The sequence below is a fragment of the Mesoplodon densirostris genome, chromosome 15, assembly GCF_025265405.1.
Source record: "Mesoplodon densirostris isolate mMesDen1 chromosome 15, mMesDen1 primary haplotype, whole genome shotgun sequence".
NCBI classification, from domain to species: Eukaryota; Metazoa; Chordata; class Mammalia; order Artiodactyla; family Ziphiidae; genus Mesoplodon; species Mesoplodon densirostris.
In genome coordinates this window covers 37834574-37906662 of record NC_082675.1, presented here as the reverse complement: position 1 = coordinate 37906662, position 72089 = coordinate 37834574, and the positions used below count along the sequence as shown (strand labels likewise).

Genomic DNA, 72089 nt, shown 5'->3' with positions numbered 1-72089 from the left:
AATTCTTTTCTAAAACACAGTCTGCTTTTGTATCTGAGAGGAGTATTTCTTTATTTCTGGGGTTCGTGGAATGAGAAATTATGTAGTCCTTGGCTGGACACTTAAGTCTGTTCCTGGGCTTGCCAAAAAGGCTTGGGTTGAGTTACTGGACTGGACTACATATTCCCACTCTGAGACCACCGGGATTGTAAAACTGTTGATGCTGAGTCCATTTCTTGTAAATGGCTCCACATATTCACGAATAAATAGTTTAGTTCTGTTATTGTTGGTTTTGGAGTCACCCCCCAACACACACACACAGTTATCTTGTTTATGCAGAAGTATCAAGCACTGGCATTCTCTCTGTTCCGCATTTGTTGGAAAGTAAATAGGCAGCAATAAAGAAATTTTATTATGCATGTTTCTGCCTTGGGTGGCACCTGGAATTTGCTGAATTTGCTGAGAGCAACTTAAATTTTAAAAGGCTCCTGAGCCTCACCTTTTTCATGCCATTTGAGTCAGATGGAAAACCAAATAATTAGAATAAGCAAGCTGTGTGGGTCTTTTCTCTTGCTCTCGGCTGACTCCAGACCCTGCTGTGGAATTCCAGCACCTCTTCCCCACCCCCCTTCCAGCTGCTAAACTTCCATGACCAGATCTAAACAACTATCTTCCCTCCTCTCCCCATCTCAAATAATCAACAACTGAGTTAGCATATTACCTAGAATATCACGGTACAAAAAATGTTCAGAGTAGAAAACAAACAAAACAAAACCACTCCTAACCATTGATTTATCAGAACATCTCATTTACTTTATGTTGGTCTTCTTCAAACTTGAAAAGTGACTTTAAAGCAATGAAGCCAATTTTCACCAGCATTATATAGACTCTGACTAATGCCAACCAAAAGCACTTTGCCCAGACTGCTTCCCACTAACTTGTACCCAGAGGGTATGGGGTGAAGCAGAATTGAAGAACAAATGTAAACAAAAGTCCAGACATACTGCTCTTTCTTTCAGTGACTCACCCCCGAATGGGACCCTGTCTGAGATCCCACAAAATCCTGTTAAATCTTTCTAGGCAAGATGCTGAACTGCTGTTAGGCTTAGGGAAGAAAATCAATATCATATCTTCCCAGTGATACTGAATTTTGGTAATGATCTCAACCTTTGGAGAAGGTAGCATGGTGTGGTGAACGAAGATTCAGCATCAGACTCAGACCAGCCAAGGTTTAAATCCCAGAGCCACCGTGTTTTGGCTGTGCACCATTGGATACATGACAGGTCCTCCCGGGCCTCTTTTTTTTTTTTCCACCTGCAAAATGAGAAATTGATGACAAAGATTATATGAGACAGCAGATGAGAGAAGCAAGCCCAGTGCTAGGCACACAATCAATGTAAGCATCCCTTCTTTTCTAAAATCAGATCACAGACTATGAACATAAAGTAACTCCCCACCAAGAGCTGACTCTGGCCGAGGGCGCTGTTTTCTACGAAGGGAGCTCTTGGTGGCCCTTAGTTGTGACTGCTGATTGCACACATCTGGAAACTATGACAACTGTTTTGCTTTGAGCTCAGCTTGGCCCAAACATAGCTCTATATAAAGCAGCTTCTATCCCTCAGTTTTTCCCAACACATCATAGCTTGGCATGAATTTGGGCAGAAGAGTGGGTGTCAAAAGAAATGCAAAATATCTGGGAGGAATTCAGATTCAACTAAGAATCACCCAGCCCTGTATGGCCCGTGGAGTAGCTCCCTGTAGTAACTGTCCCTGGAGTAGCTCATTCAACACTCACAGGAGCCTAGTACGAAGCTCTATTATTATGCCTACTTTGCAGAAGTTTCAGCTGAGTCTGGGAGGTTAAGTGGCTTTCTCAGGGTCACAGAAATAATAAGGTTTGAGATAAGATCCCAGGCTTTTTGACCTGGTTAAGAAAGCAGGAGGATTTACAAGGTTGGAAGATGGGCAATGGCAGTGTCTACTTGCCAAAGCCTGCTTTGAGTTGACACCATCCACAACAAGTGCCAGGAAGGGGGGTTGTTGGGAGGAATGTCCCAGATAAGGTGCTTTTACCTTTAGAAACCCTGTGCCGAGCCCCTCTGTCCATTATGTCACATATAGACTGGGGCAGGTAGTGAGATCTGGCTAATTAAGCATGTCATGTAAACAATATCTGATCACTAACTTTAAAAACATTTGTAAGGGCTTCCCTGGTGGTTCAGTGGTTAAGAATCCATCTGCCAATGCAGGGGACACGGGTTTGAACCCTGGTCTGGGAAGATCCCACATGCCGCGGAGCAACAAAGCCCGTGCGCCACAACTACTGAACCTGCACTCTAGAGCCCGCAAGCCACAACTATTGAGCCCTCGTGCCACAACTACTGAAGCCCACGTGCCCGTGCTCTGCAACAAGAGAAGCCACCGCAATGAGAAGCCCGCTCACCGCAACGAAGAGTAGCCCCTGCTCGCCACAACTAGAGAAAGCCCGCATGCAGCAGCGAAGACCCACTGCAGCCAAAAATAAATAAATAAAATAAATAAATTTATTTTTAAAAAAGAATGCTACAATTGTCAGCTTTCTGGGTTTTTTTTTTTAACTGTTTAAAGAAATACAGAGCAATTCTTTTTTTTTTTTTACCATCAAAAACAACAACAGTTTATTCGAATTATTTTTAATTCTTTAGCAAGAAACATTCATTTTTTCATGTGAAGGGAAAACCCTGAAGATGTCCAGCCTTAGGTCAGACAAAAATAGGTGAGTCCTAGCACCTACAGAGCAATTCTAAACACAATTCCCTTATGGGTTTAACTGATGAATTTGTTCTTTCTTTTCACCTGAAAAGCTTCCATTTTCCTCTTGCCCCTTTGTTCTCAGGAGGCAGTTTTGAGTCCCAACATGCCCTGCATCCCCTCCTCCTGTGTCCACTGCCGAAGCAGGGGAATCAGAGTGTGGGCTTCAGCACAACCCCAATTGGATGACAAACAGTAGAGTAATATGCTGGTAGCGTTTTTAAAATTCCAGAATACCAGAATACAGTTCTGCAGCCCCCCTCTCTCCAAATCAAAGCCTACTGAATGAAATGATGACTGCACTCAAGTGCAATTATACTGAGCACGTCAAATTGAAACACTGAAAGTAAATCTTACATTCAGATATTGCATTTCATATCTCAGCGTATGCCAAATAAGCTAGTGACATTTTTATCATTGTTGAGTGTAATGTCAGGATACAAACTTCTACAAATTTTCTACATGACTTTTTCCATTTTATCTGTTTTCCAGTTATGGGTTGAATACATGGTGTGACTTTTAATATTCTCTCCTCCTTCTTCCCCGCATTTTAGGACAAGGGATCAAACTCAATCTTGATTATCCTAAATTTACCCTTAGGTAACCTCAGACCCAGAGGGTTTTTTTGTTTTGTTTTGTTTGTTTGTTTTAATTTGTGTGGGAAAAGAGAGAGGAAAATCTTCCAAATAACCCTATAAATCTGGTCCTATGGATGCTGGCAAATGGCCTGGAAGGAACAAGTGCCAGCACGTTATAGAAGACCACAGTGGCTGGTGGCTACCAGCTCAGGTCTCTCAGGTCGTGGAAACTCGGTAATAACCGAGGGAACTGTGGGTTTTAACCTATGTCAGATTTCGAAGATGGGGCGGGCTTAGTTGAGCCGGATCTCCCTGGGGGCGCGTAAGGGAAGCGGTTGGGAATGAATGAGCCGAGGCCCCGAGCCCGCGTTCCTGGCGGTGGCGCCCTAGCTCCAGCGCGGTGACGACAGGCGTTAAGGTAACAACCGCCGCCGCCGCCGCCGCCGCCGCCGCCGCCGCCGCCGCCGCCAGAGGATGGCTTCCAGCTTCAGGAAGTCAAACGTGGCCTCCATCAGCCAGAAAAGAAAGGTGGAGCCTAAGCCCGAACTCACTGAAAATCAGAAGCAAGAAATTCGCGAAGCGTTTGACCTCTTCGATGCCGACGGCAGCGGCACCATCGACGTGAAGGAGCTGAAGGTGGCCCTGAGGGCGCTGGGCTTTGAACCCAGGAAGGAGGAGATGAAAAGGATGATCGCCGAGGTGGACAAGGAAGGCACAGGGAAAGTCAGCTTCAATGACTTCTTGGCTGTGATGACTCAGAAGATGGCCCAGAAAGACACCAAGGAAGAAATCCTGAGGGCTTTCAGGCTCTTTGATGATGATGAAACTGGGAAGATCTCTTTCAGAAACCTAAAACGCGTGGCCACCGAGTTGGGGGAAAACCTCACTGATGAGGAGCTGCAGGAAATGATTGACGAAGCAGATCGGGATGGAGACGGTGAAGTGAACGAGGAAGAGTTTCTTCGGATCATGAAAAAGACCAGCCTCTATTAAAGTCGGTTTCTCCCACAAGCATGTGTAGGGAGATTGAGTTGACTTGCTGGGTTCCCTGCTTCTGTTGTGTGAAACCTTGAGGTAGAGGCCAGCACGGTCTCTCCTGTTACCCCCAGTTGGTCTAGATAGTTCTATTTCCAAATCTCTAGCTCAATTATAGAATTTTAAAGATGCTTTTAATGTGAGTTTTGGTTTTTCATTCCCAAGAGCAGACCTGGAGGAGTGTAGGTTGAATCAAAGATCCTGAAACTTCTTTCCATCCACCATTTGCCTTGATTGGTGGACACCCATTAAACTGAAGGCAAGACAGCTTCTTGGGACAAACAGCAAAGCAGTTCCCTTGTCGCTTCTTTGGTAGTCTTATATTATCTTGCTTCATATATTATTCCTTAAATTCAAGTCATTGTTCTCGCATGATAAGGTGGAATCACCAGCAGGTCATCCTAGCCATTGATTTTCACTTAACTGAATACTGGTTTGAAGGAAAACAGTGCAGCCATTTATTGGGCTCAGGAAAGGTACTGCTCTAAAGGATAGGCTTGCCTTTGGCTGGTGGTAAATTGTGCTATTTAAACTGTTCTCTGGCTTCGTCACATGCAAATGATTCTTGATTTGTGTGTACATTATCTACTGCGGATTATCGGGGCCATGATGTATTCTTGGGCTACAGAATAAAAACAGAATTTAATATTGGCCCAAGCAAAGTATGATTTGCTTAAGAGATTAAGCTAACTAATGACTTTGAGTAAATATTTATAAATGTAAGATCTTAGCTTAGGAAGTTGTAAAAAAAATATCTATAACACACTTTGAGCTACTTATCTGTCCTTGGAGAGATAAACTAGTGTTTTAGTTATTAGATGAGTTATACTATAACCTTAGTCATTTTATTATTGCTTTATTACAAGCCACTGTCTACCTTCTAATTCTTAGAACATCTTGGTTCTTAATACTTAATTTCCCCTCCTCTGGTATAGAGTTGATGCCAGAATGTCTGGCATTTAGGTAGTTCTCTATTTTATAATCCCAGGAAACTACTTGTTGTGGCTTGTGTATGCGTTAATACTACTTGTTCTCTGTTATAAATTAAACCTGTCTTGTTTTGAAATAAAATACCTACCCATTTGAACATCTACAAATATGAAGTTAGAGAAAAGTTAAATAATATAACTGTGGGAAGATAATGAAATCTATCTGCTGAGATGGAGGCCTGGACAAATGTTTTGATAACAGGCAACAAAACTAGCAAACAGGCAAGATATTTTGGTCACAACTAAATTAAGTCTTCATACAAAGTCCCATTAAAATAAATGCTGAAATTCTGGAAAATTTTTCACTTGCTTTGCCAGCAGTTTTACCCTTCAGAGGATTGTTAATCCAATCAGGAAAACTACTACTCTGGGTTTAATTCTCATTAACAGGGACTAATTTGTCAAAGCAGCAGTACTAGCTGAAGTGATGGGTATGTAGGCATTTACTGTGAGAAAGGATTTTGCTGAGGCGGCTGGCACAGGGCAGGGGAACTCACCCAGACTGCAAATGCTAACAGTTCAGGTTCAAGGTCTTAGTGTGGATTCAGGTGCAGTTGTAGGGGATACAGGTGCAGCTTGGACCAGCATCAGTGAGGGGCCCGATCTGAGGGCAAGGGGAGGAGTGTGGCATTCTGGAAAACAAGAGTTCCTGGCATCCTGATGACCAGAGTCTTGGCCCAAGGATCTACATATGGATCAAGGTAGAAAAAACAGAAACAAAGAAAGTTGGCAGGAACTAGGAGAAAGGGTCAGAGCCTTGGCCAACTGGACTGGGTTCAGTCTTGGCTCCCGGCCCAGCAGAGGATAGAAGCGAAAACCAGGAACCCAGGCTGAAGCCCAGGAATCAAGCTGCCCAGACACCATGGGGTCAACTGTGGAGGCTGTAGCCCAGGACTTAAAGGGTTGCCTTAAAGACACAGTCCGTCCTACACACAGGAAGGGGCTTCAGAATATTTCTGAATCCCATTCACTGCTAAGGAAGAACCTCTCAATGGACTACTAGTTTTGCTTCTCAATCGGCACGTATTCCAGGAGACGGAGGGTAAATCGGGGGCAGGCGAACAACTAGAGCAGACCTAGATTGACATTTGAATTTTAAGGGAAGTAAATCATACATGTCTGGCTGGGTCAGACATGTATCCCAGTCTTTACACAAATAGAACACAAAAAGTGCAATGAAAATTTAAAAACACCTTTTTGCAGATGAGTAAACTCAGCTATAAAGGTTGGGAAGAACTCAGAAAGTAGTTTTCCCTGGGCTATTACAAATGGTCCCAATAAAGAAGCAGGAAGTATACCAAAGAAACTGTGTAGGGAGCTCATTGATAAACTCTTGCTTTCTAATGATACATGTTAACAGGTGAAAAGCAGAGCAATCAGGCCAAGGATAAAACTATGACAGTCTCAAGGTTGTATTGCTATCAAGGGAGCTAATGCCCCAGATGAGCAGAGGACAGTAAAGGAATTTTTTTTTTCCTTAAAGACATCTTAGTTATGTCTAAGATGAGAAGATTGAGGATGGGATAGGTCCAACTCTTTAAATTGTTGCAGGTTGGTTTCCATGGGAAGCAGGCTGTTTGAGTCTTAAGTTTGTGTACAGGAAGTTTATTTGAGTTCTCTGGATCCCATGGGTGAGGAGGAAAGAAACCAAGACTGGGCAGAGGGAGAATTTGGGCCATGATATGGTCACTAACAGAGGCCTCAGCTGATCTCATGGGGAGCTCTGGAGCAAGGGTGACCCTACAGATGACCCAAATTGTGACAAGGAAGTTGGGCCTTTAAAACTTGTCATTGATTGGGCTTCCCTGGTGGCGCAGTGGTTGAGAGTCCGCCTGCCGATGCAGGGGACACAGGTTCGTGCCCCGGTCCGGGAAGATCCCACATGCCGTGGAGCGGCTGGGCCTGTGAGCCATGGCCGCTGAGCCTGCGTGTCCGGAACCTGTGCTCCGCAATGGGAGAGGCCACAACAGTGAGAGGCCCGCGTACCGAAAAAAAAAAAAAAAAAACAAACTTGTCATTGATTGACAGTCACTGGACATGAGCTGTCCCTAGGAAGGGGGTATGACCTTGAGCAAGGTGGCTGTCGTCAGCCAAGGGCAATCAATCTCTGGGAGAGGGAATTCAGTTGCAAACTATTAGCTGTCAAGACTGCCAGCACCTGGGGGATGACTTCAGTTCTGAGGGACAGGCCAGAGGGGAGATCTGGGCAGGGCCCCACGGTGTCCACTACACCCCACACCTTATACCAATTAGATCTACTGGCTAATTCAGGATTCTGATGGATCTTTCTTCCTGGGGGAAACTTATAAAAGGAAATCTAGAGGGATGAACTACAGCCTCTGTCACAGCAGCTGGTCTCGAGACCACAAGTAGTGCTCGTCCCAACCACGCAGTCTGGATTCCCCTCACCCTCAGCACCTCTGCTGACATGTGACTTGCCTAGTGGGATGACCCAGATCCTCATCCCTGAGGAGTCTGGGCCCCTAATCACCGTGCCCCTCTCAGGCTCTGGCTGCTGCACACATCTCTCTGCCCTCAAAATTGACTACAGGAGCCCCAAGAGACGTTCAAGTGTGTCACCTGGGTGCCAAGCATACTGTCCCCATGTTCTGCCCACAGCTCTGCATCCTCCTGATGTCCAGGAGCAGTTACTCATGGTGGTGGCAACTTCCCTGGACTGCCGCCCTCTCGGCACGAGAAACCCAGCGTAACTGGGTGGCGCGCATAGTTTGACATTTAATGGGACTCTCGCTGTGCCTACTGAGGGGAACATTCCCCCTCTGGGAGCCAAGATCTCTAAATGCAGAGAGGCCAGAGTTGTGGGGACAGGCAGCACAAATTAAAGGGTAAATGCCTGGCAGCTGGGGTAAGAATGACTTCTGTCCTTGATTTGCTGGACTCACGTGACACCACACCATATAATGGCCATCAATTTTGAGTGTGTGCTGCATCCTGGAGGGTGGCAAGGCATCCTCACTGGTTGTGATGCCCAAGCTGGCCCCTCAGCAGCATCTCCAACAGGCTTTTCCACTGCTCCATCAGGTCAAAAGCTTCTGCGTGTTATTGGACCAGTAGACTCTGGGCCTGAATTCCCACTGTTGCACTTCCTTTCCTATAAAGTGGGTGCATCGGTCCAAGGGAATGTTATGTGGGATCCTATGTCAGTAAATACTCAGCTGTGGTCCTGGCTGAAGCTCCACAAGCAAGAGAGGCAAACCCTTGACCAAAATATGTGTCAAGTCTAGTCAAGATGAGTCACTCATCTTTCCAGGGTGGAAGGGATCCAGTTAGACTACTTGACACCAGGAGGCCTGTTGGCCTCCTTGGGGGATGGTGCTGTTCCCATTTGGTGGCCACAGCAGCTATATCACCCTTCGTGAATGGGAGTCCGAGCTGCTGGACCCACGCACAGCCTCCATCTCTGCCCAATGACTACTCCATTCATGTGTGTATTGTGTCAGCCCTGGGGGGTGGCAATGACAGAGGTAGACTGGCATCAACTGGCCAAGTCATTCTATCTTCCTAGTTGTTTGGCATCTCTCATACGATAGAAATGCTCTGATAGGTGTTAATATGAATTCCTCACACTTCCTACCCATTGCCATAAATCCACCTATGTGCCTTTTTTCCAGATCTTTTTATCCTTGATGCTTCCTTTTCCAGAGTCCTGAACAATCAGCCAACCGATGGGTCACCACTGTCAGAGCCCGCATGTATTCTAATTTCAGGTCACTTTTCTTTCCACACCAAGTGGATTCTGCTCTATCAGAAATTCTGTCCATTGGAAGGGTTTCCTCTTTCACTGGTGTCTTTCTGGTCCACCTTTTAGTGTAATGAACCTATGGTTCGTTGTACCAAAGCTGACGTATCCCTGAACCAACTTCAGCATTTTTACTCTTCCAGCAGCTAGTCATAAAGGACCACCTACCCCCACGTGGGCACAGGTATGAGCTGAGGGAGGGGCTCTGGTGCAATTTGATGGATGACAGGGGCCTTCTCACGCAGCTAACTTGGGTCCTGTAGCCTTGCCTGTGCCAGATCCCAGGCATGCGGGTTCTTCGTTCCCCAACCAGGGATCGAACCCATGCCTCCTGCAGTGGAAGCATGGAGTGCTAACCACTGGACCACCAAGGAATTTCCTCAGATATACCACTTCTTTTTCTTGTTTCCCAAGGTGGCAGATTACACTATTGATTGTAGATCTTTCTTCTTTTCTAACATATGGGTTCAATGCTATTCATTTCCCTCCACTTTTCATTGTATCCCACTGCATTTTCTTTTCAAAGATTTTTTGATATGGACCATTTTTAAAGTCTTTTATTGAATTTGTTACAATATTGCGTCTGTTTTATGTTTTGGTTTTTTGGCCCCGAGGCATGTGGGATCTTAGCTCCCTAGCCAGCGATGGAACCTGCACCCCTGCATTGGAAGGTGAAGTCTTAACCACTGGACCACCAGGGAGGTCCCCCCACTGCATTTTTATCTAGTTCCAAATATGTTTTAATTTCTCTTGAGACTTCTTCTTTGACCCATGTATTATTGTTTGATCTCAAATATTTTGCAATTTTCCTGCTATTTTTCTATCTTTTCTAATTTAATTCTCTGTGGTCTGAGAGCATGCTTTTTTTTTTTTTTTAAAGCACTGTGGTTTTTGTTTGTTTTTTTTGTTTTTGTGTGGTTTTTTTTTAATTTTTGGCTGTGTTGGGTCTTCGTTGCTGCGCACGGGCTTTCTCTAGTTGCGGTGAGCGGCGGCTACTCTTCGTTGCGGTGCGCAGGTTTCTCATTGCGGTGGCTTGAGAGCATGCTTTTTGAGATTTATTCTTTTTAACGGGTTAAGGTGTGTTTTATGCCCCATAATGTAGTCCATCTTGGTGAAAGTTCTGCGTGAGCTTGAGAAGAATATGTCATCTGCTGTTCTCAGATGCAGTCGTCTATATATGTCAATTATATTCAGTAGATTGATGGTGCTGTTGAGTTTACCTATGTCCTCACTGAATTTCTGCCTCCTGGATCTGTCCATTTCTGATACAGGGGTGTTAACGTCTCCAGTTATAATAGTGGATTCATCTATTTCTCTTCACACATGGATCAGTTTTTGCCTCATATTTTGATGCTCTGTTTTTAGGTACATAAGAATTTTATGTCTCCTTGGAGAATTGACCTTTTCATCATTATTTAATGCCCCTCTAGACCCAGGATAATTTCCCTTGCTCTGAAGTCTGCTTTATCTGAAATTAATATTATTACTTCAGCTTTCTTTTGATTACTATTAGCATGGAATATCTTGACTTTTAACCGACCTGTGTCTTTATATTTCAAGTAGGTTTCTTATAGACAACATATAGTTGGGTATTGTTTTTTTTATCCACTCTGTCAGTTTCTGTCTTTTAATTGGTGTTAGATCAGTTAAGAACAAGAAAAATAAAATATTTTATTTTCCCTTCATTTATTCCTTCTCTAATGCTCTTCTTTTTTTTCTTCCAGTTTTATTGAGCTATAATTGACACATAGCATTGCATAAGTTTAAGGTGTACAGCATAATGATTTGACTTACATACATCATGACATGATTATCACAAGAAGTTTAGTGAACATCACCATCTCATATAGATACAAAATAAAGGAAAAAGAAAATATTTTTCCTTGTGATGAGAACACTTGGGATTTACTCTCTTAACTTTCATAACATACAGAAGTGTTAAGCATATATTAATCATGTTGTACATTACAAACCTAGTACTTTTTATCTTATAGCTGGAAGTTTATATATTTTGACCACCTTCATCCAATTCACCCTCCCCCTACCCCCTGCCTCTGGTCCTTTTCTTATGAGTTTGTTTGTCTGTTTGTTTTTATATTGTTTTGTATAAATTTATTTATTTATTTATTTTTGGCTGTATTGGGTCTTCGTTGCTGCACGTGGACTCTCTCTAGTTGCGGTGAGCGGGGGCTACTCTTCGTTGTGGTGCGCGGGTTTCTCATTGCGGTGGCTTCTCGTTGCGGAGCACAGGCTGTAGGCGCACCGGCTTCAGTAGTTGTGGTTCACAGGCTCTAGAGCGCAGGCTCAGTAGTTGTGGCGCACGGGCCTAGCTGCTCTGCAGCAAGTGGGATCTTCCCGGACCAGGGCTCGAACCCACATCCCCAGCACTGGCAGGTGGATTCTCAACCACTACACCACCAGGGAAGTCCCAATCTGTTTGTTTTTAAAGTATAATTGACCTACCATACTATGTTAGTTCCTGGTGGACAGCACAGTGAGTTGATATTTCTGTATATTACAAAATGATCACCACGATAAGTCTAGTTACTATCTGTCACCATACAAAAATATTACATTATTATTGATTATATTCCCCACTCTGTATGTTACATGCCCGTGGCTCATTTATTTTGTAACTGGAAGTTTGTACCTCTTCATTTCCCTCACCTATTTCACTCATCTCCCCCACCCCCATCCCCTCTGGCAACCATCTGTTTGTTCTCTGTATCTATGACTCTTTTCTGTTTTGTTACATGTGTTCACTTGTTTTGTTTTTTAGATTCCACATAGATGTAAAATCGCACAGTAAATCTAATGCTCTTCTTTTCTTTATGTAGATCTTAGTTTCTGAATTAAATCATTTTCCTTCTCTCTTGAAGAACTTCTTTCTTACAAAGCAGGTCTAATGTGGTAGGTCTACTAATCCCCTCAATTTTTGCCTATCTGAGAAAGTCTTTATTTCTCCTTCACTTATTTTTTAAATTTATTTATTCATTTATTTAATTTTTGGCTGCACTGGGTCTTTGCTGCTGCACGCGGGTTTTCTCTAGTTGCTGAGAGTGGGGGCTACTCATTGTTGTGGTGCACGGGCTTCTCAGAGCAGTGGCTTCTTGTTGCAGAGCATGGGCTCTAGGCGCACAGGCTTCAGTAGTTGTGACTCGAGGGCTCTAGAGCGCAGGCTCAGTAGTTGTGGCGCACGGGCTTAGTTGCTCCAGGGCATGTGGGATCTTCCCGGACCAGGGCTCAAACCCGTGTCCCCTGCATTGGCAGGTGGATTCCTAACCACAGCACCACGAGGGAAGCCCTTTCCTTCACTTTTGAAGGATTACTTCACTGAACCCAGAATTCTAAGTTCATGTTTTTTATTTTCACCACTTTAAATGTTTCACTCCAGGGCTTCCCTGGTGGCGCAGTGGTTGAGAGTCTGCCTGCCAATGCAGGGGACATGGGTTCGAGCCCTGGTCTGGGAAGATCCCACATGCCGCGGAGCAACTGGGCCCGTGAGCCACAATTACTGAGTTTGCGCATCTGGAGCCTGTGCTCCGCAACAAGAGAGGCTGCGATAGTGAGAGGCCCGCGCGCACACTGCGATGAAGAGTGGCCCCCGCTTGCCACAACTAGAGAAAGCCCTCGCGCAGAAACGAAGACCCAACACAGCCATAAATTAATTAATTAATTAATTTAAAAAAATATTTTTTAAAAAAATGTTTCACTCCACTTTCTTCTTGCTTGCCTGGTTTCTGAAGAGAAGTCAGTACAATTCTTATCCTTGTTTCCCTAAAAGTAAGGTGTTTCCCCCACTCTGCCTCTGGCCTCTTTGGGGAATTTCTCTTTGTCTTTGATTTTCTGCAGTTTTTTTAAAATTTGATAATGAAAGGCTTTAATTGTAATGTCATTGGTACATGTCATTGCTTTATAGTTTCATAACTTAAGTTTAAATATTAAGAGATAGTTGGACATTTTTAAACTAAATAACAAGCATTTAAAACACCATGGTGTTTAGCTAATGTGTATTTAAAAGTATAAAGGAGATTCATAAAAATAAAAAGATGTTTTAAACATAGGGTCTGTAAATACACCCTATTTTATCATTTATGGTAACATAGTATGGTATTTATTTATTTATTTATTTTATTAATTAAAGTATAATTGACCTACAACACTCTTTGTTCCAGGTGCACAACACAGTGACTCAATATTTCTATACATTACAAAAGGATCACCACTTCTACAGTTTGATAATTACATGCAGATTTTTGGTGTTGTCTGAGATTCCTGGATCTGTGGTTTGTGTCCATCATTAATTTTGGAAAATTCTCAGCCATCATCATTTTCAATATTTATTCTTTTCCTTTCTCTCTTTCTTCTCCTTCTGGTATTCCCTTTATACATATGTTATTGCAGTGGCTTCTCTTGTTGTGGAGCACAGGCTCTAGGGTGTGCAGGCTTCAGTAGCTGTGGCACGCGGGCTTAGTTGCTCCCGACATGTGGAATCTTCCCGGACCAGGGCTCGAACCCGTGTCCCCTGCATTGGCAGGCAGATTCTTAACCACTGCGCCATCAGGGAAGTCTGCTTACACATTCTGATCTATCTTTTTCATTCTTTCTTCTCTTTACATTTCAGTTTTTGAAGTTTCTATTGACATATCTTTAAGCTCACTGATTCTTTCCTTGGTTATTAATGAGCCCAAAAAAGGCATTCTTCATTTCTGTTTCAGTGTTTTTGATTTCCAACATTTCCTTTTGACTGTTTTCTAGAGTTTCCATCTCTCTACTTACATACACATCTGTTCTTTCATAATGTCCACTTTTTCCATTAGTGCCCTTAGCATATCTGTTATTTAAATGACGATTAAGTCCTGTTGGTTGTTGGTGATATTGAGTTTTTCTACAACCCTGCTGACTTTCTGTCCACTTATTCTATCAATCTGTTGAGAGAGAGATATTGAAGTCTCCAGTTATAATTCTGGATCTGTCTATTTCACCTTTCAGTTCTATTAGTTTTTGCCTCATGTATTTTGCTGCTCTGTTGTTTGGTGCACAGTCATGTAGGATTGCTGTGACTTCTCAGGGGATTGACCCTTTTATTATTATATAACATTTGTCTCAGTCCCTGATAATTTTATGAGCTCTGAAGCCTATGTTATATGATATAAATATATCACTTCTGCTTCCTTTGATTAATGTTTGCAAGATATATCATTTTACATCCTTTTACTTTCAACTTGCCTATACCATTATATTTGGATTGAATTTCTTATAGACGGTATATAGTTTTAATCCACTCTATCAATATCTGTCTTTTAATCAGTTTATTTAGGCCCATTCTTTTAGTGTAGATCTGCTAGTGACAAATTCTCTTAGTTTTTTTCTGTTTCTCTGAGAATAATTTCATTTCCCCCTTCATCCTGAAGGACACCTTCACTGGATACAGGATTCTGGGTAATCAGTTCTTTTCTTTTGGCACTTTAGTGTGCAGTATGCTGTCAAAGTAAGGACTAAACTAAAATAAAAATGAATGTGTTCCCAGGCTACATTCATTAAAGCGCAATTCACCAAATTAGGAAGGAGACTCATTTCTATGGTCTGAGGGACTGTGCTCACTTGTAGGTTTTACATGTTAAAAGGAACTGAAGAAATCAAGGCCTGTTGACAGCAGTGAGATAAATAGGGTGAGGGGATACAAAACCACATCCTAAGAGAAATGGCTTAAAATAACTAAGGCTGTTTCTCCTGAAAAGAAAATTCTCTCGAGAAATATGACTTCCAAAGAAATAGGACTTGTTCCACAGGGCTCCAAGGGGTTTCAGAGAGAAGGAATGATAAGGGAAAGAGATTTCAATTTCGTATCATGAAGAATTTTCAGCAACCAAAGCTGCACAAAGATGGACTGCACTGCATAAAGATTATGTTCCTGTCATAAAGGTGCAGAGATATGGGTTGGATAAATATTTTGCCAGTATGCCACAGGTATTTCAAGCTATTGATATTGTGATACCTTACCAGGCATCTCTATTTTCATTTGGGATTCCTGGATGTAAAATGAAATGGAGTGTATTTATTTATTTATTTATTTTTATTGAAGTAAAGTTGATTTACAATATTGTGTTAGTTTCAGGTGTACAGCATAGTGCTCCGAGTTTTTTACAGATTATATCTGAAATGCAATGTATTTAGATAGAGAACCTTTAGACGTGGCAAATTCCACTTTGATTTTAACAACAAAACAAAATTATTTATCCTACATAAGAACATTTTATTACTACAGTTGGTGATGACACTTATAGAAAATGTCTGCCCAGGCTTCCCTGGTGGCGCAGTGGTTGAGAGTCCGCCTGCCGATACAGGGGATGCGGGTTCGTGCCCCGGTCCGGGAAGATCCCACATGCCACGGAGCGGCTGGGCCCGTGAGCCATGGCCGCTGAGCCTGCACGTCCGGAGCCTGTGCTCCGCAACGGGAGAAGCCACAACAGTGAGAGGCCCACATACTGCAAAAAAAAAAAAAAAAAAGAAAAAAAAGAAAATGTCTGCCCTATTATGGATCTTGCCTGATACATTTATCATTCGAGGTGATGCTATAAAGTGTTATGTGTGATTTTAACAATAGCCAACACTTAAATAGCACTTACTCTGTCCCACCCACTGTTCTAGGAGCTTCTACATATTCAATAATTATCTCCACTTTACAAAAGCATTAACTGAGACATGAAGAGATTAAGTAATCTGTGCAAGGTTACACAGCTAGTAAGTGGTAAAAGGAAGATTTGAATCCTGTCTGCCTGACTCCTAAGTCTAGACTTGAAATGTATACATTGCCCACCACCCTAACTCTTTAATTTAATCAGCTTGTCAGGACCTGTCCACTCTCCAATGCATGTGTCCCTTTCAAAAGTCACGCTTAACCAATGATACTGCTGGGCTCAGAATATTTTTGGAAGTTCTCTTTTGGAGACAATCTAAACACCTCCAGCATATTCTCTGGAACATTCTCAAGAGAATGTCCACTGAGAATGGACTTAAACTTTGGAAATAGCCTCAAGTGATTTGTAGTCAAATCTGATGGACAGAGTGGCTGGAAAAGCTGGATGTTATCATTTGACATATAAACCATCAATGCCACTGAAATGATGAGCCTAATTTCTCTGCATGGTTTGTAAACTGGCTTTGAAGTTTCTTCCAAAAGAGAAGAAAGGTGGTGACTGATGACAGTATGGCTGGAATAAGTCTCTAATCAACATAGCAACCCAGTGTTTTGAAAGAACAACACTCACTGGGATATGTCCATCTGGTGATGTTGTTATTTTCAAAGTTATACACTACACAGATGCATCCTTTGCTTGGTAAAAGAACTGTTCTTGCTTTTTTTTTGGGGGGGGGGCCATGTAGCATGTGGGATCCTAGTTCCCCGACCAGGGATCAAACCCTCACCCCCGGCATTGGAATCGCAGAGTCTTAACCACTGGATCTCCAAGGAAGTACCTGTTCTTGCATTTATCAAGAAATAAAAAGGAGGAGGGAGAAGGCACCAAATAGGAGATTTCCATGCATCATGTACTTGAATAACACAGATCTTGATTAGGTGCCATTAGGGAGAAAAGCTAAAGCCTTTGGAATCTCAGAAGTAACAGAGTCATCATATCATCTTAGGGCAGCAATAGCTTCCTAGTGACAGACCTAAGTTTGAAGCCCAGAACAGAGCCAGTTCCTAGCTGGTTTTGGCAGAAAAATGACTTCTCTGAGCCTTAGTATCTTTATCTGTAAAACAACATCTTTTCAGGATGTTGTCAGAGTTAGAAATAAGTTCTATAAAGGGATCTGATCCGTACTAGACCAATAGAGGGAACATGTTAAAAATAATCGTAGACGAAGTGTACTAAGAAAGACAAAGTGGATAAATGAGTACATTCTCCTCACATACAGAGTGCAGTAACCTCAGAAAAATGCTGTCTAAGATAAACTCTCCCAAAAAAACAAAACAAACAAACAAAAAAGATAAACTCTCCTACTGATTCACCGTTCACCCCCCAGGACCACTGAGAGCAAGTTTGGGACACAGTGTAGAAAAACTATTTTAAAATTTTATGGCTCCTTAGCAAGGATAGGCCTGCAATTTCTGTTGGCTTCCCGGCTCTCTTGCTCCCTCCCCCATCACCCAGAGTTTGTGAATCTGCCTGCCCCCCGCCCCTCCACCCCCCGCCGAGGCCCAGGGGCAGAATCTGGGTGTAGAGACTGACTTGGCGGCCGAAGGAGAGCCTCCTGCAGCTATGCACGGTGTACCTCGCGCAGCGCGCAGCCAGCGGGCAAGTGGAGGCTGAACCCCAGCCAGACGCTCTCGTTAAGCCCAGCGCCTGGCACAGGGAACCACTGCCCAGAAGTACCTTTTACTTGGCACACATGCACTGACTGCCTATTTCCCCCCCCTGCTTTATCTGTCCAGAGGGGTGCTTTTTTTCTAATTTGCACAAAGCATTGTATATATTACTCATGGGCCTGCCATCAGAGTGTTTTTTTTGTTTTTCTTTTTTAACCGAGTTAGCTTGTCAAGTTTGAAAAGTCAGGGATTTCATGCAAGATTCTATATTCCTAGCTTCTTTCGGAAAACGGGATGTTCTTTCCACAGTAGGCCCATATTCCTTCCTGACAACATTTTAGCTGGAGCCAGATGGCCACTGCTTGCTGCAGACCCAGACGGCTGGTTCTCCGCAGTCCAGGGAGCCTCTTTAGGTTCCCCTCCCCCACCGGGGGTTGGGAGGGGTTGGGGGGTCACGGGTGGGGCTGGAGGTGGAGGGGAAACTAACGCTCTGGGCTAACAGGTCTGATTTCCAGCTAGTGGCATAGACGTCTTCAGGGGGCAGCACGTGCCCGCATATGAGTGATGGGTGAGGCATGACGTCCTTTAGGAGGAAGAAATTTCTCTCCTTACCGAAAGCCAGAGAAAGCCACTGTCTGGTCACGCAAACCCCGTGGATGTGGGCCCTCTCCGGTGTGAGCAGAACAAAGCTACCCCCTGTTCTTCTTCCTGGGGAACGTGCAAACAGTGGTGGCTACTTCAGAGGCTGCCAGCAAAACCCAGGCCACCTCCTGGGCTATTCCAGGACGTCTCTTATCTTTATCAAAACAGCCGAGAGGAGGAGGTAGACGCTAGGAGACGACCCATCCCTACAAAACTATTGGCAAAAAAAAAAAAAAAAAAAAAACAAGAGGTAGCAAAAGAATCACTCTGACACTCGTGTATCAGTGTCAGGCAGTTCATGGCATTCTCCGCGCAGGTGGCTAAATTCAGTATCAGAGGAAACCGTGAAAGGGCCCAGTGATTTCAATCCACATTCCTGATGGGGCCTGGTTAATGATGTTAATGAAATGAAGAGCTGCATACACTATTTATGGCTAGATTAAGCCGATTACTCTAGCTTAGCCTACTTTCAATGTACAAATCTCACCAGTGGACAATGCAAGGCTCTGTTATCTGTTTTTCTCTCCCTGGGACTTTTCTCTGGACATTGAAAACAGGAATCCTAATAAGATCATTTTTTACCTGTCTCATCTGAGAACAGGATTTTCAAACTCTCCCTTCAACACTGATGAAAATCCCTCAGTCCCTGACAGTGACCGCAGAAGCTTCCAAAAATATGCAGCAGCACAATTACTAGGAGAGATGAGATGCTGTTAACTAATAAAGGTGCCATAAATAAAGAATGATGAACCACCATGGGAAATGAATCGACAGAGAAGGACACATCGGAATGTGGGATAGTAAAAATCACTTAAACTTTCAATGACCTTGCAGAAAGTCGTGGTGATGTTCTGCGAGGTCCCTGGGAGAGTGGATTGAGATATGGCTGTTTCCCAAGACTTACTATCTAGTAGGCTGAGTTTAGACCCGCTCTGAGCCTTCCTCCTTGGACAGCCTGGAGTCTCTCTCGTGTCTAAAGGGTTATCTGAGTTCCTCTCTGCACTTTACAACCTTTAGGCAGGAGCAGTTAATGAGACTATCAATTCCATGGAAGCATCTCGTTTGTAGCAATGGGGACAGGGGTGCCTCTTTGATAATTTAGAACAGTGCTGAGCAGAGGGTCAGATCTCCCTGGGGTGGTGTCACAAACTGGAAAAGTGGCTGTGGCACTGCGTTCCTCTACGGTTTTCTACAGCTGTTCCAGATTTTCCATGGGCTCACCTTTAAATTAAAAGAATTTCTGCACTTTCAAGAATTTGAAAACAAAGCCATGTGTGAGAAAATGAGACCCGCGCCTATGCCCTTGCAAGAAATAGGTTGCATTCCTTTTTCTGCACTCAAAAAAAAAGTACCTCCTCTTTTTTTGTTTTAGATTGCCATATATGTAAATGATCCCAAATTAATCTTTAGCATGTGCCCATGTTGTTTTGATTTACTAAACTTTAAAAATATGCCCATTGTTCCCTTTTAACAGCTTTCGGCAACATTTTCAGAAATGGAAATATATGAGCAAATTAATAAATGAGTAGAATTAGCCAGTACCATTCAGCAAACATTCAAGGTACGAATACTTCTACAATACACAAAGAGCATCAGTATAGATCTTATAATGCTATATAAGGCTTCTTATTTAACGTCACTCTTAATTAGCAACACACAATGAAAATTATATAGAGAGAAGCAAAATAACAGTCACTGGAATAGTATTTTTACACACTTTTAAGTGATTTTGGTTTTGTTTTTAAGGGAATTGTGTGATACAGTGGAGAGAACAAAAAGATCTGGTTTAGATAGAATTTTAGTTCTCTACCTTAACAGTTTTGTAACATTGGGCAAATTACTTAACTTCTCTGATCCTCGTTTTATTAAACTGTGAGGTGGAGTTGGTAATACTCATATAACAGGGTTGAAAGGATTAAATGAGATTCTATGTAAAATGTCTAACGGTGCCTGACACAGTGTAAGATGTTCAATTAAGGTAACTCTCATTATTTGTAGTTTTCTCAGGTGATGGTGACTTCAGATGCTTAAGGAAATTTTTTTAAAGCTTTAGAAATAGTTGATTTTTCAAATTATTTAAATGATGTGGGGATCATTTTGTAATATACAGAAATATCAAGTCACTGTGTTGTACACTAGGAAATAACATATAGTGTTGCAGGTCAATTATATCAATACTTCAAAAAAAACAAACTCATAGAAAAAGAGATCAGATTTGTGGTTACCTGAGGCTGAATTGGATGAAGGTGGTCAAAATGTACAGACTTCCAGTTACAAGATAAATAAGTACTAGGGATGTGATGTAAAACATGATAAATATAACTAACACTGCGGCATGTTTTATATGAAAGTTATTAAGAGAGTAAATCTTAAGAGTTTTCATCACAAGAAAAAAAATTTTTTTCTTTAATTTCGTGTCTATATGAGATGATAGATTTCCACTAAACTTCTCGTGGTAATCATTACTTCTTGTGGTAGTGATGGATGTAAGACAAATCATTATGCTGTACTTTAAACCATACAGTGATGTATGTCAATTATATCTCAATAAAACGAAGAAAAAGGAATATAACTCACATATCACACAGTTCCTTAATTTAAAGTATACCCCCCAAAACTATTTAAAGGATTTATTTTTAGCACCAAAAATGTCAGTGACATTTTTGTCACTATCATGGAATTGTCATATTGTCACAATTATAAAAATTAATAATGATTTAAATGAGGGGTCTCCAACCCCCGGGCCACAGCAGACTGGTGCCGGTCCGCGGCCTGCTGGGAACCGGGCAGCACAACAGGAGGTGAGTGACAGGCAAGTGAGCGAAGCCTCACCTGCCGCTCCCCATCGCTTGCATTACCGCCTGAACTATCCTCCCCACACCCCGGTCCGTGGAAGAATTGTCTTCCACGAAGCCGGTCCCTGGTGCCAAAAAGGTTGGGGACTGCTGATCTAAATTAACTTTAATAAATAATTTAATTAAAGTATTAATGAAATTATTTCCCTTAGTGTCACATCACATAGGCAAATCTTAATTTTGGTGACTGGAATAGGGGTAACTATTCCTCTTATTTGCAAACTGTCACTTGTTGTTACTGTATATACAGCAGTTGGATTTTTGTTTTTAATTTACTTCAGTAGCTTTAGCCTTTCCCACCAAGATTCAAGGCAATCCATTTGCCAATTTTTTTTCTACAAATGTCTCATAAATTATAAATACTATATACAGGCTAAATCTTTCCTGTACTTCCATATAGGACACATAAATCAGTATCTAGATGATGTTTCTCACTAATAAAAGGAGTTTATCTGGTTCCAGAACCAGGCAGTTTTATTGCAATACTGAGTTTCCACAGTTCAGCCAAAAGTTTGAGGATAAAGACTTGCTGCAAAAAGCCTCAACATCATTAATCATTAGAGAAATGCAAATCAAAACTACAATGAGATATCATCTCACACCAGTCAGAATGGCCATCATCAAAAAATCTAGAAACAATAAATGCTGGAGAGGGTGTGGAGAAAAGGGGACACTCTTGCACTGCTGGTGGGAATGTGAATTGGTACAGCCACTATGGAGAACAGTATGGAGGTTCCTTTAAAAACTACAAATAGAACTACCATATGACCCAGCAATCCCACTACTGGGCGTATACCCTGAGAAAACCATAATTCAAAAAGAGTCATGTACCACAATGTTCATTGCAGGACTATTTACAATAGCCAGGACATGGAAGCAACCTAAGTGTCCATCGACAGATGAATGGATAAAGAAGATGTGCACATATATACAATGGAATATTACTCAGCCATAAAAAGAAACAAAATTGAGCTATTTGTAATGAGGTGGATAGACCTAGACTCTGTCATACAGAGTGAAGTAAGTCAGAAAGACAAGTACCATATGCTAACACATATATATGGAATTTAAGAAAAAAAAATGTCATGAAGAACCTAGGGGTAAAACAGGAATAAAGACACAGACCTACTTGAGAATGGACTTGAGCATATGGGGAGGGGGAAGGGTAAGCTGTGACAAAGCGAGAGAGAGGCATGGACATATATACACTACCAAACATAAAATAGATAGCTAGTGGGAAGCAGCCGAATAGCACAGGGAGATCAGCTCGGTGCTTGGTGACCACCTGGAGGGGTGGGATAGGGAGGGTGGGAGGGAGGGAGACGCAAGAGGGAAGGGATGTGGGAACAGATGTATATGTATGACTGATTCACTTTGTTATAAAGCAGAAACTAATAAAAAAAAAAGAAATATACTACATCCAGAAGAAAAAAAAAGCCTTAACTAGTTCTCAGCTGCTTTCTCACTTGGCATATAAATAAAAAAGTTAGAAATGGCCACTGGTACAATAGCTGTGAGTGCATATTCCTCCCGTAGAATATCAGAACAAGAGACTTGCAGTTTACAGACAAGGCTGGCAAGGTGTTTGGAAATATATCCAGAAACCTGAGGAAATTAGTGGAAAGAAAGTCTTGTTATTTCTGTAAATATGCTAGAGTACATTTTGATTTTACACCTGAGGAACCAATTAGATTAAGTATGTTTGTAAGGTTTGGGGTTAAGAAAATACTGTCAGTGGAGGGTTTTTCTTAGGACTTCTTAATTGATTCATAAGCAAAGTTACCAGATCCCAGTCAAAGCAGATTCTAAGTTTTACAAAACTCAAGATAACTGTGAAAGAGCTAGAATAGCTTTATCACCTCTGAATAATGCCTCAATGAAGCTATATCTGAGGAATCTATCTATCTATCTATCTATCTATCTATCTATCTATCTATCTATCTATCTATTTTTTGGAAGGGTAACATGTTTATTAGCTTCTCTACGAGCCGGGCTGGAGACGTAGCTCCTCTCCCAGACAGTGGCTGCCCACCCTGTGCGAGGTGGTCCCCCTCCGAGCTCCCTGGAGCCACCCCGGTGACGGGGCAGACCCCAGGGGAGAGGAAGGCAGCGTTCCGCACCCCACGTGAGGGACGGGGACAGGGAGGAAAATAATCAGGAGAAGCAAACACTTTGCAAGGTTTTGTCTGTTAGTCTGACAGCAGGTACGGGTAGAGAGGGCTCCCGGGCAGGGCTACCGCCCTGTGTTCCGTGTGGCCACGTGAAGAGACCCACGCTGGCGCCGGTGGTCACGCGGAACCAGCCAGACAAGATCAGCCGGAACGCGCTGATTTCGAAGCTTTGTGTTCATTTCGCCCTTGGTCCCTTCTCGATCGGCTTCCCAACGTCTTTCCCCCGGAGCTTAAGGCCGATGGCTCTCTCGATTTGGCCCAGAACCTGGTTGTTAGAAATGGCCCGGCCCCTCTCACGGTCAGCGACGACCTGTGGCTTTTCGTTGATTTTCGTCGCCAGGTCCTTCTGCGTCAGCCCTTTGCTCTGCCGGCCCTGCGGGATCACCTTGCCCACCTCCAGGGTCACCCAGTCGTGGTGCAGCTCCTCAGTCCCCAGGTCCAGCTTGGCTGTGTTCTTGGTGATCCAATGCTGTTTGTTCTGGCCGGCAGCCCATTTCTTGGAAGCCTCCACATATTCTCCTCCTCTCTGAGCTGCTAGAGAGGAGGACTTGGACTTGGCCTGGGCGGCCATGGGGCCCTTTTTGGGCCAGTCACTCTCAGCCACGGTGGGGCAGGCGGGGCAGGTGGTCCATCCGGTGGCTCCGAGGCAGCTGCTCGAGGTCCGGCGACGCGATGTCCCCTTGTCGCTCGGCTGCTTCCAGCGCCCGCCGCGGCCCCACCCCCTAAATCTATATTTTTAAATTAACCCTAATTGTAGGGTGACCAACTGTCCCAGCTGACCTGAGACAGAAGATTTCTCAGGCTGAAGGGTTTCAGTGCTAAAACCAGGACAGTCCCAGGCAAACCAGGATGGTTGGTCACCCTACCCGATGGCTTGATGTATATCATTAGATAGAGTATCTGGATTCTTTCATGCCTCAAAAATCTACATGGCTTGCCTGACTCTGGACAGTCAGCAAGCTTTTATTCATTGCCTGCTGGGGGCCAGGATCTGGAGATGATGTTGTACAATTAGTAGACAAGCATCCCTAATTGAAATATTTTGTGTGTCTCACGCCCTGTGTCTTATGCTGATAGCCCCACATGGATACAACTATTTTCAGGTTCGTGTTGCTTTTGGAGCTATTAGACTGAACTCAGCAAAGCAAGATGACCAAAAGTAGCCTTTCCAGTGGATTCTGTCTTGGTTGTGCTATTGTCATCTAAGTTAGATATGACATCAAGAAACGTATAAAAACAGTTCCATGTGAAAGCAAATTAAAATGGGCCAAAGATAGATTGTAAACAGCTTGCCTGCCTTCCCGCCTACTTTCCTATAAATATTAAGTTAAATATAGTATATGCCCTAACATTGTAATTCACTTCCACGAGGATTTATTGGATGATTATCCTGGGTCAAGCCCTGTGCTAGGTTCTGGGACTACAAGAACGAATGAGAAATGGTCCTGCCCTCAGGAACCTTCCATCTAATGGGGAGAGAAACATGTGTCACTTGGTCTCTATTTGCCACTGTCTCCCCCAGATCCATTCTCTCCCTCTCTCTGCCTTGCTCTACGCCTCAAGGATTGATCTCTATGAGCTGCATCTCTGGGGCTGTCTTGCTCTGTGGCTTCTGGTTGAGTTCAGCCAATGGGAGGCATTGTTTTGGCTTGAAGCTCTGGCCATTGCTCTGTGATTGTAATTCTCTCCTCCAAGCCTCCAGCATTTGCAGGGCTCCCTTAGCCAATAATCAATTTCCTTACCTCTGCCCGCTTCTGTGAATAGTCCCTTCGTAAAGTTAGTTTCATGATTTCATCTGAGTGTGCCTTCTGTTTCCTGTACAAACCCTGACTGATTCAATAGGTAAATAAACTACTGAATTAAAGGAGGTAAGTGAAGTAATAGAGGTATATACACAAGTAGAATGGTGTGATACAGGAGGGCATGCTCAAGAATGCCCAGAGAGTGGGAATGAGTGGGTGCTTCTTGATCTGAACACTGAAGGATAAATAAGTGGGAGAAAGACCTGGAAGGGGCAATGTCTAGCATGTAGAGAAAACTAACCAGGATGTATTCATGCAACTGTTAGCAGGTTAGGGCAGCTGGAGCACTAAGTATAGGGGAAGGCAGCAGAGGGAGATAGTGTGGAGAAATAGACTGGGTTCAGGACATGTAAGGATGTTAAGCAATTCTGTTCATTGCACACGCATACTGCCTGCCTCTCTCTCTCTCTCTGCCAAACACTGTTCTAGGCACTGGAGATTCATTAGACCATAAAACAACAATCCCTGCTCTTAGGGGTTCTAAAACAGGGCAGCAGTAGAGATGTAAAAGAGGGGAAAAATATTGTAAAGGAAATCAAAAAGGAGGACAATGCCCAGGACAGTGCAGACAAATCTGAGATATTTTTATTAATTTTTAATTTTGAAATAAGTATAGATTCCCAGGAGGTTACAAGGAAATGTATAGAGAAACCCCATGTACACTTCACCCAGCCTCCTGCAATGTTCACATCTTATACAATTATAGTAAAATATCAAAACAAAGAAATTGTCATTAATATAATCACAGTGTTTTCAGATCTCATCAGTTATATACACACTCGTGTGTATGTGTAGTATCGCCACCATAATCAACATGCTCAAGCCATCATATTACCTCTTGATAACCACATCTATCTGCCATCCCTAACCCCTGAAAACTACTAATCTGTTCTTCATCTCTATAATTATGGTATTCATGAATGTTACATAAATGGAATCAGGTATCATGGATCCTTTGGGGACTGGCTTTTTTCACTCAGCATAATTTGCTTGTGGCTCATCTAAGTTGTGTGTATAAATATTTCACTCCTTTTTTTTTGCTGAGGAGTATTCCATGGATGTACCAGTGTTTGTTCAACCCCCTGAACCCACCAAAGCACATGTGGGTAGTTTCCAGTGTGGGGTTATGATGAACAAAACTGCTGTGAAGAATTGTATACAGCCTAGGTACTTTTTGAGTGAATGAATGAGACAAAATGAATAGAATGCAGTGACCAGCTGTAGGGGATGAAGCCTGACATTGTTAGTAAAAAATGAGCCCCAAAGCACGTGCAGCCACCAAGTACTACAAAAAGGGTTTATTTTGTTTCATATATGTATGTGTCTTATACATATGTATACATATACTTTATTAATAATCGGATGGTATCTTTTAAAATAAAACAATTTAAGATAAGCAAACGGTGAATTTAAAACTCTAAAGTAAAACTTGACAACATATTTATGTTGCCAAGAGATAACAGCTCTCAGTACAATCATTTTAAATATTTAACTAAATTTTGAATGATCTTTGTTGTGATCTGCCATTTTAAAAATTCTGATGTTTTACAAATTCTGTTTTGTTAGTTGCTTGAGCTCCTATTCTGCAATGTGCTATTATTATTATGCATGATTGTATCCATGCTCCTGAAAGAGTTTTAAAATTAATTCTAATTTGAAGAAAGAACATTCTACCCATAGAAAGTTCAAAAATAAAAATGCTGAAGGACACATTTCAGGAAAACACACATGGTATTTTACATCACCTATTTTAGAATAATTCCAGAATAGTTTCTTTTACTTTTGTTTTTTTTTATTCTACTTTTTAATGAATTTACACATAACCCAAAATGTTCCCTATTTTTTTTGCCTTCCAGAATCACAATTTCCTTCAATACTCAAATAAGGATAATTCATCCTGGCAAGTCTGTTGCCTCCTTTTGGATAAAAATCTGGCAATAACCCAAAGAACATTTGTAAGGGCTCCTGATCTATCTACAAGATACATGTATAATTTCTTTGCCCATTTTAATATTTTAGGTGTGTTGAATTCTTCTAAAAATTTGCAGTCAGTACCCAAGAAGAATTCTTTTTTTTCCATATAGAAAAGGTCCAGTTTGGACTTCCCTGGTGGCACAATGGTTAAGAATCCGCCTGCCAATGCAGGGGACATGGGTTTGGTCCCTGATCCGGGAAGATCCCACATGCCATGGAGCAACTAAGCCCGTGAGCCACAACTACTGAGCCTGCCCTGTAGAGCCTACGAGCCACAGCTACTGAGCTCATGCACCACAACTACTGAAGCCCACTCGCCCTAGAGCCCCTGCTCCACAACAAAGAGTAGCCCCTGCTCGCCGCAACTAGAGAAAGCCCACGCACAGCAACGAAGACCAAACGCAGCCAAAAAAAAAAAAAAAGTAAATGACCTTAAACAAAAAAGTCCAGTTTGCTCAGATAAACTCAACAAGCCAGGTGATATATTCTATTATTTATATGCTCCTGTTCGTATTTTATTATTTAATCTGGACTTGCAACTACTTAGGCAGTTATGTATCAGAAGGTGAGGCTGAAATGTACTATCCAAGTGATAGAATGATTTATTCCTCCACAGGTCATTGGTATAGGCTACAGTTGTTATCAAATACATATGGTATTTTACCTATCCTGTTGCCATGGAGATCAAGAACCAAATTAAAACACACTTGCCAGGGTCATAATAATGTAACCAGAATTTAAAGAAAAACTTGATTTGCAGTTATATGTAATTTTGCTTGTTTGCTCTGACTGTCTGTTGACTTCTACGTGCTTTAGCTTATCAATAATAATAAAGCTTCTCAAGCCATTAACTCACATGGGTCTTGACATTCCATGAGCCCAGATACAACATATCGTCTGGCAGTCTGCTTGGGCTGGCCGCTGGATTGAAGAAGAGAGAGAAGTCTGGGATAATTCCCAAATGTCTGGATCTGGTGACAGGGATCCCATGGTAAGGCAAGCTTGAGGAGAAAAAGCTGTATTAGGAACTGTTGAGTCTGAAATCCCTGTGGGCCATGCAGTCCGAGAGGCAGCCAGTAAAAGGCTGGCTATGAGTGTCTGAGGTTCCAGGTCACATCAGCCAAAGAGGGTGGCTTGGCACTTTCCCCAAGAAGAGAATCCTGGGGAATATAAACATCTAAGGCTGAGACAGAGGAAGAGGGTCAGGAAAAAGACCGAGCAGGTGTCTAACGTCTGATAAAGTGCCTGGCACACAGCCGGCACTCTGCAAATACTGTGAAAGAATACAGAACGCAGCCATGGGGATCTACAGCAGGATGGATGGGCAAACAGCCTCAGCTCACTCTTACCTGCAACTAGTCAGAAATGTGCCTGGGGCTTCCCTGGTGGCACAGTGGTTGAGAGTCTGCCTGCCGGTGCAGGGGACATGGGTTCGAGCCCTGGTCTGGGAAGATCCCACATGCCACGGAGCAACTGGGCCCGTGAGCCACAACTACTGAGCCTGCGCGTCTGGAGCCTGTGCTCCGCAAAAAGAGAGGCCACAACAGTGAGAGGTCTGCGCGCCGCGATGAAGAGTGGCACCCGCTTGCCTCAACTAGAGAAAGCCCTCGCATAGAAATGAAGACCCAACACAGCAAATCAGTCAATCAATCAATCAATAGAAATGCTGTAGAATTATTTAAAAAAAAAAAAAAAAGGAAAGAAATGTGCCTGGACCCAGAGGTTCATGTAACCTGTCGACCACGCTTCTCAGATCACTTCTGGTCAGTGCTGTGTCCACGTCACGTGCCCTTGGTCTCCCTTACATGTGCCTCTTCTCCATTTCTCTGGGGTCCTGGCTTGGTTCACCCCAGGGATCTCCTCCCAACTGCCTGTGTCATCACACCTTTGCAGGGGGAGCAGTATACATTGCCTCTCACAGCATAATTGCGGTTTGTTATTATCCTAAAAGACTCTCTTCCTGTGGAGGGGTTGGGATGGATGAGATAAAGGAGATTTTGAAGATGGAGAACCCAGTGAGACTAGGTGGAATTAAAAGAATGAAGGGGAAGGTGAACCCCATCCTGCTACGAATAAAAGGAACAGTCTGAGAAGTAAGAGGAGAACCCAGAGAGAATGGTTCAGTAATACGAAAGACCAGCTGCTTTAAAAAATAGTTGTGGGGGCTTCCCTGGTGGCACAGTGGTTGAGAGTCTGCCTGCCAATTCAGGGGACACGGGTTCGTGCCCCGGTCCTGGAAGATCCCGCATGCCACGGAGCGGCTGGGCCCGTGAGCCATGGCTGCTGAGCCTGCACATCCGGAGCCTATGCTCCGCAGTGGGAGAGGCCACAACAGTGAGAGGCCCACGTACCGCAAGGGAAGAAAAAAAAAAATAGTTGCGGGACTTCCCTGGTGGTGCAGTGGTTAAGAATCCGCCTGCCAATGCAGGGGACATGGGTTCGAGCCCTGGTCTGGGAGGATCCCACATGCCACGGAGCAACTAGGCCTGTGCGCCACAACTACTGAGCCTGCGCTCTGGAGCCCGCGAGCCACCACTATTGAAGCCCGTGCACCTAGAGCCCATGCTCTGCAACAAGAGAAGCCACCAGAATGAGAAGCCCGCACACAGCAATGAAGATCCAATGTAGCCAAAAATAAATAAATAAATTTATATATAAAAAAAAGTAGTTGCTAGTCAACTGTGCTAAATGCCACGTGGAGGACAAGAAAGAGGACAAAAAGTAAGCCGTGGATTTGGTGATCAGTAGCTCCGTGATGCGGTTAACAACAAAACTTCCCACTGGCAGAGAGAGTGAAATCCAGGCTGCAAGTCAGGAGTTGTGGGAAGTAAGGGAGGGCTACACGCCCCAAGCTTTCTCATCCGGGGCAGGGCATCGCTGGACATCCTTAGCGCATCACAACCCCAGCATCCCCCATGGTTCTTCTCCTTCCCTCAGCTCACAATCCAGTCCTGCTTCCAAAACATGTCCCAAGTCTGAACACTTCTCACTCCGCCCAAGGAGCCACCCTTGTGTGGCCATCTGTCGGGGTGATAGAAACTGCCTCCCCCCTGGTTTCCCTCCCACCTCACTGTCCCATAATCGGTCCTTCACAGCGGCCACAGTGGTCTGTCAAAACCAGTCAGTCAGACCATATCATTGCCCTTTGTAAATCCTCCACAGTGATCCCGTTATTAAAAATAATTGTTCATGTCTGACCCTGCCACACTACATGATCCGCACTTTCTGCCTCTTAGCATCCTACTTCCCCTTCCTCTCGCTGCCCTCTGCCACGTGCGCCTATTTTCAGTTCCTCAAACGTTCAGGGTTTGTTCCTGCCCTTGCACTTGCTATTCCATCTTTCAGGCAGGGCTTGCTTCTTGTGCATGGGTCCTGCACCCCCTGATCCCTACGGCCCCGTATTGGTTTAATGCTCTGCTGTTAGCATCTTGAAATTCTTCATTTTTGAACTGAGGGGCCTCACCTTTCCATTTTGCACTGGGCCCTGCTCTCAGGGATAGTGTTAGATAGACGTCCCCTCCTCAGAGAGGCCTCCCCTGGCCACCCAGCCTAAAGCTGCCCCCACTTTCCAAAACACAGGCAATCCCCTTATCCCGTTTTATTTTCTTTGTAACAGCTTTCACGCTCTGACACATTCTTGCTTAGGTACTTATTTGCATGGTGTCCACTTCCCTCCCCTTGGAATGTAACAGGAGCTCCTACAGGGCAGAGACCATCTATTCTGTCTCGCCCCAGCATCTGTAGGACCTCAGTGTGTGGAACACAAGGCTGCCCAACATACATTTGTTGATAAATGAGCTGTTCCAAGACTGAATTCCCTGGACGCAAGAGAAGAACCATGCTAGGTGTCATGGAAATTCTAGAATGCATTTGGTATTTATATACATCCTGATCAATAATTAAATTTTTGTGGTGCTGGTCTGTTCTGATAAATTCTGATTTCATGATGAGGTTAAATGGGATATAAATTCTTCATATTATATTCAAGGTTGATCTTTTTCATGAAAGGTTTTGAAGTCTGGATTCAATGCCTACTTTTGCTGCCTATGTTATATGAGCCTAAAACAATCATTTTAGTTTAGTCTGAATTTTTTAAAAGTGGTTGTTGGTCTGCCTTCCAATTACATTGTGCTCTGTGGCTCAATAAATCATTTTCGTTTGTATTAACTAATTTGACCTGTTCAGTAACTCTATACAAGAGATAAGGTGGCTGTGTTATTTTACAGATTGACTCAAACTGTGTTGAAGCTTGATGAGAATACATGAATAATAATCACAGATATTTAGAGCTGGGAGTAAGAGTTGAGATTATTTCTTCCAATAATTTCTCATTTTTAGCTGAGGACACAGAGAAATCCAGAGCCCACCACGAGGCAAGGATTTTGACAGAACCTGATTCTTAAATCAGTGAACTTTATACTTCACCATTGGTCCTCTCTGTTAGAGGTGGCCAACATTTGCCCAAAAAGAGTATTCACAGACTACTTCAAAATTTTGCTTTTTGATGTGAATTATATCTTTAATTTTATTAAATGAATGGCTGAATAGATGAAGATAAAGAAAGAAAGAAGAAGGGAAGAAAAGGAGGGAGGGAGGGAGGATGGAAGGAAACAGAGCTAGGGAAATTATTACTATTGTTACTGAACCAGGTTCATTTTGCCTGACACTCAGCAAGCCAAAACACTGAGTTGCCAAGTTTTGCAGCAAAGAGAAGGTTTATTCACAAGGCAGTCAAGTGAGGAGATAGGAGAACAAGTCTCATACCATCCTCCCCCTTTGGGGTGCAAAGGCCTTGGGGTATTTGGGAGATTAAGAATAAAGAAGCAGGATGGTCTGAGGGGTAAAGAACGTGGGGAGCATGAGGAAAGTGCTTGGGCAAAGGTGTGGTAATCATCATCGTTCTATGAAGGCCTCTGCACATTCAAAGCTGGAGGTGCGGGGCTTCCCTGGTGGCGCAGTGGTTGGGAGTCCACCTGCCGATGCAGGGGACATGGGTTCGTGCCCCGGTCCGGGAAGATCTCACATGCCGTGGAGCGGCTGGGCCCGTGAGCCATGGCCGCTGAGCCTGCGCGTCCAGAGCCTGTGCTCCGCAACGGGAGAGGCCACAACAGTGAGAAGCCCATGTACCACACACACACACAAAAAAAAAACTGGAGGTAAATAACATGGTCTGAGGGTGGAGTTTTTGGCCCTCTGGCATCAAAACGTCACTGACTGGACACTCACGCATGCCCAGTTGCAGGGTTGGTGGTCCTAACCAGTGTTAACCACTTCAGCTTGGTCCTATCCATCTCATCTCCAACTAGACACCGCTGACTCCAAGTCCCTGGAAAATAACTTGGACAAACATCTTATTGCTTCGGCTGCCTGCTGCTTGGAGGATGTGCAAGTCTTAAAATGACCTTGATTAGCGAAGGCAGGTAAAATGGATTTGACTAATAATTACCCACTCTTTAATTATAATCTACATAAGTCATTTATTTGGATCTTTATGCTCTTTTCTTTTACTTACTTCTCTTATGCATTCCCTCCTTGATTTTTTTTTTTTTTTTTGGTGGGAAGGGGAGGGACTTCTGCTGGAGTAACACTCCCTCCCAAGTGGGAGTGGGTTATCTGACACACGGGAGAATCCAAGTTATGGCGAAAGCATTAAGCCTTCGCTCTCTTTCCTCCCCTTTCCGACCTCACTGGTGCAAGACAGCAAATCCCAGCTTATCCACAGAACACATGCAGGGCTGCCGGGTTAGACAGCTCCAGGGACCACGGACATTGTATCCTGGAGTTGGGCTCCACAGAGGAAACAGCACAAGTGGCACAGGCTTTCTGGCCTGCTCTGTGCCAAGTAGTTACCCGAAGGGAAGCCCAGAGGTTGTCTGGCTATGTCAGTGGCAGGGTGGGCCGATCTGATCAGGGGTGACATAGTAGCAAGTCCATTATGGGCACACATCTAAGATGCTCTGTCCAAGCCTGAACTTATCAACAATAAACCTGACATTTTGAAGTCCATCTGTCTGACTTCTTTATTTCTCAGTTAATACCCTGTGCCTCTTTTTGTTGTCCTTCTTAATTAAGATGACCTTGCTTCTAGCTGTCCTTAGTTACTGACTAGCTATAATATTTTACAACCCACTTAAATCTTGAACGTAATGATGTCATAATTATGAAAGTAACCAGATTCACATGAAGTGTTGCCTAATCTTAAGAACAAAATGGCATCTGTGAAAACAGCTGAAACAATTAGAGGAAGAAAGTTTTTGAAAGCTTCAGGACTTTTTTTTTTTTTTTTTTTTGCAGTACGCTGGCCTCTCACTGTTGTGGCCTCTCCCGTTGCGGAGCACAGGCTCCAGACACGCAGTCTCAGTGGCCATGGCTCACTGGCCCAGTCACTCCGCGGCATGTGGGATCTTCCCGGACCGAGGCACGAACCTGTGTCCCCTGCATCGGCAGGCGGACTCTCAACCACTGTGCCACCAGGGAAGCCCTGCTTCAGGATATTTTAAAAGTGATTAGTACTAGTTAGCAATAAAGTTGTCTTCTCGGAAATTACACTTCAAGGGGGAACATGGAATACAGAAAAAATCTACCACTAGAGAATGAACCACCAGTCTCTCCTAAACATTGGTTCCACTTTCAACAAATGTGGGTTGTTGAAAAAGCACATGTAGATGCCAGCCAGGACTTCAAATGGGTCCAAACTTGGACAACAGCAAACTAACAAGAAAGGTTCTCAGGGTCAGAGTTTGAACTGATGCTGCACAATTTCCTATGATTGACTTTCCCAGAACTGTGCTCTCCTCTTCCTGAAAAAAATACCCAAAGTACTGCTTCTTCCTTTGACCAACCAATCACCTCTCAGGATAGGACACATCTGTTTGTAGGTGTGGATTGTAGTTGCTCAAAAATGATGTGAGGCTTCTTAAAATAATAATAGGTCATTTTGCTTTGAGCTGATCTGTTTTCCAACAGAGCTAAGAGGTTTTCCACTAAAACAGAGAATCAGGGCTTCCCTGGTGGCACAGTGGTTGAGAGTCTGGCTGCCGATGCAGGGGACACGGGTTTGTGCCCCGGTCCGGGAAGATCCCACATGCCGCGGAGCAGCTGGGCCCGTGAGCCATGGCCGCTGAGCCTGCGCGTCCAGAGCCTGTGCTCCGCAACGGGAGAGGCCACAACAGTGAGAGGCCTGCGTACCGGAAAAAAAAAAAAAAAACAGACAAAAAAACAACAACAGAGAATCAGCAGGTAGTCAAAACAGCTGAAATGGGGTGTAGGCAGGACTTCACGTGTGTCCTGTAATTGCCCATCCCTATGTCCAAGCAGAGCAGAGATAAACTCCAGACTGCAGGTTGCTTAGACACAAGGATCAACTTCTAAGGGCCCTGAAAGGCAGGTGAACCAGTTCAAAACAGTGTGACCTGCTTAGAAAATACTGAGCATCTAATAAGTATTGATTGGCTAATTCCTCAAAACTTGCAAAGGGGGCCCAAGACAATCTTGAGATTTCAGTAGCCAGAGAGACCCAGACAACACCTGGCTATGGTGACTCTCTAAATTGCTTTTAAATGAATCATTCGCTGAATTTTCAGTTCAGCTAATCAATTATCAAATTTAGTAAAATAGTCACTTATATGCTCAATGTTATCACTTTAGTTAAAATGTGTTTGCATATATTTTTTAAAATGCCAAACCACTATGTAAATAATCTTCAAAATATTTTTAAATTAATTTTTATTGGAGTATAGTTGATTTACAATGTTGTGTTAGTTTTTGCTGTACAGCAAAGTGAATCAGTTATACATATATGTATATCTACTCTTTTTTAGATTCTATTTCCATATAGGTCATTATAGAGTATTGAGTAGAGTTCCCTGTGCTATATAGTAGGTCCTTATTAGTTATCTCAAAATGTTTTAACTAAGCATTTACTTTATTTCATATTGTTGCTTATACTTTCAATGAAAGAAATTTGTTTGGCCTATAAAAGAATATACATAGAATAAATTTCAATTTTATTTATTTTATTATATGATTATTATTTTTTTTTTTTTGGCTGCGTCCAGTCTTAGTTGCAGCATGTGGGATCTTTCATTGCAGCAGGCAGGCTCTCTTGCTGTGGAATGCAAGCTCCAGAGCATGTGGGCTCAGTAGGTGTGGTGGACAGGCTTAGTTGCCCAACAAAGGATTGAACCTGCGTCCTCTGCATTGGAAGGCAGATTCTTGACCACTGGACCACCAGAGAAGTCCCATAAATTTCAAATTAAAAAATATATATATATATATATATTTTAAGGCTTTAATGAGTCCTATCAAAACATATTTGTGGGGACTTCCCTGACAATCCAGTGGTTAAGACTTCGCCTTCCAGGGGGTGTGGGTTCAATCCCTGATCAGGGAGCTAAGATCCCACATGCCTCGCGAGACATGCCTCGAGGCCAAAAAGCCAAAACATAAACAGAAGTAATATTGTAAAGAATTCAATAAAGACTTTAAAAATGATCCACATCAAAAAAATCTTAAAAAAAAAAATTTGTGTGTGCTCACTTCGGCAGCACATATAAATACTAAAATTGGAACGATACAGAGAAGATTAGCTTGGCCCCTGCACAAGGATGACATGCAAATTCATGAAGCATTCCATATTAAAAAAAAAAAATTTGTGTAAGATAAAGTAACTCAAGGTCATTGTTCCTGATCGTGTAGACAGCCCGCCCTCTAGTGTTTCTTTCTAAACCCTACCACATTTTAAACCATACTCAATCTCAAAATGCTAGGTTAATAGGATTAAGAACTAACTGTGTCATCAAATTAATAGAACAAGGCAAAATCCCTGACACAGACAAAAATTAAATCAGAGAAAAGTGAAGGTTCTTCCAGAAGCTGGTGACAGCCTCACTGGGGAGAGCCTGCAAAGTTGGTGGTAAATATATTAAAACTTCATTTGATAAATAGGGTCTTAATAGAAAGAGAATTAGTTCAAATGATAACCGTAGATATAAAATGTGATAGCTTTGTAACTACTAGTATTTTTAAAAGATATTCCAAATGTTGATTAAATAATGGAGTGGTTTTTTTTAAATAACAAATATACATAAAGCAGATAAATATCCCCTTTGGAAAGAATTAAGATAATCTAAGTTATTTTACAGATATAACTTTATGAAAGCATACATTTTTATTTGGAATGTTTGCAACTAATATTTATCAAATTAAATTTAAAAGGAAATTTATTATCTGAGAAGAAACAAATTTAACTGTGCATGATTCACACATCCTGATGGACTTTATAAGATGTATGAGAAAAATCTGAGGGGTTTTGGCTTTCATAAAAAAGTAAGTAGTAAGCCATTTAGGTTAAAACTTACTTGTGGGCTCTGAATTTTGAAAAACAACAGTCCCTTTGACATATCTAATTCTGTGTTTGGGGATATTTACTGTTGACAAGGAAATAAAATATAGTTTGGATTCTATGGGGCTGTTATCCATGCTATTGGTTGCCCTAAATTTCAAATGCTTTAGATGATGACCTTATTTAACTGTCAGGAAGAATGTAAACAAAATAGGGACTTGGGCTGTCTTTTTAAAAAATTTATTTAGATTTCAGGTTTCCTTATGTCTCAGCCATATCAGCATACATTGTCTAAAGTCATAAAGAAAAACTGACAGAAAAATGCTTCGGATCACCATGTGTTTTCAGTTGATGCCAGTAGAAACTAACTTAACCTAAGGCATTTGATGCAGGTTTATTTTTCCTTTGCAGTCACAGCGGAAACATGAAGCTGCCACTCTTGGTGTTTATTGTGTATCTGCTGTGGTTGAAAGATTGTCACTGTGCACCTACTTGGAAGGACAAAACTGCTATCCGTGGAGGCCTGAAGGGTAATGTTTGGTTTCTTTATCTGTGCTGTGTCCCGTGTGCCTGTTTGCATGTCCTGCTGGCATTTACGGTGATTTACAGTTGAGAGATAACCATATTCAGGATGCCCTCTAGTTTCACGGTGAGATGTTCTCCAGGCACTTAAGCCAAGTAGACAAGACGCCAAGCATCTGGATAAAAATAGAAAATTCCAAATGCGTCTCTGAGAATGGTCCACATATCCAGATGTTTGCCATCACAGAGATAAAACTTGCCAACGTTTTGGGTTGCATTGCTTGGTCTCATCCAGATGTTTGGTGTCCTCTGAGCACAGTTTTAATGAACAGTGAAATTCTTTTCTAGCATTTGAAAAATTTAAACAATTAAAGTAATCCATGCAGTTATTCTTGAGATAGTGAAAGAATGGGTTATAATGATATTGAATCTGGTTGGTCTGTGCTCATTAACTTGTGGCCTTTGCTTGATGAGATATGCTTTGAGTACTTAACAGTTAGGAAAATAAATCAGTTTAAATGTTTCTTTTTGGGGATCTGTAATTAAATTTGGAGACCAGATTAAGCTCTTTTGGTGGCCACATTGGCTATTGTGAAGAGAGAATGACAAATCATGAATTTCATACTCACTAAAGGCTTATTAAAGGGGTGTAAGAGATGTCCAGTATGTTATTAAAGAATCTTGCATTATACAAGATGCTTTCTAGGTTTTATGCCTCCTGGGAAGGTAACTGAAGCTGAAAGAAAAGGAAATTGTTCACTCTGTTTAAGGTTCCCAGTTGGGCATTTAATATAAATTGTCTGTGAAGAAAATTCAATGTTTTCTTCTAATATAAACACACTTGAGTTTTAAGGGAAAGAAAAACAATTGGATAAATGAAAACAGGCCCTGAGGAAAATGATAAGAATAGGCTTAAATGAACTCTGACTTGGCTAGAAGTTCAGAAGTGAGGAACAGAAGGTATCACCCGGGTGGTAGCCGTGTCCATGTGGCAGCTGACAGCCCAAATCATTGTGATCTGCTTTCAAAGTTTGATGCTGTTAAAAAAAAAAAAAAAAACAATTAAGCCTCTGCTGGGGGAACATGAAAAGTTGGTGAACTCATTGTGTTCTGATACATTGTAATCTGATCAGATCTCACAGGAAAAAACTACAACTACATCGTAATCTTTTAGGTTTTTCCAAGGCTGGGGAGATAGATATAGATGAAGAGGTGAAGAAGGCTTTGACTGGCATGAAGCAAATGAAAATCCTGATGGAAAGAAGAGAGGAGGAACATAGCAACCTAATGAGAACCCTGAAGAAATGCAGAGAAGAAAAGCAGGTACAGTCATTGAAAATCATACCTATCCTTAACTATATCTGGACCATAAATAGTGCATGTCTGAGTGCACTGGAGGAATTACTTATTTACCCTACTCATAGATTTTCTGGAGAGCAGCCCTTATTGGAGGAAGAGCTTGAAGAAAATTTCAGGTTTCTTCAAAGAACATATTCCTTGTAGATTAGGCCTTCGAAGGACTCCAAACTCGGGAATTTGGGGGATTCGGCTCTGTTTGGGAAGTGCTGCTTTCTTAAAAATGCTTTATTGGTGCCTTTTGAGTTGGGATATTGTGTCAAAAGTGTCTTCCCTGGGCTTCCCTGGTGGCGCAGTCGTTAAGAGTCCACCTGCCGATGCAGGGGACACGGGCTCGTACCCCGGTCCGGGAAGATCCCACATGCTGCGGAGCGGCTGGGCCCGTGAGCCATGGCTGCTGAGCCTGCGCGTCCGGAGCCTGTGCTCCGCAGCGGGAGAGGCCACAACAGTGAGAGGCCTGCATACCGCAAAAAAAAAAAAAAAAAAAAAGTAGGAGTTTTTGGCTACATCAGTGGCCTCCAAAGTTTTTTTCTTTCCCATCCCTATTACCATTATTATTGTTAGCATCCACTCCTGAATATATGCATTTTAATTAATTTATTAAATTAGACATGTGAATTGCTACCGTTATTATCTCAAGGCACAGAATGCACTTAGGGATCATCATTAGCTTGGGTAGATTAAGTCCATATTTCAAATAATCTAGATATTTTGAAAATTTTTTAGCTTATTGCCAAATCTGATTAGATCAACATATTTTTACTGACACAAGGCCAAAGAGTTTGTAATGAAAAAGTGGCAGCCCTGCCATTTGCTTCTTATCTACCTGAGCTTAAGTTATTCATATTTTTTAATCTGCTGGCGGTTTTTTTCAAGAAACTTTTAAAGCCTCCTGTTCATTTTGTGAGGGCAGATTTAGTTAAAAGTAGTTAAAAAACATCACTTACCCGAGTTCTCTTAAATGGCAAGTCATTGCAATTGGCTCCAAGTGAACAAAGAGAGAGGCAACCAGTGTCTCTTCCACAGGGTCCTCACGCACAGCTGGCCACACACAATGGCCTGACACAAGCACCAGTGCATGTGAAATAGTACATCAGCCTCATCAATTTTTTAAATTCAAATACCTTTACCTAATAGTTGTTGTCCAAACTATGTATCTTATCAATGGAGAATATACATTATATTCAAGTGTCTATGGGCCATATTAAAAACTGTTCATATGTTACAGTATAAAGCTCAGTACATTTCTAAATTATAGACATTGCATGGCTCATAGTTTAATATCATTAACCATTAACATAACACTCAGAACAGTTAAATTTTTTTAAAATTTATTTTCCAACATACTCTTATAGAGGATATCAAAACTATAACAAAAATAATTTGGAAAATATTTTAAATTTTAAAATTGGGAGTAAATTACTTTTAAATTTTATTTTCATGAAAATTTTTTTTTTTTTTTGCGGTACACGGGCCTCTCACTGTTGTGGCCTCTCCCATTGCGGAGCACAGGCTCTGGACGCGCAGGCTCAGCGGCCATAGCTCACGGGCCCAGCCGCTCCGCGGCATGTGGGATCCTCCTGGACCGGGGCACGAACCCGTGTCCCCTGCATCAGCAGGTGGACTCTCAACCACTGCGCCACCAGGGAAGCCCCATGAAAACATTTTTAATTGTGGTAAAATATGCATAACATAAGATTTGCCATCTTAACCACTTTTATGAGTACAGTTCAATAATATTAAATACATTCACAGTACTTCCCTGGTGACACAGTGGTTAAGACTCATGCTCCCAATGCAGGGGTCCCGGGTTTGATCCCTGGCCAGGCAACTAGATCCCACATGCATGCCGCAACTAAGACCAGCGAGCTGTAACTAAGACCCGGCTCAACCAAATAAATAAAGAAATATTTTTTTAAAAATGCACTCACATTATTGGACAACCAATCTCCAGAATTCATCCCATTTTGCAAAACTGAAACTCTATACCCATTAAACAACTCCCCATTTCTCCTTTCCATAGTTGATTTTTAAATTTAAAAAACACAAATACAAGTTCTAATATCTCTTCTCTAGACCTTGATCTACACCTAGACCTGTAGACCTATAAAGTTGGGGGTTACCAAGCTCCGGAGCTGCTGGAATTCACGGTGGCCACTGGGTGTCCCCTGATCCACTGGAGCAGGGCTACATCACAGGCTGGGACCCCAAAGCTGTAGTCAGCCTGTCACCAGCTGGTTGATTTTGCAGCCATCCCTCTCCCTGCACTGCACAGGGTCCCTGTCGAGGAAAGGAGATTGCTTGACCAACAGCTGGAAGCCCTCCTCCCTTTTGGCAGAGATCAAAAGATCTTGAGGAAATGAAAACCAGCTCCTCATGAGGAAAATGTGGAAGCCCCTCTAGCTGTGTTCTTCCCTGGTGGGCTTGTGAGTCTGGCCACCGGGAATAACCACACTAGATATCATTCACAGGCCCTTTATAAAACACATTATCACCTGCAGTCCTTCCAACATCTGAGTAAACCATCACTTTCATTTTACAGCTAAGGAAACTGAGTTTTGAGATGTTAATTAATGTTTGTTGTTGTTTTTTTTTAATTTTTATTGGAGTATGGTTGTTTTACAATGTTGTAACCCTGTCATGACTGACCCAGGAGAAAGTCCACTGGCGCTGTGCCTGTGGAAGACCCAGTGACTTTCTGTTTTTCTCCCTTTCCCGGGCCTCCTGGAAAGCCAAGGAGGGAGCACATACTGTGGAAAGAATGCTTGGTGTGGGTCAGGTTAGCAAGTGTTAGTTCCATTTCTGACCCTGAAGAATCCCAGGAGCTAGTAGAATTTTTATTATTTCTTAAGACCTGCTTATTTTATTTTTTAAAAAATCATTGAATTATACTCTTAAGGTTTGGGTACTCATTTAAAAATTCATTTAAAAAAGGAAAAACCTGTTTAACCCTGAGTCTCCCTTCCTAAAATTATTTTCAATCTAAAATAAAGGATACTTCACACAAATTACGAATTGACAAATATGGGGTGGGTGCCCCCAAGTCTCCCAGAACAAAACACATCCCATCCTCAGGTGATCCAGTGTAATCTCGATCCTCCTCATCAGCTTCTCCCTATTTATATTTAGTGGGAACATCTGAAACTTGCTCTTACTAAAGTGGGAAACCCTAAAGCAGCTTCAAGTGATTCCCCACCCGCCTCACCCCCATCCAGGTTTGTGCGGGACTTTGAACTGCAGGTAGAGAGTTCTAAGTATGGAATCTATCACTGGGTGGGACATTTAGGGGGAAGCAGAAGGCATGGACAAGGCATTCCTGAACCAGAGACCTACTTCCTCCATGGCAACATTTCAGTTGTTACCAAAACTTGGGCCATGTGATTTGGTCATTGGTTCTTGTTACACTCTTGGAGGTGAGTGGAAGGAAATCAGATGATTTCGGACTATGTGCCTTGCTTGCTCATCTCACTTAATACGAAACCTTAAGTGGTAGATCCTACAGTTATTCCTATTTGCTAAGAAGGAGACAGGGGCTCAGAGATGTTAAATAATTTGCCCAAGGGTCCACAGTGAGTGTAGTTTGTAACTGGACATATTGGGATTTTGGTTTATAGTGAAAATGGGCAGACTATTTAAAAGACTGATTGAGAAAACCTGGGCAGTACTGTTGCCCATCCTGGTGAGGCAACCTTCGTTGAGAAGTTGTAGGATTCCAAAATTGTTCTGCAAAGCCCAAAGAGACAAGTTAAACCTGTCTGGATCATGAGGTGCATTTGGCAGACTGGAGCCCTGCCAGGTTTCTTATGTGGGACATAGCAAATGACACCCAGCTTAGCCCCAGAATCCTGCCATGAGGGCAGCTGAAAAATCCGAGCCCTGCAGAGGAAATGTAGGGGGATTGTCAGTGCCCAGGTGTTTCTTTGGACTTAATATGCCAGGAAAGGGTGATTTCTTTTTCTTTTCCTATAGGTAAAAGTGCATACTACATTGGTGTTAGAAATTGTGCTCCTTCGTGTTTTTTTTTTTTTCACTTAAGGGAGTCTTCATCCACTCTGAGGCTTTCTCCTTACCGACAGGTCCATTATATCCCCTAAATCCCCTGAACTACTTCTCAGGCCTGGAGGGAGCCGGTCTGCAGAAGCCCACACTTGCAGGGAGACGGGGTGGGGGTGGGGGTCTATGTGGGGCTGGCCTGGGGGGAGCTCTGGGGGCAGGGTTGACGTTCTCAGGGACAGGTGTCGCTTCTGCTGGGCGGGAGCTGGCCGAGTACAGCAGGCACCACAAGGGGGAGTGCTTGGAATGTGGATGAGAAGAACGAAGCCCCTCAGAATGCAGCATTAGAATGCAACTCACTACAAGAATTGTGATATATAGTACATAGGAATTTGATATACAAGATTTGATTTGATACACAAGAATTGTGCTTCCTTGCCGTGTTTAAGAACATACAAAAATTAAAAGCAGCATACATGAAGGAAATAAATGTGTCAACTTTGTAAGCCTTAAAAACACATCTTCCACATCCTTTAAGGACCAGAAGTGAAGACAGACAAGTAAACAGATCAGTTACAGTCATTCAGCAGAGTAGGGGCTGTGTCTTCATTGTTGCTTCACCCACAGGGAGCGAATGTCCATCCCATAGGAAGCACTCAATAAACAGCTGTTGACTGTACGAATGAACAGGTGAATAAGAACTGCCCGGTCTTCAGTAGAGGTCAAGCAGTGCTCTTCAGTTAACAGAAAGCTTCAGCGTAGATCTGTCAGACGCTAAGGGCTTGAAGAAGGAATGAGGTTTAGTATTTTTTGTTTTTGTTTTAATTTTTGGCTGCCCTGCAGGGCTTGTGGGATGTTAGTTCCCCAGCCAGGGATCGTGGAACCCGGGCCCTTGGCAGTGAGAGTGCCGAGTCCTAACCACTGGACCACCAGGGAACTCCCAGAGGTTTAGTTTAGAATACGCACATTTTGTAAAGAGTGAAATCAACTAAGGTACAACACATAGAGTCATGAAATGGACATAGGGTGTGTGTTTCTACTTTTTAATTAGGAGGCCCTGAAACTTATGAATGAAGTTCAAGAACATCTAGAAGAGGAAGAAAGGCTATGCCAGGTGTCTTTGACAGGTTCCTGGGATGAATGCAAATCTTGCCTGGAAAGTAACTGCATGAGATTTTATGCAACCTGCCAAAACAGTTGGTCCTCTATGAAAAACAAGGTAAGGGAAAAATAGAGCTCAAGATTTCTAAGTTCTTAAGGTATGTGCTTCAGCTTACTTTTAAAAATTAACTTATGTTAATATTTAGAATAGATATGGATGATCTGATATTGGCCCTTTGCAACCTAGAATCTAGCATTCATGCTTATGTATGAATCACTTGTGGATATACAATTTTTAAGTTAGAACAGCCATCCAGTGCTTGTCCCTCCCTTTCAGGACACTGTGTGTATCTCTCAGAAATACCCTGACTCTTTCTGCCTTGTATTTGTTATTTATGGACAGGTTCCCACTAGATTCTTTGAGGGCAGGAACCATATCTTATCTGCCTTCGTTTAAGCATTGTAGGCATTCAGTAAATGTTTGCTGAATTGCATTTCGAATAATAGTATTATAGTCTCTGATTTCAACCTGCTTTAATGTTTTCTCTGGAGGCCAAGCCTTTGAAGGCGTCCTCTGCCTCCTGAGTCTCTCCTTCAATGGGCTTGCCCTCTTGTGGCAGCACGCACATGCCCGTGCACACACTTGCCCACATTCACGTCCCCTTTACCCCCATCCATGCACGTCCTGTAGGACTGGCATATTTTCTTTTTTGTCCCGTTTGGCTCTCTTCTGGGCAGAGGGAATCACAGAGGGTGGTGACCTGAATAGGATGAGCTCTGACCCATAAAAGACTCCTCTTCTCTTGGCCTGAATTTCCCTTCCCCTTCAAGAAGTGGGCTGGGTATGCAATGCAGAGAAATTCCCCTCTCCATATCAGAGCATGCAGTAATCAGAGTCTGCGCCTGTCTTGGCAGTGCCAACCCCAATTACAGAAGGAACAACCCCTAGGATAATTCATATGCCAAGTTAATTTGCCTCCACTGTTAATTGCATCTGCTGTATTTTTATAGCCACTCTCTAACATACCAGAGTATACTGGAATGAGCACTGGCTGGAAGTCAGGAGCTTTGGGGACCATTCCTATCTGTGCCTTTTGTGTGACCTTATGACAATTTCTTGGGCCTTTAAAGTTTCATTTTTGTGGCTGGGTTCAGGTAAACAGAAGCCGGCCGAGGGAGAGGCAGATGATCCACCCAGATTACTTTTTGAGAAAGGCATGAGTCTTCTAAGAATCCCTGGAGAATTCTTTGAACAGCCCTTGAGCAGGGGTGGGGAGTGCTCCCACAGTGATGTTCGATGGTTGCTATGTTCCAAAACATACAACAGGGTCATATCACTATCATACAAGGGCAACTATGTTCTGGCATGAACTTATGTGTCACATAGATGAAGTAGTACATGGTGTGACTGCTGGAAGATCTCCCCCTGAATAGGAAATTCTATAATTAGAGCTTCATTTCTTTGACTACAGCCAAGGAGGGCTTTGATCACTGGTAATATGTAACATCCCGAAGTAACCTATTTAGCTGTATTAAGCATCTATAGTTCAGTGTGAATGTATTGATCTTTTCCCTGGACTAATTTATGAGATGAGAAAGAGGAGAGCATAAAGACACAAATGGCATGCCACTGAAGGAAAAAAAAAAAAAAAAGAACTAAGGCACTAAGGCAGAGGTGAAAGACAAGAGCCTTCTTCACAGTTTTCAGGCTGCACAGTCTAAAACCATGCATGACAACCACCACCAGTACATCAGGACTGTGGCTTGTCAATAATATTGAAAACTTGGCCTTCTTAGGCCTTGGTAGGCAAACAGAAACCAGGAGGAACTTCGGACCCTATTTCCATAGTCAAAGTCAAAGCCAGGTACATGAATGTTAATAAATTATCTTAAAGTGGATCACCTTTTCCTAGTTTGCCCAGAACTATTCTTGATTTGGAATGACTACTTGTAAGTTGACATTAAAATTCACAATAAAAAATAGTCCAAAAGAAAATTAATTTATTTCATTTCTGTCCCCCATCCCACCCTGCAGCTTGAACATTTTTTCAGGAAGATATATCAGTTTCTGTTTCCTTTCCATGAAGATAATGAAAAAGACCTTCCCATCGGTGAGAAGTTCGTTGAGGAAGATGCACAACTGACCCAGATAGAGAACATGTTCAGCCAACTGACTGTGGATGTGGGATTTCTCTATAACAGGAGTTTTGACGTCTTCAAACAGATGCATCAAGAATTTGACCAGGCTTTTCAATCATATTTCATGTCAGATACAGACTTCATGGAGCCTTACTTTTTTCCAGCTTTTTCCAAAGAGCCAGCAAAAAAAGCACATCCTGTGCAAAGCTGGGACATTCCCAGCTTCTTCCAGCTGTTTTGTAATTTCAGTCTCTCTATTTATCAAAGTGTCAGTGCAACAGTTACTGAGATGCTGAAGGCAATCGAGGATTTATCAAAACAAGACAAAGGCAAGTATTAAAAGATTATTTAGATATCTATACTAAAGTTGAGTTTTATTTAACCTGGGAAATGGTAGCCATCTCTAAGTCATTGTACAATGTTTCTGAGAGTGATGGTTTATGGATAATCAAAGTCTCACAGCCTCTTAGAAAAAGCTTTGAGGTCTGCCAAACACTAGCCTTCCCCCGTCTTTGTTGAGAGCTCTGTGGGGCTGTTCTCTGTTTCTAAAGCAAATTTTCAAAGCTGAAAAAGAAAATGCTGGTAAGGTGAGAACTTGAAAAAGACAGTTGCCTCCTTTATTAAAACTCAGGCAGATGCTTGGTTCTATTCTGCCTGAACATCATGGGGTTTCTTTAAAATCAGTCCAGGCTCCTCAACTTCCAGTTTGGGAAGAAAGCTTAGTGCCATGTAAAACCAGGTCACATTTAGTACCTTCCATGACCTCCTCTGCATCACTACTGTAATCCCTTAGATCACATCATTTATGCACAAAACCAGAGAAAATACTCAGAGACAAACCCAAGACTGTAGAAATTTCTGTAAATGATAATAATAGCCTTCTACCAATACCACTCACGCCCTCTGATATTCCATATTGGAAAAAGCAATGCTGCTTTATGTTGTTAAGGCAGAAGGAGGTAACTTCTTTGGGCTTCTGTGGAGAGCCTGGGAGTCAGCATCTCAGAAATGAGAGTTGCCGTGTGGGCCACAGGTAGAATCTGTGTTTCCTTGGACTTATCTCTCTGGAACATTAAGTCAAGGACAGGGATGCTCTTCTCTAACAAAAAATGAAACGGGCTCCTTCTAGAAATCCTGCCAGGTGTGACAACATGGATGAACCTGGAGGACATTATGCTATGTGAAATAAGCCAGACACAGAAGGACAAATATTATATCCCACTTACATGAGGAACCTAAACTAGTCAATTCCTTCCTTGCACCACCATCACCTCAGTGATAATCTGGAGATCCAGGGTCCCCTGCAAGTGCAGAAAGTAAAAACAAAAACAAAACAGCAAACAAAAAAAGCCTTTGTTACACCTTTATACTCTTCTCTCTCCAGTGTCCCTACCCTAACCAGACAGCAAGCTCAACAGAGGAGAGATTCTCTTCCCAGATGAGTACATGAGGACAGTTTATCAAAAATAGGCAGGCAGGGGCTGTGGGGTATTTGCGTGTGGTTTCCATCACTTTTCTGGACTGGTGGTAGGTGAGGAATAAACCTATTGCCCCTAGAAAATCCACCTAATGAGAATAAACCTTTGCCCCTTGCAGTAGGCAGAATAATATAATAGCTTTCCAAAGATACCCAAATCCTAATCCCCAGAACCTGTGAAAATGTTAGGTTACACAGCAGGGGAGAGTAAGGTTGCAGATGGAATTGAGGTTGATAATCAGCTGACCTTAAAATAGGGAGAGTATTTGGGGTTGTCCAGGTGGCTCCAGTGAAATCACAAGGGCTCCTAAAAGTAGAAGAAGGAGGCAGAAAAGAATCAATAGAGACAGGCTCATGAGAGGAACTTGTCCCTACTTTGCCAGCTTTGAAGATAGAGGAAGGGGAATAGGAGCCAAGGGGCGGGGTGGCCTCCAGACACTGGAAAGGCATGGAAATGGATTCCGCCTTAGAGCCTGCAGAAGAGAACAGCCCTGCCAACACCTTCATTTAGCCCACTGAGACCCACTTCAGACTTCTGACCTATAGCACTGTAAAATAATCTATGTTGTTCAAAGCACTAAATCTGTGGAATCTGTTACAATAGCAATAGGAAAGCTGCTTCCTGTCAGTTACAGTGGTTAATATCTTCTGAGTGTAAACTATGTATCTGGCAGCCTTAACAGATAGGCTTTATTTGTCATGATCATCCTAAGAGCCAAAATTAGAAAAGTAGCTAAAATTGAATAATGAACACTGTTAAAAGGAAAAAGGTGATAAAAATATAAAATATCTTGTTTAATATATTTTTAAATTTTATTGAGTGTTGTTTCATTTTAGTCTCCATATGAAAGAATTTCTTTCCTACTTTGTTCTTTCCAGGCTTCAGTTGCTGAATCTGTTGAAACAGAATAAGATAGCTTTTGCAATTGTCCTCACTTGGCTTACAAATCCCTGGAGAGAATAGATGAGATCCATTCAATAAAACTGTGGTGTAGTAGCTTCACACAGTGCTGGGTGCTGGGAGCTGGGAGTTCTGGGTTTTAATCCTGCCCTGGAGAATTTTGCTGTCCTTAATTTTCCCATGGGGGAAACAGGAAAGTTGGGAGGGTAGATGATTTACTAGAAGTAACTGCCTAGAAGGGTCCTCAGGCTCTGTTCTGGCATGGCCAAAGGTAAGCGGATGGGCTACTCTCATGAGTATAGCATGGGGAATTGGTTCATATAGCCCTCAATTTGCCATCCTTGAATATACCAGCTATTCGTCTAGATGCTGTGAATAAGCAATGATTATGCCACGGATGACACAGCCCCTAACTTTTAGAAGTTTAGTCCAGAGAAAGAAAACAGGTCAGTGAACAATTACACTACCATATCGTAAGAGAAACGACAGAGGAAGTTATGGAAGAGTGACAAGATTAAAATGACAAGACCAAATCCCTTCTCTCAAAGGACTCAGAGTCTAATAGAGAAGACAAAATTAACAGCACATAATGCAGAGCTGCTCTACAGTAGAACTCACAGGGGTTCTCTGGGGCGAGAGGAGATGCCACTAAATCTATAGGGAATGGGAGAAAATGACTTCTATTCAACAAAGGGGATGGCTGCCTTACCCACCAGAGGATCTAGCAAATGCCTCGTAGGTTTTTAAACAATAAACTTCACATTTTTTGTTTGTTGCTTTTCGCTGTGCCACGCGGCCTGCAGGATCCTAGTTCCCTGACCAGGGATCGAACCCCTGCCCCACTGCTGTGGAAGCAGAGTCTTAACCACTGGACCACCAGGGAAGTCCCAGTAAACTTCACAATTTATCTCGAAATGTTTCATTTTTTAACATCAAGGATTTAATATAACAGAATATCATCGGGTTAAAAATTAATAAAACATTTTCCTAATGTGAAACACTCAATTGGGAACTGTCAATTTGCTGTTGGATGACTTCTTTTTTTTTTTTTTTGGATGACTTCTTTTTACATCATCATTTTTATATGGATGGTTAATTATTCCAGGGGAAAAAAAAAGTTTCTTAAAAGTTGATCTGCTTTAGATGTTTTCCTAAATCTTTGACCTACTGTTTATAACGTTATATATGTGAAACGCAAAAAGAATAGTAATAAATACCTACCACCCAGTTTAAGAAACAGACATTTCCAATATCTTTGGAACTCCAATACGCATTCGAATTACAGCTTGAAAAAATTAAAATAATTACTAGAAAAAAATTTAACAGAAGCCCAAAGAGAAGAGTGGCTTACAATTCCCTATCTAGTTAACCCCAATGATATCAGATATAATAATGATAAAAATAAGACACACTAAATTTAAAATAATTTAAATATACAAAGGAACAAAAGAAATGAAAGCTGCCCTCTCCCACCCCATCAAGTCTCTCTTCCAATAGAGTTACTATGAATAATTCCTCATGATTCCTTCCTGAAAATAAAATTATATGCATTAACCTCTGTGTGGGGAGTGGGGTTTGGGGGAAGCAAGTAGTAATAATAGTAATGATGAGTAATAATGACAGTAATGAGACTGCTGGATTAAAGGATACATGCACTTTTTAATAGATGCCAAATTGTCCTAGCAACTAGTTGCACCAGTATGCACTCCTACGATTGAATACAGAACAAAAATTTTGCAAGTGCTGGTTAGAAAGAGAAATGACATTCTATCCATGCCTTTAAAGTTCAAACTCTCTAACGACACTGATGTGAAAATGCTGTTACTTGCAGACTCCGCCCACGGCGGCCTGAGCAGGACGGCATTGCCTGTGCGGGGCCAAGGGCTGTGCGGAGAACTTCGCCAGAACTCGTCGGAATGTTTCCAATTTCGCGCAAGATGCCAAAAATGTCAGGATTACCTACGGGAAGGTAAATGATTATTATGTTCTCAGGGTTTCGATTGTATTCTGGTCAGAGGTCACAAATCGCACTTTTACAGGCATCGTGGATTCATTTGCTTCCCTTCAAGCTCTTTTTGGCGTGCTCATTGCCGTCTGGGGGTGTTCAGGGCAGGTTTATAGACGTTTATTATTCAAAAGTAGGTCAACTTACACTTCCCCTTTTAAAAATTCTCTCATTATTCCCGTGAAAAATTTTTATGGTTAAAGAGCAAGCGAACACTCTTGTGTGCAAAAGAGAACTCAGAGCAAATTAGGGCAACTTCTTTCTTCTTACTGCAGAGAAAGAAAACCACCCATGAAGAAATCTTCAAAATGTGTAAGCAAATTTTTAGCCAAGTAAGTTTTTTTTCAAGTGGCATTAACTCTTTCCAGATGGTGGGTTAATTACTAATTAGTATTTAAATACAGGTAGTAGCTTCTCCTCCCAAGCCCTGAGCAGCGCGTTTCGCCTCCTCCCAGAACTGACCAAGAGCGGTTTTCTTTGCTTCCCCAGGTGAAAAATTCTCTCCACCGGCCCTTCCGCCTTTCCTCCAACCCCTATGTCCCTTCCCCTCCCCAGCTGAAGTCACTTCCCATCTGCTAGGGTCTGAACGCAAATTTTCTTGCAAAATCCAAGAAGAGCTTTTGATTCCTGTGCTTCTGCTTTTTACCTTGCCAAAGCCCTAAGGGAAGGAAATTCTAAAAAATGTGGCTAAGATTTGGAGCAAGAGATTGAATATAAACTGGACCTTTTTATTAGAGCAGATGAGGGTCTTATTTCTTCAGAATTGCTCCCTGGGTGACTTTCTGCAGCTCTGTTTCATCATTTGGAAAATGAAATTAATATAGCTACTTCACACAGGTGTTTTGAGGATTAAATAAAATGTCTGAAGTACTCATGATTCTCATTATTCAAGTGTTTGTTTTTCAAGTCACAGTTACAAGGTTGCATACAGACAACAGAAGTTTTTACAAGAGAAAAATATACACTAATATACTGACCACTTACAAAAATAGCCCCACTCAAACATGCCACCTATGTATCATTAACTTCCTTTAACTTCCAGTTAAAAGCTTTGAAGAATAATCTCTCCCTGATTGTCATAAGATAATAGAGAAGATGGGGGTGGGTGGGAAGTGATTGGAAGAAGGTGAAGGAAAGGTACAAACTTCAGTTACGAGATAAATAAGTACTTGGGCTGTAATGTACAACATGATGACTATAGCTAAAGCTGCTGTGTGATATATAGGAAGGTTGTTAAGAGAGTAGATCCTAAAGGTTCTCATCACAAAGAGAATTTTTTTTCTTTTTAATTGTATCTGTATGAGATGATGGATGTTAACTAAACCCACAACAGTAATCAATTCAGAATATATTGTGAATATGTAAGCCAAACCATCGTGTTGTATACCTAAAACTTATACAGTGATGTATATCAATTATTTCTCAACAAACTGAAAAAAGAAAGATAATACATAAGAAATCAGATAATACAGTATAAACATATCAAATAATCAGTATACATCATCACACAGTATACATGTAGTATAAATTGATTGCTGCAAAGGTAAAACACAGAGGAAAGGCTGTCCTAATGTGCTCCCATACAATTTTTTTTTTTTTTTTTTTTTTTGGCTGCTTTGGGTCTTCATTGCTGCGTGCGGGCTTCCTCTAGTTGCGGTGAGTGGGGACTACTCTTTGTTGCGGTTCGTGGGCTTCTCATTGCTGTGGCTTCTCTTGTTGCGGACCACAGGCTCTAGGCACATGGGTTTCAGTAGTTGTGGTTCGCGGGCTCTAGAGCACAGGCTCAGTAGTTATGGCACACGGGCTTAGTTGCTCTGCGGCATGTGGGATCTTCCCAGCCCAGGGCTCGATCCCGTGTGCCCTGCATTGGCAGGCAGATTCTGAACCACTGCACCACCAGGAAAGCCCTCCCATACAATTTAAACTCTTATATTTTATGATAAATGTATATAGAATAAAATAATAGAAACACATGTGCCTTATACTAGATGAAGAAATAAAACATTACCAAAATTGATGAAGCCCCCGCTGTGCCCCTTCCACATCACATCCTCTTTATCCCCTTATAAGGAAATCATTTTGGGTTTTTTTTTCTTCCAGTTTTATTGAGATATAATTGACATACAGCACTTATAAATTTAATGATTTGACATCGTGAAATGATTAACACAGTAAGTTTAGTAAACATTCATCATCTCATGTAAAAAATTTTTTTAAAAAGAAAAACATTTTTTCCTTGTATGAGAACTCTTAGGATTTACTCTCTTAACAATTTTCATATATAACATATACCAATGTTAATTATATTAATCATGTTGTATATTACATCCCTAGTACTAACTTATAACTTGAAGTTTGTAACTTTTAACCACCTTTGTCACCATCACTGACTATATTCCCCACACAGTAGGAAACTTCTATTTTGAATTTGGTGCTTATTATTTCCTTGTATTTCTTTTTTAAAAATTTATTTTATTGAAATATAGTTGATTTACAATGTGTTAATTTCTACTGTACAGCAAAGTGATTCACTTATACATATATATATATATATATACATTCTTTTTTCATATTCTCTTCCATTATAGTTTATCACAGGATATTGAATATAGTTCCCTGTGCTATACAGTAGGACCTTGTTGTTTTCCTTGTGTTTCTTTATACTTTTATCATATGTTTATATATAGCACACATACACACGTATACCATACATAGCAATGTTTTACATGTTTTTAGTTTTTATATTGTCCAAGTATAACTTTTAAGCTTAAAAATATGACTCATACAAGTACAAAATGAGCATGTTAAGATTGATTTATTCCGGGCTTCCCTGGTGGCGCAGTGGTTGAGAGTCCGCCTACCGATGCAGGGGACACGGGTTCGTGCCCCGGTCCGGGGGGATCCCACGTGCCGCGGAGCGGCTGGGCCCGTGGGCCATGGCCGTTGAGCCTGCGCATCCGGAGCCTGTGCTCCGCAGCGGGAGAGGCCACAACAGCGTGAGGCCCACATACCGCAAAAAAAAAAAAAAAAAAAAAAAAAGATTGATTTATTCCATTAATAAGGGAATGAGCAGAGTGATTAAGCTGGTTTAAAGGAGTACAGGAGAGACTGAAGTATTTACAGTCAAGGATAGACAGAATGTTGAAGTAAGATTGCAAAGTTAGATATAAAACTAGTTAATGTACTGAAGGGCAATAAAACTGTAACTTTTGCAGTTATGATTTCTATCAGACCGAAATAATTTGTCTCTACTCAACAAAAATTATTTGCAACTTTTCAATCTGTAATTTACATCTAATTTCGTGGAGTCTGGCCCGAATCAACAGTGAATAGTAAATCCAACAAAGGATCATTTCCCTAGAGAATTAAGTAATCTTTGGGTGGACCTCTTAGACAGTACTGTGTGTGACATTGAAAGGACACACAGCCATTCTTCTGCATTGTTTCCAAGTTTTGGATAATATTTCTTAATAGTATAAATGTTATCGCTTATGTATTCTTTTGCACCTTGGTGTTTCACTCAGTACAGTTTGGGAGATTTAGTCATGTGAATGCGTGTGGTTCTAATTTCACGAATTCATTGTTGTATGTTAGTCTGTGTAAGCACATTACAATTTATCCATTCTCCTGCTGAAGCACATTTAAGTTGCTTCCAGTGTTTTACAAACAACTCTTGTATGTTTTGTCAAACAATGATTTTGCCTCTTTTATCAACATTTGACTCATTCTTTGTTCTAAGGCTAAGCATACAGCTGTAATTATAATCTTATATTTGAAAAATATAAGATAAATGAAATATGTTCCAAAACATTATAAATCTTTTTTTTTCATTGTTTACCATACATTTTTGGTCCCAATTTTAAATGGACTCACTGTAAGTAGCTCTTTTCCCATACCAGTTATTGGTACTAGATGTATACACCTAAATTCAAAATAGTAGTTTCAAGATAAAGGAGTTTGATGTGGAATGGTCACAGTGGGGGTTCATCTGTTTGGGTTATATTTTATTTCGTAATATAGGAGGTAGGCACATGGAATTTATACCAAGGAATATCTGTCTCCAGCCCAGTTTCTGTTACATGAGACCATATAATTATCAGTTAAACTGGATCTCTTTTGAAAGTGATGTAGGCAATATTAATAATTGCTTGACAACCACAGGTATAAACTGGAAACTCACAGGCAGAAGGTGATACATGCACACTAGATTAAAGACAAAAGAGCCACAGTATTTTGCAGCTCCTCCCATCAAAAGCTGGAGTCTGTTTTTTCAACCTGAGAATCTGGGCTCGGCCATGGGTCTGTCCTTAAGCAACAAGATATTGGCAAATGTGAGTGGCTTGAAATGTGCTTGTGAATTAAAGTTGTCCTCTCTTGCTACTGGAAGCCTATCCACCACTGCGTGATCAAGCCCAGGCTAGCCTTCTGGAAGATGAAAGGTCCCAGCCATGCCAGCTGAGACCCTCAAAATGTGAGGGTCTAGACCATCCAGCCCCAACTGAGCTAGCTCAGACATAAGAATAGTCCAACCAACCCACAAAAACATGAGAAATAATAAATATATTTTTGTTGTGCAACAAAAGCTAATAGATGCATATTGTCACATTTCATAAGAGACACCTGTTAAATGTGGGTTTTCTTTCTTCCTTTTCTTGAAACACTCATTCTCATGTCTATATGGTGACTAAAAAAATGCCTTAAGGTACTGTGGGTCCCACTGATCATGTGAGTGTTTTTTTTTAAGTAACAGCATTAAGATATAGTTTATATACCATAAAGTATACAATTCAGTGTTTTTTAATATACTCACAAAGTTGTATAACCATCATCACTATCTAATTCCAGAACATTTTCACCCCAAAAAAAGCAACTCCATACTCATTGGCTGTCATTTCCCATTCCCCGCCCCTTTCCCTTACCCAGCCCCTGGCAACCACTAATCTGCTTTCTGTCTCTGAATTTGCCTATTCGGGGTATGTCATATAAATGAAATCATACAATATGTGGTCTTTTGTGACTGACTTCTTTAACTTGGCATAATTTTTTCAAGGTTTATCCATACTGTAGCATCTCTCAGAATTTCATTCCTTTTTATGGCTGCTTAATATTCCATTATATGGATATACCACATTCTGTTTATTTGCTCATTAGCTGATGGATATTTGGTTTGTTTCTATTTTTTGGCTATTGTGAGTAATGTTGCTATGAACATTTGTGTACGAGTTTTTGTTTGGACATATGTTTTCAATTTTCTTGGGTATATACCATGAAATATATATGGGTCATATGGTAACTCTATGTTTAACATTTTGAGGAACTATTAAACTCTCTTCCAAAGTGGATTACCATTTGCATTCTCACAGAAATGTACAAGGGTTCTAATTTCTCCACATCCTTGACAACACTTGTTATTGCCCATCATTTTTATTTTAGCCAACCTAGTGAATGTGAAGTGGTATCTCATTGTGATTTTTTCTTGTATTTCTCTAATCACTAATAATATCAAGCATCTTTTCATGTTTTTATTGGCCATTTGCATGTCTTCTTTGGAGAAATGTCTTCAAATTCTTTGTCCATATTTTAATTTTGTTATTTGTCTTTTTATTGTTGAGTTGTAAGAGGTTTTTTTTACATATTCTAGATACCAAACACTCATCAGATATATTATTTGAAAATATTTTCTCCCATTCTATGTGCTGTCTTTTCACTTTCTTGATGATGTCCTTTGAAGCATGGAAGTTTTTTATTTTGATGAAGTCTACTTTATTTCTTTTCTTTTTTTATTTTGGTGTCATATCTAAGAAACCATTGCCCAATCCAAGGTCACACAGGTTTATGCTTATGCTTTCTTCTAAGAGTTTTATATATTTAGTTCTTGCATTTAAGTCTGTGATGCATTTCGAGTTAATTTTTGTATATGGTATGAGGTAGGGATCCAGCTTCTTTCTTTTTCAATTGGATATCCAGTTGTCTCAGTTTCACTTGTTGAAAAACTATTCTTTCCCGTGTAGAATTGTCTTGGCACTCTTGCTGAAAATTCATGGACAGCAAAAGTAAGGGCTTATTTCTGGACTCCCAATTCTCTTCCATTTGTCCATATATCTATCCTATGCCAATTCCATACTGTCTCTTTTTTTTAAAATAAATTTATTTATTTATTTTTGGCTGCATTGGGTCTTCGTTTCTGTGCGAGGGCCCTCTCCAGTTGCAGTGAGCAGGGGCCACTCCTCATCGCGGTGCGTGGGCCTCTCACTATTGCAGCCTCTGTTGTTGCGGAGTGCAGGCTCAGCAGTTGTGGCTCACGGGCCCAGTTGCTCCGCAGCGTGCGGGATCCTCCCAGACCAGGGCTTGAACCCGCATCCCCCACACCGGCAGGCAGACTCTCAACCACTGTGCCACCAGGGAAGCCCCTCATACTGTCTTGATTATTGTACTTTGTAGTAAGTTTTGAAATTGGGAAGTGTGAGTGCTCCAATGTTGTTCTTCGTTTTCAAGATTGTTTTGGCTATTATGGATCCTTTGCATTTCCATGTCAATTTTGGGATCAGCTTGTCAGTTTCTACAAAAAGGGCAGTTAAGATTTTGATAGGGATTGCATTAAATCTATAGGTCAATTTGTGGAGTATGGCCTTCTTGACAATATTAAGTCTTCCCGTTCATGAAAATAGATGTTTTTCCATTTATTTGTCATCTTTAATTTTTTTCACAGTGTGCTTTAGTTTTCAATACAAGTCTTACACTTCTTTTAAAAAATTTGTTCATAAGCATATGGTTCTTTTTATGCTATTGTGAGTGGAATTTTCTTAATTTCATTTTTGGATTCTTCATTGTTAGTGTATAGAAATACAACTGATATGCATATATTGATCTTGTGTTCTGCAACCTTGCTGATTTATTACTTTTCTAAAAACAAAATTTATTTATTTATTTATTTTTGGCTGCATTGGGTCTCCGTTGCTGCAGGCAGGCTTTCTCTGGTGAGCGGGGCTACTCTTCGTTGAGGTGCGCAGGCTTCTCATTCTGGTGGCTTCTCTTGTTGCAGAGCACAGGCTTTAGGGCACACGGGCGTCAGTAGTTGTGGCACACAGGCTTAGTTGCTCCACAACATGTGGGATTTTCCCGGACCAGGGCTCGAACCCATGCCTCCTGCACTGGCAGGCAGATTCTTAACCACTGCACCACCAGGGAAGCCCTGACTTATTACCTTTAATAGCTGTGTGTGTGTGTGTGTGTGTGTATGTATTCCTTAGGATTTTTTGTATACATGACTATGTCATCTATGAATAGAGATAGTTTTACTTTTTCCTTTCTCATGCGATTGTGTTTTGCACATAGTTTCACCTTTATTTTAAGGAAATCTTTTTCCACTCTCTAAAAGAGTAAATGAGTGTCCCTTGTAGAATTCTCCTTGCCTAATATCATGAGGGAAGTCACCACCTTCTTCCCCCATAATTAAAAAAAAAAAAAACTACACCACTATTCTAAAAGTTAACAACTCTAAACTTGCAAATGAAGACATTTTAAAACAGTATCTGGATCTCCTTTCAAATGTACACTGTATTTTGTTAACTGTGACTCTCTTTGTTTTCAAAATATTTTCTGGAATTACTTTTCAAATGTACACTATTGCAAATTTTTTTTACCTGCAAGTACAAAGGTCTCCCTCTCCTGAAGATCCCAACACAATTTTTGGAAAAGTGTGAAGGCTGGAGGATCTTGCATTATATCTACATCTCAAAAAGAAACAGTAACTGATTTTTAAGACTTGAGATGAGGTAGTCACCTAGCTTCTGGTTGGTGGATTCTCCCCCACCCCTATCTTCCTGAAGGCATGATTTCTTAGTAAACAGCAGAAGACATAGTCGAAAGAGCCTGTGATCTTTTTCTACAATAACAATCTTTTATGATCCCAGATGCCCTAACACATAGACACTTCTGTAGTCTGCAGATAAATAATCTTTACACAGTATCAAGATGCTCATCAGCGCAGCTTTATAAATTCCTTTAACCCTGTTTCAGTTCAGAAGGACTGTTGTGCAATAATAACACAGAGCTGCAGAATCTTAGTGACTTGTAAACACAAAGGTTTCTTTCTCTCTCTCTGTGTCTTGTCAATTACAGCTTGCATGGGAGCTCTGCTGCACATCTCCTCACTCAGGATGATGGAGCCTCCACCCTATGGAGCAAAACTAGTTCCACTGTCAGGGGAGGGAGGGTGATAAATCCTAAACCATTCTTAAAGGATTCCTCCAGCAGTAAGACACGTCACTTTGAATATGGCCATGCTCAACTTCCAGGTGGCAGAAAAGTGCAATCTCCCATGTGTCCTGATGAGAGTATAAGTGAGCAGCCCTAATGACCTTCAGAGACACTATGGAAAGGAAGACAAGGAAAAGGAACATTTTAAATCTTCAGTGTATGCTGGCTCTGTGAGCAGGCATTCTGCAGTGTTATTTCATTCATGCCGATTGTACCTGGCTGAAAACTCACTCAAGGTCAAAAGGCTGGAAGTAGAAAGCTTAAGGGCTGGGACTTAAATCCACAACACCCAACTCCAAGTCCCACATACCTTTCTCTTTACCATGTTACTTTCTTCTTTGCTAGACTGTCCTGATGTTCCTAAACTATACACAAAAGTAGATGAGGCCCTTGAGTTGGTCAACATATCCAATCAGCAATATGCCCAGGTTCTCCAGATGACCCAGCATCACTTGGAGGACACTACATATCTGATGGAGAAGATGAGAGAGCAGTTTGGCTGGGTGACAGAACTGGCAAACCAGACCCTAGGAACCGAGAACATCTTCAATTTCATAAAGGTAATGGAGAGACTCAAGAGCAGATATGGAGACTAAGTGTGCATACATTGATTTTTCTGTTAATTTACTTATTAATTACATCTGAATTTGAAAACAGGCTCTAGAAGGATATTCATACTTCCATTGTGATTGTACTCAGGCTGACTTGTGCATGGTCTTTAGAAAACAAGAAACTCTATAAAGAAAACCAATTTAGGGCCTCCCTGGTGGCGCAGTGGTTGAGAGTCCGCCTGCCGATGCAGGGGATACGGGTTCGTGCCCCGGTCTGGGAGGATCCCATATGCCGCGGAGCGGCTGGGCCCGTGAGCCATGGCCGCTGGGCCTGCGCATCCGGAGCCTGTGCTCCGCAACGGGAGAGGCCACAACAGTGAGAGGCCCGCATACCGCAAAAAGAAAGAAAAAAAAAAAAAAAAAAAAAAGAAAGAAAACCAATTTAAAACACAAAGTACTTTCTAATCCAGAGATGGCTAATTCTGCTTAGAGCTGTAGTGCAGATACAAGTAACTGTGAAGAAACCTGGCCAATGTTGTTTTTAAGGGAGAAAACTTTCAGGTAAAGCAACTTGAGATCAAAGGCTGACTCTGAAACTTACCAGCTGAATAAGTTTGGGAAAGTTCTGTAATCTTTCTAGGCCTCAGTTTTTCCATCTGGAAAATGGGAATAATAATAGCTACCTTAAAATTGATGTCTGTAAAAAATGAGTATAAGTTCCTTATACTCAAGGTACTGACTTACCTTGAAAATTAAACACAGTTATATATATATATATATTTTGTTTGTTTGTTTAATTTATTTTTAATTTATTTATTTTTGGCTGCATTGGGTCTTCATTGCTGTGCGCGGCCTTTCTCTAGTTGCAGCGAGCGGGGGCTACCCTTTGTTGCGGTGTGCAGGCTTCTCACTGCGGTGGCTTCTCTTGTTGCAGAGCACGGGCTCTAGGCGTGCAGGCTTCAGTAGTTGTGGCATGCAGGCTCAGCAGTTGTGGCTCACGGACTCTAGAGTGCAGGCTCAGTGGTTGTGGCGCACAGGCTTAGTTGCTCTGCAGCATGTGGGATCTTCCCGGGCCAGGGCCCAAACCCGTGTCCCCTGCATTGGCAGGCAGACTCTCAACCACTGCGCCACCGGGGAAGCCCCACAGTTATATATTAATATTCACATATAAACATTGCCATCTTAAGTTGCACTTATACCATGTCTCCCACTTGCAATCAATAACTCCTGTTGCATAACATAAAATAGTGATTGAATTTCTTCCCTGATGCACCCCCTTCACACACCATATTACATTAATATACGATGCACCAGGCAAGTGATTTCTGATGAGGTTGGTATTGGTGGGCTCCTAGAAAGACCCAGATACAAAAATCACCGGCAGAGCAATTGAAGGTACCATATTTTGTGTAGCATGTAATGTTAACAGTCCCCCGGGATCCCTTTACCAACTCCAGCTGGTGCTGCTGCTAACTGCTCACCCCTAGCCTTCTCCAAAGGGTTGTCCTTGGGGCCACTTATGCTCCAGAGCTCCCTGCAGGGTCAGGCTGAGGCTGGAGGTCACCTGAAGGCCACCTCCCAGATTAGCTTCTCCCTCTTCTCTACTTGCTCGCCTCATCCCCCTAAAAGTTTTACTGAAAGCACCCTTAATAAATAACTGTGTCAGAATCTCAGGCTCGGCTTCTAGGCAATCTGACCTAAGACATTCTGTATCCTAGTGGTTCACTCTCTTTTAAGGTACAAGGTTGTAGTTTGAGAAATAAGCACAACCAGCACATTAAACAAACAAACAAACAAAAGCAGAATAGGACACACCAGAAGAAAAAATATTAGAGTGCATTGCATTTAATAAGTCAGATGCATATGTCATGGAACTTTCATTTCCATGATGTGTGTTTATATATGTGTATAACTTATACGTAAGATGTGGATTTTTTTCTTTTTCTATTTGAGTATAGTCGATTTACAATGTTGCATTAGTTTCAGGTGTACAGCAAAGTTATTCAGTTATATATATGTCAATATATTCTTTTATATATACATTCTTTTTCAGATTCTTTTCCATTACAGGTTATTATAAGATATTGAATGTAGTTCCCTGTGCTATACAGTAGGTCCTTGTTGTTTATCTATTTTATATATAGTGGTATGTATCTGTTAATCCCAAATTCCTAATTTATCCCTCCACTGCCTTTCCCCTTTGGTAACCATAAGTTTGTTTTCTAAGAAATGTGTGTTTTTGAGTCATGATGACAAATGTGTTTATAACTGTAGACCATAGTCAAAAGGTTTTGAAAGCCACTATCAATTCCTGCTGACTCTCTATTACTTCATTAGATAGATCATTCCCTAGGAGAGTAAAATAATGTGATATATTTGATCATTCTCACAAATATAGACTTTTAGTTTAAAGAGGAAAAATTCTTGTAAGGAATGAGGGAAAGAATAATTTTTTTTTTTTTTTTTTGCGGTTCGCCGGTGTCTCACCGTTGTGGCCTCTCCCGTTGCGGAGCACAGGCTCCGGACGCACAGGCTCAGAAGCCATGGCTCATGGGCCCAGCCGCTCTGTGGCATGTGGGATCTTCCCAGACCGGGGCATGAACCCGCGTCCCCTGCATCGGCAGGTGGACTCTCAACCACTGCGCCACCAGGGAAGCCCAGAATAAAATTTTAAGAAAAATTTTAGCAGTGCTTTCAATCTTTAGAAAAGTAGAGCCAATATTTAACTGTTTTTATCGTCGTCAGGATTTCCATTCTATGTTTCAATTTGCTTCCATTCTAGTGGCTCTGAGTAACATTAACTGATTTAACTAAAATGTATGGTATTGATAACAAAGACACTCCTATACAAAAAACTCCATAGAAAATAAAATTATGGTTTTCAATGATACATTTTTCTAATAATAATCACTGCTAAAGAGCACTCAGTATTCGTCTGGCAGTGTTCTAAGAACTTTTCCCATGTATTAGATCATTTAATACTCTGTGTTCCTATAAGGTGAGTATGATTGTTTTACAGATTTTTCAGATGAGGTACAGAGAAGTTAAACAACTTGTCTGAGGTCGCACAGCTAGTAACTGGTAGAACTGAGATTCAAGGCCAAACAGCTTTTCTTCAGAATCCTTGGACTTAACCACTTTGCTGAACCGCTTGTAAAACTTATTTTTCTTTAAACAGCTCTTAGTTCATCATGTAATGGAAAGTGCAAATTTGTAAAACAGCACATGCTGAAGAGGAATCTTTTGTAAAACAATATACAAATTCCAGCAGGTGAAAAAAGTTATGCTTTTTAGGTTGTAGTTACATGTTAGCGTTATAATTGTTTATTGAACTAGATGTAAACGCTTTATGCAGTTTTTATGTGTGTTATATGTATCAAAAGGAAAAGGGGGAAAGTTATGTTAGCTTTATAAACTAGAATTAAGAAATCACCAGTGTTAATTTGGCTTCTTAATATTCTGCTTAATTTTTTTGATAGGGAAATTTATTTGAACACATTTTCAAAATAGTTCTTTTTTTATATAAATTTATTTATTTTATTTTTAGCTGCGTTGGGTCTTCGTTGCTGTGTGCAGGCTTCCTCTAGTTGTGGCGAGCAGGGGCTGCTCTTTTTTGCAGTGCGCGGATTTGTCATTGCAGTGGCTTCTCTTGTTGTGGAGAACGGGCTCTAGGCACACGGGGTTCAGTAGTTGTGACACAGGGGCTCAGTAGTTGTGGCTCACGGGCTCCAGAGCACAGGCTCAGTAGTTGTGGCGCATGGGCTTAGTTGCTCTGCAGCATGTGGGATCTTTCCGGACCAGGGCTCAAATCCATGTCCCCTGCATTGGCAGGCAGATTCTTAACCACTGTGCCACCAGGGAAGCCCCAAAATAGTTCTCTTAAGGTTACATCAAGTTGCATGTCATTACAGTTTCATTTAAATTATTAAAATCAAAGTATATGCCCTTGAGAACTCATTAAGAAAGTAAACGACATGCATTTCAGATGACTGGTTCTTACAAAAATCACACATACAGCCATAAATTGTAAATTTCCTGTGGAAACTCAGTACAAAACTTGGTACATCACATTAGTATTTGTGACACAGACAGTAGCGCTCACCAAATATTCCATCCGCTCACTCACACTTTCTTGCTCCTCTTGCAGTTAAGTGGTGCCATGTGTTAAGTTCTGGCCAATGAAATGGGAACAAAAATGAAAAGAGTTATTTCTAGACTGAGATAGAGAAGAGCCTGTGTGTGATTATCCATTCTCTTTCTCTGCTGAGGATGTAAAGAAAGCCGTGCGTTATTACATGTGCTACAGCACATGTGAGATGATGTTCCTTTCTCAGCCAGGGTCCTGAGCATCTAGGTGGTTCAGAGCCCTTGTGATGGGCATGTAACATGAGTGAGAAATAAATTATAAGAAGCCACTGGAATGCTGGGGCTAATTTGTTACCTCAGCACAACTTAGCCTATCCTGACTAATGTGGTATTAAATTAATGCTGAATGTGTGCTGGAATTTAGTAATCTTTTGTTGTATAATCCTTCTTCTTAGGTAGTTCCAGGTGTTCATGAAGGAAATTTTTCCAAACGAGATGTAACGATGACAGAGGTAAGCATTCTGCCTTCCCCTAATTTCACACTCACCATCCCTCATGAAGAAAGTGCTGAGAGTTCTAACTTCATTAGCTACATGCTGGCCAAAGCTGTACAGCATTTTAAGGAACATTTTAAATCTTGGTAAGCAGAGTGCTTGATTAGGAATGCTTGTCAACAGGAATAGATGATTCATAAAAGGGAAAAATGACAAAACTAGTTTTAAAATACCTTGAAAATATATTCAACCTCATTAATAATCAAAGACATGAAAACTAAGACAAGATAGCAACTTTTGCCTATTAAATTTGCAAATTAAAAAAAACCCTGATAGGATGTGATGAAATGAGAATTCCCATATGTTATTGCCAGGAACATAAACTGTTTTTGCCTTTTTGAAAAGCTATTCAATTATACATATCAAGAGTCATAAAATTTCTTTTTGATATATTAATTCCACTTCTGGAATCAATCAGAAGGAATAAATCTAAATTTGAATAAAAGTTCCTACACCAAGATCTATATTTGCAAAATTATTTAGAATGTTAAAAACAATCTGAACGTCTAATAAACAAGAAAATGGTTAAAAGATTATGGCTAAATATGCTCAGTAAGTCTTATGAAACCATTAAAGATATTTATAAAATTTAAATCATAACATGACAACTACTGGAACAAGGGTTTATTCTAAGCATATCTGTGAGGTAGATATTATTATTACCATTTTCCAGAAAGGGAACTTGAGACTCAGGATCCAAGGTTAAATGAATTATTCAAGTCAGCAGGTGGTAGAGCCAAATTTTAACCAGTTCTCTCTGACTCAAAGTTGCCACATTATACTAGTTCCTGTTAGGACATTTGGTCAAAAAAAAAAAAAAAAAAAAAGCATGTACAAAACTCTATAAATGTAATGATCAAAAAAATCTAAAATCTGCATTAAAAATAAAAAGGATTGTCAGGAATTACAATGGGAAATGGATGATTTATTTAAAACCCTTTCCATTTTCTGATATTTTTACAATTTTCTATAGTGAATAAATAATTTTAAGATTTCAAATTAGAAGATGTTATTTTGCTAAAATACCTAGGTAAATGTAGATTGAACACCGTATCAACGTGTTCTGCATCTCTAAACCTAAGTATAAGTACTTCCATTCCATGATAATCCTACATTGAGATAAAATGTAAATCTATTAAGTCTGCAGAGAAAATAAATGAGTGACATTTCAGGCATACATTAGTCACCATCTCTGTTAAACTTAGGGTGATCTTCTAAATTAGTGGCACAATTAAAACTGTACATAATAGTCTCCTTTGGTAACATGGTCAATCTTAAAAGAATAATTTTTAATTCTAAGTTATTATTCATAAGGGATCTTGTAAGTAGGTCACCATCAGTGTATAATTAAGCTGGATATTACTGGATTTGCTGCCTCTCCCTTTACCTCTGAATTTTGGAGAAGTTTTTGCTTAAGTTACATCAATCAACCAATACCTTTTTAGCATCTACTAAGTGAAGGCACAAGACCCAGGTACGGTAGAGGAGAAAATGATGAACTTGGGAGATACAAGACACACAGAACAGTAATAGGAGGCAGCATTTAGTGAGTGCCCAAGGGGGCCCTCTGGGAGTTGAGGGCAGTGTCTTTACTTTACCATGGAGGAGAAACTTCTCAGTGTGGTACATTTCCATTTTTTTCCTCTTTGTTTTCCATCGGTCTTCTATCCCCCTCATCTTTTCCTCTTCTTTTCTCTTTCCCTCCCTCCTTCCCTCCCTCCCCCCCTCTTCTCCCTTCACCCCCCACCTAAATATATATGATATATATCATATATATGTTTGATTATATATATATGATCAAATAATATATTTGACCATATGTGCATATATATATGGTCAAAATATAAAGGTGAGAATATTCCAAAAAAGATTCCAAAAATAGGGGAAAATGTGAGCAAATGGGGCCAGAAAGACTGGAGTGTCTAGATACTAGGGATGCTGAGAAGTCCTATTAAATGAATCTACTCCCACCAGGGCCCTTTGTGCCTCCCTCTATCCGGGAACCTCCCCCATATGAGTTTGTGTTCTTTCTTCACTTGTAAGCATGGAAGGGGGCTTCCCTGTTGGCGCAGTGGTTAAGAATCTGCCTGCCAATGCAGGGGACACAGGTTCGAGCCCTGGTCCGGGAAGATCCCACATGCCGCAGAGCAACTAAGCCCATGCACTGCCACTACTGAGCCTGAGCTCTAGAGCCTGCGAGCTACAACCACTGAGCCCGCGAGCCACAACTACTGAAGCCCATGTGCCTAGAGCCCATGCTCCACAACAAAGAGAAGCCACCACAGTGAGAAGCCCGAGCACCGCAACGAAAAGTAGCCCCTGCTCACCACAGCTAGAGAAAGCCCGCATGCAGCAACGAAGACACAATGCAGCCACAAATAAGTAAACAAAACATAAATAAATTTATTAAAAAAAAAAGAATATAGGAAGGGCTTAAACACCTTCCTATATTCTATATTTAAAAAAAAAGGCATGGAAGGATACTGTCTGCCTCACAAAATGAGTGGGGAAGCTGGGCAGCTGTACCTAGGGCCCAAACTCAGTAGGCCGCGGTGAGACACTGCAGGATTTTGAGGGAAGAAACAGTGTGCTAGTGTTCAAATGGGTATTGATGATTTATTTATGACTGAATAATAAAAATATTTTCAATAAAATCTTTTCACAGATTTTGGAATGAAGAGGCTGCAATGACAATGGAAAATATGTTGAAAAATTGAGTTAGTGAACGAATTATTTACTAATACGGCTCACAAAATGATCTTTCATAAAGGCAGTATTAATTTTTTTCTTTTTAATTTATAGTTCTTGAATTCTAAAAGTAACAAAATCACAAATTCCAAAACTTTATTTTTCTTTTAATTTTTTTTTTTTTGCCATGCCACCCAGCTTGTGGGATCTTAGTTCCCCCATCAGGGATCAAACCCAGGCCCCAGCAATGAGAGCACAGAATCCTAACCACTGGACTACCAGGGAATTCCCCCCAAAATTTAGAAGACACAGCTTATCCGCAGTCCCACCATCTTCACAAAACTGTTATCATCTTACTATTTTTTCTTATTCACATTTTCCACTTATTTTCTTAGATGGATTCCAAAAAATTGAATTATTTGTTTAAAGGTTAACATTTTATTGATATATATTGCCAAATTTGATAGCAGCAATGTCTAAAGTACAACTTTCTCATATCCTAACATTTCAATTGAAAAAAAACTTTACTAATAAATGAAAACTTTTCTTACTATTACAACTTTTATGTTTTTGATTATAATGTACATTTTTCCAAGTTTGCTTACTACCTGAATTTCTTCTTTTGTGCATCCTATTTAATTCAGTGGGTAAGATTTTGAGTGTTCTGATTAGATCAACACACCAAGCTCTCAAACCTGCCAACAGTGAAATAGCAACATACTAAGGAAAATAACAGGAAAGATGGGGGAAAAGAATCACCCTGTCATTTCCATTCAAATATATGAATATTTGTTAGGCTCTTACTCCAAGAATGTAGCTTGTTAAAACATGAATCCCATTTATAGGGTAGAACATATATTAAGAACCCTCCTCTGGAATTCTCATCTAGTCATCTAGCATCCTAAATGCCTAACTTTATTGATTGGTTTGGGATGTGTTTATTTCCCTATTCCAGACTTTCACAGCTGTAACTGTGGTTGGGATCCACAGTTACAGGCTGTAACAGAATGTCTTGCACATCCCAAGTATCCAATAAGCATTTGGTGATTGGTTCTTACCGTCATTATCAGAATGAAAGGCACACATAGGGAAGAAACACCTTGAATAAAGTAATGTGTCATAAACAATAGAAGTTTATCGAACAAATACTATGTGCACGTAGAATACAGAATGAGTATCTTCACATCAGAGGCAGGGGCCATTGTAGAGGTTTAATAATCCAGGGGAACTGAGAAGATCCTTTTGAATAGTGTGATTAAAAATATCCATACAGGGCTTCCCTGGTGGCGCAGGGGTTGAGAGTCCGCCTGCTGATGCAGGGAACGCGGGTTCGTGCCCCGGTCCGGGAAGATCCCACATGCCGCGGAGCAGCTGGGCCCATGAGCCATGGCCGCTGAGCCTGCGCGTCTGGAGCCTGTGCTCCGCAAAGGGAGAGGCCACAACAGTGAGAGGCCCGTGGACCGCAAAAAAAAAAAAAAAAAATCAAATCCATACAGATGAGTTTTCTGTTATTTTGCGATGTATTAATTTTTTCAAAAGCCAAGGGTATTTATTCTGTCACTCATTCCGGACTTTATTCCAAGAAAAAATGCACTCAGTCTATAAGTAATTTATTAATATTTTGATTATTGATGCTTTTTTAAGGTAAGAACTGATGCATCCTATATGCGGCAAGTAGAATTACCTCTTCAGCTGAGACCTGAAAATCCAGAAATACATAAGATAATGCAGGAACTGTAGCTGCAGGAGAGTATGTCAGTTATATATTGTAAAGTACGGTTAATTTTCTTATGTTAAATGGCAGTTTAATAACTATTCAAATTGAGTTAAAATGAAAATTCCTTTTTAAAATATCAAATGTAAATGTTACTGTATTCTATGGTATATTCATAGTTTGTAAATTAAATATTAAATCACCAAGGGGTCTGTGTTCTATCACTTCTACTACAAATGTGCCACTTTCTAATTAACAAAGATTCTTTTTTTAATTTGCTTTTACAATATAAAATATTTGACTTCTTGAAAAATATCTGTAATTAATTCCTTTGTTTAGTAAAGATCTATAGCTTCTGCATAGATTTTTTTTGTGTGGTAAAATATGCATAACAAAATTTACTATTTTAATCATTTTTAAGTGCACAGTTCAGTAGCATTAAGTAAATTCACAATGTTATGCAACCATCACCATCAACCATCTCCAGAACTTTTTTCATCTTCCCAAACTGAAACTCTGTCCCCATTAAGCAATAACTCCCATTTCTCCCCTGTCCCCCAGCCCTTGACAGCCACAATCTGTCCTACTCTGACTACTCTAGGGACCTCAGATAAGTGGAATCATACAGTATTTGTACTTTTGCAACTGGCTTATTTCACTTAGGGTAGTGTCCTCAAGGTTCATCCACGTGGTAGCATATGCTGGAATTCCTTTTCTTCTTAAGGCTGAATACTACTCCATTGCACGTGAGTATCACATTTGTTTATCTGTTCATCTGGAGTTGGACACTTGGATGGCTTCCATCTTTTGGCCATTGTGGAGAGTGCTGCCATGCATATGGGTGTACTGCATAGTTTCTTTTAAAAATTAACACAACAGTGCTCTTTTTTTAACAAGGCCATACAGATTTTACATAAAACACAAAGTGTTTTTGACTGACACGTACTGAACCTCATAATTTGGACCTTGGTGCAATACAAAAGGAGAATCTTTTGCCAGTATATGTCACTAAGGATTACACTGGGGATATATTTATAGTCAGTCTTTCAAATTATAAAAAGAAATATAAAGAGAGGACTTGAAACCTTTAAAGCATTTTTCACCCAGTCGAGCTATTTGGTAGGAAAGCTTGTCAGAGAGACTTAGAGTTCAAAGGCAGCCCATCGAATATAGTCAATTCCAAATGAAGACAAAGCTGTTTTTATCATAACTGAAGCCTATATTTTAAAAAAAAGGATACTATTGATAGAATCCTGGATACCTTAATGTACAGTAAATCTCAAATAAAGAGTCTATTCAGCCATACATTTGATATATTTGTCAGAGAAGGTGCCAAAAAATAAGTTATAAAGGGAACCTGACTTTTATAGCCAACGTGCCATCAAAACCTTGTAGAGTGAAGAAAGGAAAGGAAGATATTGGCCTCAAAGCATCTGGCAGAGAAAAGCCTTTCCGTGCAGGCTGACCTGGATTTTTTTTTTTAATTTTTTTAATTAACAAATTTAATCAGTTATACATATACATATGTTCCCATATCCCCTCCCTTTTGCGTCTCCCTCCCGCCCTCCCTATCCCACCCCTCCAGGTGGTCACAAAGCACCGAGCTGATCTCCCTGTGCTATGCGGCTGCTTCCCACTAGCTATCTACCTTACATTTGGTAGTGTATATATGTCCATGCCGCTCTTTCGCTTTGTCACAGCTTACCCTTCCCCCTCCCCATATCCTCAAGTCCATTCTCTAGTAGATCTGTGTCTTTATTCCTGCAGGCTGACCTGGATTTTAATCTTGGCTGCCAGATTTCACAGGTGTTTGACTAGGCAAGATCCTTAATCTCTCTGAACCTCTGTGTTTTTAATCTCTAAAATGATAAAAGTAATAGTTTTTGTTTTATTGGGTAGTTGTGAGAACTACAGTAAATAATCCATAATGATAAGCATCAATTGATGGTAGATGGTAGCTTTGACTATATAAATAATACTATTATTTAGTATCTGACTCATAGTTGGCTCTCAAAAATTTTAGTTTCCTGCTTTCCTTTACCTAATTGTGCCAACATTTTTGAGAATTTGTCGTGTAAAGAAGAATCAATATCCAGACCAATAATATTCAAATGTTCTTGCTCTCATACACACTGAAAAGGAAACTGAAAAATGTATATATGCTCTTCCACATGATTTTTCAATATAAGTTGAAAGAATAGGGAATTTTAATTTTCCCATGTATTGTAAATAGTAGCATCTTTAAAAATATCTCATCCTTTTTTGAAATGTGCCCAATGGAATCTACATATGGCAATTTGATATCCAATATCATCCATTTAAACAAATAAACAAGTTTTTCTTTAACAGTAAGAAATTTTATCTCATTCCATTTTCTCCTTAAACTCTTATATTTTCATTCTATTTTCTTCAGAGAATTTTATTCTAATGTAATATATTTTATGCTTAAACATCTTTATTGATCAATAAAATATAAATATTTTTAAATTTTGAAAATTAAAAATTTCCTGGGACACAAAAATCTAGGTATCAAATATTCATTCTGGATTGAGTTATCATTATAATTTATTGTACATAATTGATCAAAATAAATATATTACACATTTCTATGGCTATTAAACATAAACAGAGAAATTTTTAACAGAAATAGATCTCTTAATGAGAAGAAAAAGCTCTTTTTCCTCCAGTAAGTTAATGGATCCATTAATAATTATTATTTCTTCCTAGAATGAGATAGGATTCAGCATCAATATCATCCTTATTTTGCATTTTTATAGATGTGAGTGCTGTGAAAGCTGCTGGTATAATGCATTCGAGGTTAGAATGCTCTTTCCCCAGATCATCCCCTGCTGGTTTCTTCTCACTATTTAGGTCTCAGCTCAAATGTGACCTCCTCAGGGAGGCCTCACCTGATGGTGGGATCTAAAGTGGTCTCTCTGAACCCAGTTATGTAATCATCATAGCACTTGTTGCTCTCTGCAGATGTCTTGTTCTCAGACTTAGGAATTGCTCCTCTAGCTAGAGTGTCAGTTCTGTGAGAGTGACCTTGTCTATCTTGCTCCTTGGTGACTCGTGGTAGGCACTATGATGTAAACGCTGTTGGATGAATGAATGAATGAATGAATGATACGCTTGTCTGAGAGGATCATTCGTTTATGGAGCAGCAACCGGGAAGGAAACCGTTCTCTCTCCATTATCATGAAACCAAGGTCCTCCAAGTACTACAATGGAAGAGGAGTCTCCACGCAGGCGGGGGAGTCTACACTTGTGTCCCAAGATTCACCCTGTGGTACAAGTGATATTCGATTGGAACAATTAAACTCAGCTCAAAATAACAAAAGGGAAATAAACACAGAGAGTAACTGCAACTAGGCAATCTGGGAGATTTTCATCCTGGGACCAGGCACATGGTTGGAAATGTATGGAGACACTTTTGCTCGGCGCGGGGTTGGGGGAATATCTATCTGCATTTAGTTGGCCTTGCGCAGGCACCTACAGCCCTGCGGTAATTAATGTGCGGGGCGATCCCTCGCAGCGAAGACTGCACCTCCACACCGCATTTTAGCTTCTCACACCCAGGGGCGCTCTCAAGCTAAGGCAGACAACTTGAGTCCCCATCCCTGTCTAAAGCCTGTTTTCTGAGTTCAGGTTTCCCACAGAGCAGTCTCTGCCCAAATGACCATCAGAAAAAAAGCCCGTCGCGTCTGGAGACAGCCACCACGTCCACCCCATCCAAGCAGTACGGCGCAACACAGGACGGCCATCATCCCCAAAGCAGATACAGGTGACTTTTTTTTTTTTTTTTTTTTTTTTTTGGTGGTATGCGGGCCTCTCACTGTTGTGGCCTCCCCCGTTGCGGAGCACAGGCTCCGGATGCGCAGGCTCCGGATGCGCAGGCCCAGCGGCCATGGCTCACGGGCCCAGCCGCTCCGCGGCATATGGGATCCTCCCAGACCGGGGCGCGAACCCGTATCCCCTGCATCGGCAGGTGGACTCTCAACCACTGCGCCACCAGGGAGGCCCCAGGTGACTTTTTAATACTATTATTACACTGGTGTGGGCGTGGGGGGTGGGATGAGGAAGGTGATGGGGGAGGGGTAGGATGAATCTAGTTGACCTGGGAAAGGCCAGCCTAGCAGGTGACGGATTAGATAGGTTTGATAGATTAAATATATCTAAAACATCTGCTATCCAGTGCATTTCAGTTTACCCTTTGTGAGCACTCATACAACCAAAGAGCAAGAACATTCCACCCAAAAGAAAACACAAATGTAACATTGTTTTTGCCAAGCAGATTAGGCAGAGCTGCAGGTGAAAGATATTTATTTCCTCCCAGAATGTTTTCCTGTTACAAAAATTTTAACCTTGAGTTTGAGAAGTGCCCTTTAACAGAAAGATTCCAGAATCTTCCACAGACAATAAAGTTGAGATGGGGGAGGAGAAGGGAGAAAAAAGAAAAACCATCGACTTTATTGAATAGAAAGAAAGTGTTTAGTATGTTTCAGAGAGAGCCC

General features: G+C 41.2%; 3 protein-coding genes and 1 non-coding gene across 4 annotated transcripts; 3 read left to right on the top strand and 1 right to left on the bottom strand.

Annotated features, from left to right (window-relative positions):
* The first annotated feature begins 3821 nt into the window (after positions 1–3821).
* On the top strand, positions 3822–4340 carry CETN1 (centrin 1). Its single transcript, XM_060119473.1, has one exon. It carries the CDS (start codon positions 3822–3824, stop codon positions 4338–4340), a length of 519 nt encoding a protein of 172 aa, XP_059975456.1.
* Positions 4341–23285: 18945 nt separating this feature from the next.
* On the bottom strand, positions 23286–30357 carry LOC132502484 (endothelial differentiation-related factor 1-like). The gene is made up of 2 exons (XM_060118359.1): positions 30350–30357; positions 23286–23838 (listed from the first exon to the last, which is right to left on the bottom strand). Exons 1-2 carry the CDS (start codon positions 30355–30357, stop codon positions 23286–23288), a joined length of 561 nt encoding a protein of 186 aa, XP_059974342.1.
* A 5059-nt stretch (positions 30358–35416) lies between these two features.
* On the top strand, positions 35417–35527 carry LOC132503346 (U6 spliceosomal RNA). The gene has a single exon (XR_009534592.1). It is a non-coding gene; the product is annotated as a U6 spliceosomal RNA (small nuclear RNA).
* Positions 35528–36647: 1120 nt separating this feature from the next.
* Positions 36648–63263, top strand: CLUL1 (clusterin like 1). The gene is made up of 7 exons (XM_060119706.1): positions 36648–36759; positions 37926–38074; positions 43152–43319; positions 45237–45669; positions 49550–49687; positions 58328–58542; positions 63075–63263. The coding sequence occupies exons 1-7, from the start codon at positions 36654–36656 to the stop codon at positions 63261–63263; spliced, it is 1398 nt and encodes a 465-aa protein (XP_059975689.1). The 5' UTR covers positions 36648–36653.
* The last annotated feature ends 8826 nt before the right edge of the window (positions 63264–72089 follow it).

Coding starts and splice junctions, on each gene's coding strand:
- CETN1 (XM_060119473.1), top strand. CDS start 3,822: ATGGCTTCCAGCTTCAGGAAGTCAAACGTGGCCTCCATCAGCCAGAAA.
- CLUL1 (XM_060119706.1), top strand. CDS start 36,654: ATGAAGCTGCCACTCTTGGTGTTTATTGTGTATCTGCTGTGGTTGAAA. Junction 36,760..37,925: donor TATCCGTGGAGGCCTGAAGG/GTAATGTTTGGT, acceptor GTAATCTTTTAG/GTTTTTCCAAGGCTGGGGAG. Junction 38,075..43,151: donor AATGCAGAGAAGAAAAGCAG/GTACAGTCATTG, acceptor CTTTTTAATTAG/GAGGCCCTGAAACTTATGAA.